We start from the raw sequence: 72,089 nt of genomic DNA on the forward strand, positions 1-72,089 counted from the left end.
TGAGGCTCGATCTGAGGACGAGCATGAAATGGAAGGGTTTGTACAGGTGAAAGAGCTGGCCAAATAAATAAGTGTGCGGCAATGCTAACGTAAACACATGCTATCATGTGGTCACCTGTGTGTGGTCAGTGGTTTATGACTTTTTAAATTGTTTTGCTTATGTTTGATTGCTTAACCTTGATTTATTACCCTGAAACATTTTATATTGTACTTGAACTTTAAATTTACTTTAATAATGACATACACAATACTTTTAGGTTAAGTATTTTATTTGGGGGACCATATTAGATTTTATAAGAGCAAACGATCTGTACATATCTTAAGTCTCTAAATAAACAGAGCTGAGAAGCCTTTAGAGAATTTCACTGTCAGTCAACATACGATTTGTTGCAAAAGCCAGCAGCAAAGATGCAAAAATAACAAGATGATATATACTATATGTAACTGACCGTGCATTACACAAGATCAATAAAAGCACATTAAGTAGAATATATTTATAAAATTTGCCTAAAAGGTGTATATACTAAAAATAATTAGTAGCAATTGCTTGTCATTTATGTTGAAAAGTGTAGAAAATAATTGAGGTTTCCAAACAAGTCTTTCCTTCTGAGTCAGGAGAGAGTAATATATATTTTATGCTACCATTTCTATCTGGTAAGAGTGTGCTAACTTCTAGACTTTTGGATGTTGGAGCAGATTCTCAGTGACAGAAACAAGTTTGTCCCCAACATGCAATCAATTTGTACTATTGTAATTCCATTCAGGTGTACTTACTGTACCATAATTTTGTCACTGATTGACTTAATTACTGGGAGCAGCCTTCAAGTTGGTATTTTCTTAGGAACTCTTTAAATTTCTTGCAGTATAACTTCATATTTGTTGCTTCACATTTCTCCTTGGAAGGCTTCTGCTCCACCCATGTATGTGAATCTAAGAGGTACAGCATTCTGAAAGAGAGAGGGTGTGTGTCAGTGGTTTATAATTTGTATTACACACTGAACAATAAAGCACTGCAAAATATATAGAACAGTTGTCATCCAGTACACATCCTTCAACTGGAGGATCACACTAAAGAGCAAGATAACACTCACTGTCCATTGAGGTCAGTAGTAGAGCCATCTTTGCCCATGATAAGGTAAGTCTCTCCTTGTTTCAGTTGACTCTTACAATGTTTCCTCTTGGCAAAAAATCGAGTCTTACCTTCATCCACACTGACATCTCCATCTATGAGTCAGAATGTCAGATTTTAGACATGCAGTGCACAGTACTGAAATCTGCAAACCTAAATCCAAGACATGTCCATACTAAGCACAGTAAAAGGGCTATAGAGACTTACTGAATTTGAGAACCGTAGTCACTTGGGTGTTGTAAAAGTCAAAGGTTTTCTTATCCTCTACAGATTTCACAGTGACAATGAAGCCTACAACACAACCCAAACACAATTACAAAAGACAACACAGGGACCATTTGGCTGGTCCGTGCAGACAACAGATATCAATTGGGTATATTTTTTCATCTTGTCAAGGCTTTGCAGACAAAAATTGTTTAAAAGCCTAGATTACAAGTTTTACCATAAATCCCTATATCATTTCATCCATTTTTTTCTACCTGCGTGCGGCATTAGAAGAACTGCTTCTCTTACTTTAAGAGCTTTGTTCACTTTTTTAAAAAAAACTACAATATATATTTTGATAATGTACAAATCTGTTACAGTTATGCCTTTACAAGAATTTGCAAGTGATTCATATCAAACTGCAGTTGTGTGTCATGGTTTGTCTTTGAGGATTCAAATTCAATTATAGTAATCAGGTGTAGAAGTTTCTAATTCAATTTTGTTGCCACAATCCATTTCAAATGCAGTTGTTCAAATCATTCAGATGAAAAACTTCAAAACATTACATCCTGGCACTTTGGAAAAGCAAAGAACTGATCCACCACCATTTCAGCCAATGAGCCAATTGAATTGCTTTGAAAATCTGAATCTGAAATGAATTGTGCCACCAAAAAAACTTTATTTTCATTTTCTCCACGTTCACAAAAGTTGCATTTCAAACCAATTTCATTGTTACGTAAATCAAATAGAAAAACTTCACTTACAATTTCAAATAAAATACATAAAATGCATTCCAGAACTAATGTGTTTAAATTGTTCAACAATTTTAGAAAACTGAATTAGTGCTCTAGTAGTTTTTCAATGAAAATACAAACCATAATCTGCTACAGGCTGGTAGCAAGCATGTCTGAAGCGGTCTTCCTCTCGGATACTTGATTGTTGTTTTTCTTTGAAACAGGCCCCTGCAAACAAATAAGTTATTAGCAACCGGTGTGCGTGTTGTACAAACAGGACCATGTGCTTGTGTAAGGCTGCCGTGAATTGAGAAGGCACAGGGGGACCCTTGCTCAAACATAGTGAGTTATGGTTTGGCACAAAGTGAAGCAACCCAACTCCTTTCCCATCATGTTTCACATTAAATAATAGTTTCGATTGTAATCAATTTGCTAAAAATATATGGCAGTTAAATAAGTAAGATACACACACACACACACATATACATACATACATATACATACATACATATATATATATATATATATATATATATACACATACATACATACACACACACGCACACACACTGTATATTGTTTTAATAAAAAGAAAAAAAAAACAAGTTTAAGGCCTACTTTCAGCACACTGACACACTTCATTAGAGCACAGTGCAGACACCCTCTTGCTCCTGCTTGGGGCTGCATAGAACACAGTGCATCTTCTTTCTGTGAAATACAGTGGGAATAACAGCTTACATACAGCATGTTATAACAGAACAACACAAAACTACAGTGTGAAAAGCTGACACATACAAAAGTTGTAAGCTATGTTCTAAGTAAGTTGTAGGTTATGACTCAAATGTCAGTGAAAATAAATCAAATCGGTTAATTGTTTATCCACTGAGATGTCGAATGAGTTCAGTGGAGATGTCTTGATTCAGTAAAATGGAATTAACTTGATTAACTTGATTCAGTAACATGGGAAAGCAGTGAAAGGGTTGTGTTCCCACCTGGTTCATAATAGTCATAGATGGTAGCAGGAGCAGGCTGCAGCAAACCTATTGGTACCTTTTGTACAGCTTCAAATGCAATACATTCATGGCCATTATATATCTGTAGACAGAGGAGGCAGGGTTACTTAGCTGCTTTTCTTTGTGTGTGTATGTGCGCGTGTGTGTGTGTGTGGGCTTATTTGTCTCACCTTATTAAAATATAACAGGACTCTTCCATTTTCAAACTCATAGTGAGATATGTACGGGGTTTCTGCGTCCTTTAACTGTTAAAAATGGTGATATAACGTTGGGTGAATATAATAATATATGTAAAAAAAATATTAATCATACTGTATCTGTAAACATGTAAACCATGGAAACCAATGCTACCACTGACCAAATCCAGATCCTCGGTTTTAGGCTCAAAGCCACTGAGTAATGTGATATCAGCAATAGCCATGCCTGTGAGCTTCTGCTTCAGGGAGTGACTGCAATTGAAGAGACAAAATGGAGCTTTTAGTCTGCAAGTCTCGATATCACACATCGTACATGCTTTAGGGCTATAAACCCACTGAGTTTCAGAAAACAGTGATGCAGTGAAATAGAGTATTGGGAGCTCCTGACCTGATGCACACTTCGTATTTGACTATGTCATCAGAGTTCTGGCTCTGCTGGGTGTCCCGTCTGCGCCTTGTGCGTGCATCGAACCACTCGATGGCTGATTGAGGGAAGTCTTCCTCCTCCCTCCTTCCCTTCGGATCATCGTAACTGTAGTCATAGTCATAGTTTTCTGTTACCTGAGCTGGATAAGAGAAAGTTGTAAAGTGCAAAGTTTTCATCATTCATTTGCAACACTGCAGGTCTATATGAGTAAAGTGACAATAATTCACGGAGGAGGAGGATGTAGTAGAAGTATAAGAATAATTAGAAGTAGAGCAAAAGAAAGAAATAGAACCAGAAGAAGAAAGAAGAAAAAAAGATCACATATCTTTTTTTTTTTAATAAACAACCTTAAATTTTCACCATAATTTTGAAATAGATTAAATAAAAACAATAGCAAAAACGAGTTCAAATTGCATTATTTCCTTACTTGTGTACTCTACTTTGCCCTTTACTGTCACATCTATTGACAGTTGACGACAGTCGCTGAAAGTGTCTGGGACGTAGTAAGCCTTCACCACCTATGAAGAGCAATAGAAAAATCAGATCTATTCAAATCTGACACTTGTCATCATTTCATAGACAGAATGTATTAGTTAATGTCTGCATTACCTTTACTTTTGCTTGTCCATTCCCTGAAAACTCTGCAATTATGTCGTTTCCCAGCAGTCTCTGAAACAAAGACGTCAAAACTGATGCAAAAGAACAAACTTGCTCTAGCACTAAATGAACACAGAGATCATGATTTCTAATGATTAATGATCACTGGTGATGTGATTAATGTGTTTAATGCCTGGATAGGTGTGCTGTTTCAGATGTGCTGTTTCGGGTGAATAAATTATTCAACAGTCCACCGAGAACAAGTCGGTATACCTTTAAATCAGTCTCCACTTTCTCGCCTTTCTTGTTCAAGACCAAACTTTCTTTTTCATTCCTGTTCCGACTGGTGAACTGCACACTGATTATATTTAAGGGCACTGGGGGTAAACGCGTTGCATACTCCGAGAGCGCTTCCAAGGCTATAATTGTATCCTAGAACAAAATAATTCAATTAGTCAGACTGTTTCAATAGTTTAAACTAAAACTGAATGCCTTCCATTCCAACAGCCAAACAATATAAAGGGTAAAAGCCTGAAATAATGACCTCCCTGAGTCTGGCTCACCTGTGTGGATTTGAACCCGCCTTCATAGTTCTCTTGGGTGGTCAGGAAGCAGGCAGCCAATTTTGCCTCTTCAAAATCTTTAAGTTCTATAGCAGTAAGAAGAGCATATGCCGTGGTCTCAACTGTAAGAGCCACCACTGAGGGAACCAGGTGTTGTTTCTTCTCATCTAGCAATCGCATGTCCTCATTATCCCTCCACACCTTACAGTCACCAGCTGAATGGTAAAAGATAGCAGAGAATGTTACACATTAGCCTTTTTCTCCAGAGCAGGTCATAGGTAATATTTTATTTATTATGATATGTGCTATTGTCCAGAAACTGGATGAAACAAATATGCTTTGGCATTATGTTATTTATTACCTTTTATTGCTAGACTTTTAAGTCTCTTCCAAGCTGACAAAGCCACTTTCTTGTCTTCCAGACAAGTTGATAAGCAGTAGGTTGTAATAGCCAGAGAAAACGGCCTCTGTAGTTCATCAACACGAGAGCTGAGATATCCGGTGGCTTGAGAGATGCTACTGTTCTAAACATTATGGACAAAAATCAATTATGTTAATCAATTAACATGCTACCTTACTATGTATTATTTTAGAAAAAAACTACAAACTGTACTGAGATTTTCTTTTTTTATTGAAAAAACTAATTTTCTATTGAAAACAAATTAAACATTTGGCTGAGTAGGAGTATTAACATTGTATTATTGCATTTAATATGTAACGCTGACAGTGCCTTCCACTAATATTGGCACCCTTGGTAAATATGAGCAAAGAAGGCTGTGGAAAATTGTCTTTGTTGTTTACGACCCTTTGATCGTTTGTTCCAAAAAATTCACAAAAATACTCTATTCTCATGGATACCAAACAACTGCAAACACAACACAGGTTTATATATATATATATATATATATATATATATATATATATATATATATATATATATATATAAATCGTTAAATATAGGTGTGCAACAATTTTTGTGAATAGTTTGTCAAAAGTTGAAACAATAAAGACAATTTTTCACAGCCTTCATTGCTCATATTTACCAAGGGTGCTAATATTAGTGGAGGGCATTGTATATGCTGTGTTACATATTAAATGCATGAATACAATGATAATTCTTTTACTTAGTCAAATGTTTAATTGTCTTGTACAATATCATCTATCTGCATACACTGATACTGCATACACAGTGCTATTTACCACAGAATCAGTTTCCTTGTCCAAGAAAGGAAGGGAGCGTTTAAGTGCAATGGCTATGAAAGCAGTGAGGGAGGCATCTTGTTCAACACCCCCAATTCCACCCTTGAAGAGAAACAGCACAAAAGCAACATAAAGTCTATATAACTCTAAAATGTTTTTTGCTATTAACAAAGAGCTTGAACTTGAAATATCTTGTGCATGTCTTTTCTCATGTAATGTAATGTGAAACTAATATAATCAAAAATAAATTTCCGGACCTGCATTTCTCTGTGAATGACTGGATTAGGATCTGCAAATGACCCATCTTCACCCTGCTTTTCAATAAGGTAATTGACTGAATGCCGAATTTCGAGTTGTGAGACGATCTGTCTGCCATCAGTTGTTGATAACTCACACTCTGACACAAGGGATAACACCTTCACTACCAGGGCAGTTAGCCTAGAAGGAAGGAGTGGCAGATGATCATATGCAAGTCCTTATGCCACACCATGACCTGTGTTCTTAAATATACTTGTGGGTCTGTATACTGCAGTGTAGTTTAACAAAATAAAATAGTGTTTTTACAAAGACTGGTAGTTCTGTAACCCGCTTAGAGAAGTTCTTACCAGTTACTGGTGGGATATGTTGTCCATGCTCCATATGAGCCATCAGGCTTTTTGAATGTCAAAATCCTGTCATAGGCTGTTAAAATGATCAGCAGTTAGGAACATACAGTGCTAATGTAGAATTGAAAACAAACAAACAAACAAACAAACAAAAAACCCATAGGGAAAGCATAAAAGCATACATATGTACATTGTTGGCCTTACAATCAAGCAAATTATACTGTAATATTCCAAATTTACTACATTTTCATAATTCCAAAGCAACACTGTTACACTATTACAATGCCAAAGGACCACTATGATCCTGTTACAATGCCAAAGTATCAAGGTGATCCTGTTACAATGCCAAAGCACCACTGTGATTCTGTTACAATGCCATAGCATCACTGTGATCCTGTTACAATACCAAAGCATCACTGTGATCCTGTTACAATGCCATAGCATCACTGTGATCCTGTTACAATGCCAAAGCATCACTGTGATCCTGTTACAATGCCATAGCATCACTGTGATCCTGTTACAATACCAAAGCATCACTGTGATCCTGTTACAATGCCATAGCATCACTGTGATCCTGTTACAATGCCAAAACATCACTGTTACACTATTACAATGCCAAAGCACCACTCTTTACAATGCCAAAGCATCACATTTACACTGTTACAATGCCAAAGCATCACTGTTACACTGTTATAATGCCAATGCACCATTGCTACACTGTTACAATGCCAAAGCAACACTGTTATCCCATTACAATGCCATAGCAACACTGTTACACTGTTACACTGTTACAATGCCAAAGCAACACTGTTACAATTCCAAAACAACACTGTTAAACTGCTACAATTTCAAAATATATCTGCTACAATGTAATAACGCTAAAACACAACTGTTACAATATCACACAACCACTGTTTCACTGTTTGAATGCCAATGCAGCATAGCATCCCTGAATGTTTGCCTGTGGTCATCACAGAGCTCACTTGAGTAATGCCGAGCTTACTTGAGTAATACTTCCCTCTTGTGGTAAATGTTCATTCAGCCCAAAAGTTTACTGAATGATTTACAGCTATGGCTGTGAGGTATTATATTATATGCTGGGAATGTATAATGGGAATGCACAGTATATCCCATTATACTGTATACTGGGTATCTCTATACAATACATACCTCCCACACTGCAGTACATTTATCACACACACTGTCTCAGTAAGGCACCTGGGCTCCTAATAGACCCCAGTCCCCCAGCACATCCACTGTTCTCTGTTCTTCCAGTCAGGAAGAATTATCAGACCTATCTGACCACAAGGTACAACACAGTTTCTACGCCTTAGCCATCAGGTGGCTCAATAACCTAATTAAGAACATTTAAAACATTTTAATACAGAAAACTTTTGTTACTTCACTGCACTATTTGGAGATTTCACCATTGCACATGGCACTTTCTACATTGCACATGGTATCCTACTTTGTCCCTTAAATTTTACAATGTATGTTTTTACACAAATGCTTTAACTGATGTTCTCGTGCGAAAAGTGACTTTTATTACTTATCAAAAACTATGCAATTTTGCCTGAAATCAATAATTCAGTCTCTGTAAGTTTGCAATATTAACCATTTGCAATATTAACCATTACAATTTGACTAGCCTGCTTATCTAGTTATGTTAGCTACTGGAATCGATGCTAGTCTAACCTAATCTGCATTAGCAAAGAAAACAAGCTAACAGTTAAATACAGCCAGTTAATTTTAGCAAATTATCTAAACTTATTTCAACATGTTTAATTAAATCAGATTTCATGAATTCAGAATTCCTGCCTTCTAGGGAGGCAAAGATTTTAAATGAGAATTTACTTACTCCAACATATTTAGGTTCTTTACTGCATAAGAAAGTCACCACAGATTCTACACTGACAAATTGATTGTATGGTAAAGTGAAATGATTGGATGCTTAACTGAACTGATTTAATAGATTTATAGCATTGGGAAGAAGAGACATTTGTGTTTTGTAAGTACTTTGAAGGTCTAAATAAAAATGTAAGTTTCTGTGCACATAATAGGAAACAAGATTGACTAAAAAAAATTGTACACATCAATCATTTTGTCATATTTTTACTTAAGTAAGATCAGTGGAAGGCAGATATTCTCTGCTCAAAAGCTTTGCATCTATCTTCCAGAAGAGTAGTAATTCTTCCTAAAACTTTCTAAATTTAGTCCACCCCCCCCCCCCCCCCCCTTTTTTTTTGTGATTAGTGCATTGATTCTGTGTTTACCCTGCTCTATGTAGCCCAAAGCGTTGTCTCTCATTTCAGCTTCCAGTTCCAGCCATCGGTTGTTTGAGTCCAAGTAACGGATGGCCAGAGCCGTGGGGGACATCCTGATCATAGTTTGTTCTGCACAACCGTGAGGGGCATTGATCAGCTTCTTCACACTGCTTGGTGTAAGTAGGGGTGTAGCTGCTGCTGTACCAAATATCTCATCTGTTCATTATTGAGACATAAGAGATAATTACTTACTGACATTTCTTACTGTTTTGACCATAGGAAAAAAAAGTATCATGTCACCATACCTTCAACTTTGACAAATACATTGCCACCTAAGTCAGGAATTGTACCATTTGGTAACCGTCCATCAATATACATGTTTTCACTTCTACCTGTGTAGAGAAGTTTTTTTATTAATCTTCTTTGCACATGTAAAATGTGCTATGTATCAAACTTGTAATTTAAGTAAGCTATCTGAATGTGAATATGAATTAACTTTAACACACTCAAAGTTCATTTTCCTGCATTTAATCATTTTCCTGCATTTGAAATAGTACATGACAATGATGAGGTTGGAATAAAACCAATAAAAGAAATCATTATGAATTACCATTCAGGTTAATTAATTTACTTTCTTCTTGTTTTACACGGACTCCCTCATTCTGCAAAGTGAAGAAAGAACATGATTTCTCTCTTATCGTTAAATCAATCTACCAAACATCCAATCCAGCTCCTCTTACCATCACCAACAATGTCTTCTGAATGGCATCGACACCCAACTCATATTTTCTGTCATAAAGTTGGATAGTGATAGGGAATTCACCCTCCTTCAGAGGAACAGCAGAAAAGGTCACTGTCTCAGAGCTACCTTTGGCCAAACTGATGTTGACATAGGAATCAGTAGATGAAGCCCCAGGTGAACACAGTCCATCTATTTGTTTCATATGAACGGCAAGCTGTACAGGGGGAAAAAAATTATTATATATATATATATATATATATATATATATATATTTATATATATATATATATATATATATATATATATATATATATATATATATATATATAGCTGAACCATCTAGTTGTGCAGAAATTGCAATATGTTAAATATCCCATTTTTTAAAACTGTTGTCTCACTGTATACTGTTTTTCTGTATAGTAAATACATAAAACACCTCAAATATTCTGTAGAAGTTCGTATTGGCCTATATTCAGAGTTCAGTTGCATAATGAGGATTTCATAGAGAAACTGCACACATCAGTATTGAGACCTCTGACAATTTGATGTAACCACAATACAATATGTTATGCTGAAATGTATGATCTTGGATGTAATTTAAAATATATTCCGAGGATGTAGGATAAGTGGCACAGAAAATGGATGGCTGGATGGAGGACATTGAAGGAGACAGCATCTTAATCTGACACACCATTTTACTCAGAGACCGAATTGTTTTATTGATAAAATCAGGGTGCGATTTGTTACAAAACCAGAGTGGGGGACATTTTAATTTTAATTTCTGCATTAGAATATTAGTGACATTTTGACAATTCATGTCAAATGCAAATCAAATGCACAGTTTACAATTCCCAAACAGGCTAAAACTACAGAACATTGGCTAATTATGGAAATATGCTAAGTAAAGTGACTGATTTATCTGTACTATAATATTGATATGATCTCATGTACTTTGAGTGTGCACATGATGTAATGTGAAGAGGAGACAGAAGTAGGTGCTGTCATGGATATGCCGGTAGGGACTCCGGACTACAGTTCCCAGCAGCCACTGCACCACACAGCAGCATCATCATCACACAACTACCTGCACCTGATTCTCATTAACTTAACAAGCACCTATGTGTATATAGCCACAGTTTGCACTGCACACCTATTCTAGCATTTGTCTTTCGTTGCTGTCGTTTCTGTCTTTGTTTTCATGGTCTTTGTTAACGTTTGATTCTTGCCTTAGTGTTTTGCTTCCTGTTCATATTTTTTGTTTTGGTTCATTAAAACTGAAAATCTGCACTTGCACCCATCTCTGCCTCCAAATCATGACAGGTGCGATGAGGATACAAATTTGTTATTCTAATCATGTAAGGCACAATCTACCATCAAACAATCCCACCATATTAATAAGGTTGACATAATGACCTTCATGACAGTTCCACTGAAAGTGATTAATATGAGAAATTACATTTTATCTACTGTTCATTTTCTCCTCCTGTAGTAAACCAGTAAACCAGTAAATTCAGAGTATTACGAGCTGGATTTCAAACAGAAATTGGAAAAATGCACTATTCTAATTGGTTAACCCTGTTTCTCTTTTTTTCAGGCTCAATGGCAAATGCTCTTGTTTAGGCAAAAGTCTAGATGCTATTGAAAAACACTGTCTCAAAACCTCTAGTACAGAAAAAACTCATTTAAACTCATTTCCCATTGTAAATATTGATATAACATTGTGTTCTAGAGTTTTTTTCACACACCTCTCTTTCGTTCTTGCCATAATTGTAGATGACCACAACAATGGCCATTTGTTCATTCTTCCTGACAGAGTAGGGAAGACGCAAAGAGATAAAGATCTCCTGAAAGGCACGTATGTCAAGAGGCTCGGCCACACAAAAACCTAAAAGTGATAAGTAAGTGTAACATTGCTAAATGTCTCTGATGACCATTTAATCATATCCAAATTTTTATATTAAATCGGTGAACCAGTTATTAGGCAGTAAAAAATTCGGGTTACCATGCGATCTAGACACACTGACAGCCTGTATCTCCCAGGTAGTGATGGAATCAGGGAGAATGATTAGTTTTCTAAAACAAACATCAGAAGACCAATTAAACCATACAACCACAGTAGAATAGTCAGGAGAACATAATGAGACAGAAGTGTGTGTGTGTGTGTGTGTGTGTGCCAGCTGTGTACTTACGTAGTTTGGCCATTCACAATGAACTCTTCAAATTGAAAGCTGGGAGGGAAACTGCGGCGGATATATTGGACCTCGTTGTCAAAAAAGTTTTCAATATCACTGGCACTAGCAGCTGGTTGGTTGAGGTTGGAGGTAGTGGGAGGAGAGCAGACCACAGTTAAATCGTCATGGGCATGTTACAGTACAACAACAACAACAACAACAACAACATTAAACAGTTCCAATGTTGAACAAACACCAAATGTCCATGCGAACACATTTTGTAGCAGATTAACAACACTTTCCCTAGTTTCATTAAAATTGCATTTAGATTCAAGTTGAGGCAGTTTATTATAATTTGTAAGTTACTGAGCTTTACAAAGCTTTAACAGGTTACAAAAAGAAACACATTATTGTTAATAGCAAAAAGAATTAATTCAAAAACCATTCAGATCTACAGGTTTGGCCTCATAACAATACAAACCTAATAATAATTATTACAGCTTTGATAGTAGTTCATAATCATACACAATCAATCAATCAATCAATCAGGGGTTCCCAAACTACAGGTTGTGTCCCCACATTGGGTCGCTTGATTGAGAGAAGCTCACAGTTTCTTTTTTAAAATTCATTACATTTTTTTTTTCAATTTTATTTAATTCATTTATTTAATTAACATTAGAAATGTTATTGTGTACTATTCTAGATCTTTACTGAGTACTAATACTAACCAGTTTTCCTATTACAATTCATGTGTGAATTTCAAAAACCTCTCATTATCACACTTTGTAGGCGGAGATGGAAGCAAGTGCACGTAAGCAGATAAATGTCAATAATCCAAAAGGGTAAGGCAAAGTCCATGGTCAATAAACAGGCAGGGGTTGGGTAATCAGGCAAACAAACAAAACTAGGCAAGGCAGAGAATCGAGGTCAAGAGCAAACACAATGGTCAGAGTCACTTTGGCAGAACACGAGAACTAAGGCTTGGATAACGGCAGAGAACAAGTCAACTGAACATTTACTTCGCAAAGTCTTAATGTTCCCAAAGTCTCTTATATGCTGTGTTGTGAGTATGTGTGAGATTGGGTGCAGGTGTGTGTAGTTAGAACTCCGGAGAAGGCGAGCGTGTGTGTGTGTGGGAAGTGTAGTCCTCAGCGGCCATGTTTGTAGTTAGCGGTGCCTCCTGGGAAACGGAGTTACTGATTGGCTGTGATATGAAACTCATGCCTATAAACCTGTCCGAATGGTCTGTTTAGTGTACCAGTTTTCTGTATTTTATAGAGTAAATACTTTTACATGTCAGGTTAGAGTTTTCAATTTAAGACCCAGCTCATGATGACCTCATGATGACTACAATCATGATCATGATGGAAAGTTTTAAGAGAGACAGAGCTCATCAATATGTTTAACATCGCTGTATATGAAACGGCTAAACATTTTACAGTTCAGTTTGAAATCTTTTTGAGCTTCATTTAGCTCATAGGATCAACTTCTCAAACTTGGGGTTGAGGAGATTTATTTATTTATTTATTTATTTATTCATTTATTTATTTATTTTTACCAACCACATATTGTAGCTCTAAATTGATTTGTTTAACATTTTAAAACAACAATTAAACAACTAAAAAAAAATCATTAGTTCCTCTTAAGCCCTGTTTATAACAGACCATAGCAGCATCACACCCAACATATTGTGATGTCAATCATTAACACTGGAGAGTAGCTATTTAAATAAAAGTAAGCATGGCACAGTTATGGTTTGTGGGGGGATGTTCATGAGAATTTTTGTGTCACTGGCCAAAAAAGGCTGGAGATGCCCTGATTTAGGTGATTAACTATGGTGTTAATCTTATCTTTCTTTATTTGTGATAGTAGTTTATGCATCATCATCATACTTTGAAATATAAGTTCCCTAAAATTGCTTTAGGCACGTGGATCCGACAACATGCATCTATATGCACTATACTGAAGACCTACAATTTAATTTATAAAGAGAAGTGTGTGTGTGTGTGTGTGTGTGTGTGTGTGTATAATAAGTAGACCACAGGCTGTTAGTAATACTTACTTCTGCCATAGCTACTCTTTAGTTCCTCCTGCTTCTTCTTTTCCCTCAGCTGCGTAGCAAAGTTGCAGCATTTTAGGAAAACCTCCTCACATTCGTCACTTGCATTTATTCTTTTCTTTCGTTCCTCACAGCTCAGCTTCATTGGAAGCCGTGTTAGGCCATGACGGCAGCACTTCTTCAATACTGCATCTGTGTACTCAGTTTCTTTTGTAGACAAAAGTAGAAAGATACGCGAGTTGATGGAGAAGCAACTTACTGACACATGCACTCTGAGCATGTGTGAGCACTCTCACACAGAGCATACTGATTCATGCAATTATCTAATCAGCCAATAGTGTGTCAGCAGTACAATGTATAAAATCAAGCACATATGGGCCAGCAGTTTCGGGTGTTGTTCACATCCACCATCTCACTGATTTTGACTGTGGCATAATTGTTGGTGCCAGCAAGTGGACATCGTAGCAAGTGAAAATATCTTGAATATAGTAAGACTTATCTATTATAAGATTGCAACAAAACAAATAAGATTATTCCTAGACATTCCTACTCATTTCAAGCTTTAAATTTTCTTATTCTATTGCTAGATCATTTTGCTTCTTTCTAGAAATAAATGCTTAAAATTAGCAAAATTATCTGCCAATAGAGCAAGATTATTTCAAGCTTAAAAGCTTAAAAATAGGTGTAATAATCTTGTAATAGGTTTACTGTAATCTTATAACAGGAAATACTAGATTGATTTTAGTATGTTCAAGATATTTTCACTTGCTTCAATGTCTTTTTTTTTTTTTTTTTGCAGTGTACTGATGTACAGTAACAAGGACTTTCAAACAATTCAGCACCTTTTTGTGCCAATTCTTTCTGGACATCTATGGAACGTCTCTGCCGCCTGAAACCTGATTCACAGCCAAATCCTACAGAGGAAATAGGACAAATTGGTAACTAACATTTCATATACTATTGGTTACTTAAATTTTGCCAAGACAATAAAATCATCAAGCTATCCGGTTTATTAACACTCTTGAGGTTTTCCCCATATTGCCCTATATACCTATCCTCATCTGTGACTTGACAGTTGAAGAGTGAGAGAGGAAAGTCAGTCCAGCATCATTAAATACTGCAGCAGTGTTCTCACCACCACCATACGAACATCCCAGATCATAAGACTGCATAGAGGAGAACACCTGCACCGAAACCAAACATTTTAGCATTGCATTAAAAAAGTGTCACTGATTAAAAGCAGAATAACTTTTCATATGGTCAGATTATATGATGTGCTATTAACCCACAAAAAACTCAAGTTAAAAATATTTTTGGCTCCTGAGTGGCGCGACAGAAATGTGTTCACTCTATTATCACGAGTTTGAATCCTGACGATGTCACAGACACCCATAGCCAGGATTCAGGGGAGCAAAGATTGCTTTCTGGGTGGGAAAGATGGCATTACTCACTCTCCCCTGTCAATCAGAGCAACACTAGCCAATTGCATATGTCTGTGAGCTCATGTTGCTTGGAGGAAGCACGTTCTTGCCCCAACCTCTCTGGTTGGTAGTTGTCGTGTGATAAGTGAGAAGCACCTTGTAAGTGGGTGGGAAATGACAATACAGTACCAAATTGGGGGAGAAAATGTGGGGTTATTTTTATTTTTATACACAGTGTGTATTGATAATGATAATGTGTATGAAATGGGGGATTTACCATTAATTTAAATTATGCATAATTTTGGAGATTTTATTTATTTATTTATTTATTTATTTATTTATTTATTACAAATAATATTATCATGTCATATTGGTGGAAAAAATTTCCACAGTTGAAAGTATATTTGCGGTATTTACAGTGTGTTTCATGTACCTTCAGGAAATTATTCTAATGTACAAAACAAATCAATGCAATTTTTTTTTTGGAAAGCTGTCTTTAAAATCTTGAATTCCACTTTAACAATTTTAAAACTGGGATTGCTCGTACTAGATATTCTTTCACTTCAAAAATAATGGCAACTTAGCAAATGAAAATTTAGTCAAAATTACAATAAACCAAATATAATATTATTTAATTATTTCTAGATGATAATGATTATCATCATTATTATTAGTGTTGTTGTTATTAATATTATTATTGTTATTATTATTATAATTTTTTTAAACAAAAGTTAAGCTTTAAATGTTCTTATTCTATTGGCAGAAAATTGTTGCTTCTTTCTAGAAATAAATGTTTAAAATGAGCAAAATTATCTGCCAACAGAACGTCTATTCAAAAAAAAAAAAAGAGTAGATATAAGATTAATAATCTTATTAATAAACCAAATTACATTTGGTTTATTGTAAGGGTATAATAGGAAATACTAGCTATATTTGACTATATTCAAGATATATGCTAAGATGCCATTTTTTTTGCAGTATTGCCGTAATAACATGATACATTTGTATATATCTTGTATGTATATATTGTATATATCCTCATATATAACAAATATGAGGATGTAGACAATTGAATGTACAAAAGTAATTGTAAATATCTTATAAGCTTCTTTAATCTGCATTTTGTACCTGTTTTGGGGTAAGTTTGTTTTGGGCGTTCAGGCTGTAGATAGCTTTGTCCACAGCCAGTAATGCCACTATTGCATCTTGTTGGTCTCCCACATCAATGTTAAGATTAATGCTTTGTGCTGGATTGTAAAAATTTTTAACATGTTGTTCCTTTTCTGTCACTACAACCTATGCAAGACACATAAAAAGAGTTGCATAAAAACTGGTAACCTGCAGTAAGATGCTACAATTTCTACATTAAGAGTTGCTTTGCTAATCCTACATTTAGCCACAGCATACTTGAAACACAGTAACTTTAAAAAAAAAACTTTGAGTAAAAACAAAACAGTAAGTAAAATATAGCTTACCTTTCCTTCACACACATCCTTGACATCTATCCAGATCGAATCTGCTATAATTTCACCATGTGTGTTATAATAATATCCAATGAGGCGGAAGGATGGAATCATGTCAGGGTTGATGTTGAGCTGGACAGTGGCTACATCTCCTATTGCAACAGAACTTGACTTTCTGAGAGTACCTTTGCTGAGGACCTGAAGAGTGCACACATCGTGTACAAAGAAAAGTCGTACTTAAATGTTGAAAAAGTAGAAAAGAGCAATGTAGGTGTAAAGTTGTAATGAAAACAATATGTTATCAAGATTTAACAAATATATTTGATTTTGTGTGAGTGTATGTTTTAAGAAAAGTTGAAGAATTTGACTGTAAAGGCTTGCAAAATATTATTAGAATATTATTCGGAGAGAAAGTTGAATGCAGAAAGGAATAACAAAATATGGAGTTATATATGTATTTTGCTTTGTAGTAAATAACCAACCACATGCTCAGCTATACAGTATATTTCCTAATGCTCTATAGAACAGAAATTGAATTTAAGTGGATGAATATTAAGTAAGTAATGTCATCCTTGTTCACAAACTTTATGGAAACAAATAGAAAAAGAGTTAATTTCTCCAATTCGTTCACAAGATTTTTTTCTTTTCTGGCCTCTCCTATAGGAAGTGCTCATTAGATTATGGGCCTATACTATCCTACACAATCCAGACATTAAAACAGATTGAAGTTTCTTTTACAATTAAATTACATGGCATACTCACACACCTATTTGGCACAATTTGAATTTACTGTCCGGTTTTTTAACCTTATGTGCAGTCGTCTTGGACAATAAAGGGTATTATGACGTTTAATTATGTAAAAGGAGAGGAATCAATCCTTGTTTTCAAAGAATTAATTAAAACATTTAATATTTACTGCAATACTTTATATCTTTATTTCAAACAACACGCAGCTTTAAAAGCCCATAAGGTACCATGGAGTACAAACCTTCAAACTCATCTGGTAGTGAACTGGATTCTTGATGTGCCAAGCAAAGGAACTGTTTCTTATCTTTACTTTTACAGACCATAACACAGATGTTTTCCCTAAGGCAAACGTATAGTTATCGGATCTGGCTCATCTTAATAGAAATATTGACTGGGAAACAGTGTGGGTCAATACATTCCATACATCAATGAATCCTAACCATCAGTTCATCCATTTTAAAATTATCCACAGAGTATATTTATCCACACTGATACAACACATCATGGGCTTATCACCCCAGCCTTACTGTAATTTTTGTGGGTTAGAGAACCTGGGCATATTTACAGTTTTGTATTGAAATGTTTGATCATGTTTGTTTATTTTAATAAGTTTAGCCATCATATGCATGTAATCGTTTAACTCGCATAGGCATATAATTTATAATAATACATATATAATTTTAAAGTCCTTTAAGTGGTTTTAAACATTTTATATTAAGTAACATACTGTATAACTTCATCAAAGATATATTAAAACACTCCATATATTTGCCATTTCCAGCTGTTAAGAATAATGCATGCAGCACAACCCTGTTCTAGCAGTGTTTCCCAGAGGCTTTTTAAAACAATATTCATTTTAAATGACTTCAATCATGTTTAATTTACATTGTACAATTTAGTTTTCTTACCAAGTAGTAAATGTATCCATCATTTGGTTGGCCATTGACAACGTCAAACTTAACACTCAGCTGATTTCCAGGTGCCAAAACATTATTGCTTGCACTGATCTGCAAGAAGTCATTGCTTGAGGACGTGGCAATGCTTATGTCTTTTGTTGACTTAAATCCATCTACGGTTGCCTGTCAGATATGGGTACATAACATAAGCACTATCACAATCATTTTATTACATTTTCAGCAGTTTCAGCTACTTTAAGCTAATCAAAACATGATGTTAATCAAAATATAAACCGTATTAATATTGCACTTGAATATAAAAAAAACACTCTATGTTTGTGACATATCAATCCTATTGGGGTGTGTGGGGGGGGGGGAATCCAAGTGTTTTAAAATGCTCACCTCAACAGAAATGGATTGCGGTGATTCGTCAAGATTGAAAACAGAAAACGCTACTCCCTCATTGTCTGTATTTGCAGTTCTGGATTTGTCTTTGGTGTGTGATACACTCATTTTCACCGGAACGTCTTTAGCTGGCAGGCCATTTGGAGTACGCACCACTACCTAATAAATGAGATACCCTTAACTTAACAACTATTACTTGACTACAGTAAATCAGGCTTACAAGGGAAAAGCTTACCTTAACTTCAAAAGGCATTTTAGGAATATAGTGTGATCTGGTTCTGTCCAGGTCCACTTTGTATTTCTGTGACACCATAGGAAGTAATATTTCTGACTCTTGTACCTCACCACCTAGCAGGGACATGAAGTCATTTTACGCTAAAACAGGATCAGTTTCAACAGCCAAAATGGTCAATCCATATTGATTTTATAATTAAGTAAAAAGTCATCCTGTTTGAATAAATGGACTGATTCATGAAGCTTTTTGCTACTTTGCTAAATTGTGTACAATTAAAAAAAAGACCATTTCATAAAACTTGTGGGGATTTGAATTAGCAACATAATGATAAAAATATTGTTAAAAAAATATGTTCACTTAAAACAAATTGTTGCAGTTGTTACACAAGGTCCACCTACATTTAGACAATTAGTCAGTACATAATCAGATTCATTCAGGGTGGTACGGGGGCGGGGGGTTGCTAATCTTACTGTAAACAACAACAACAACAACAACAACAACAAACAGCATTTTATCCTTCTTTTCACTTACTACAGCAACTTGACATATTTGTACTTCATGTACATAACATCTCGTCTCTATTCAATGGTGGCATGTCCATAGGGGCAAATGTTAATTTTCCTCTCTTCCCATTCACAACTGCTTACATTTTAAATTCTGCTGTTATAGAGTGCTGCAGGGATGACATATTTTTGTAGGCCAACCCGGAAGTTAGCATAATCCTGGTTCCCTCGACAAAAAGTCAATAGGATTTTTCCATTGGTTTTTAGATTATTGCAGAAAATAAGCTCTGTGACCAACAAAAGTTTATGATTCTTACATGTTTTTTTCATCAACATAATCTTCATAAATGAACACAACTTTTGTCGCAATTTAGCTCCATAAAGTTAATACTGCACCCAGTGGTCAAAAATAGGAACTGCAACAAGCACAAATAGAGGCTCATTGGGGCAAGAATCACACTGCCCCCTGCTCAGAGGACAAGCCACCGACAGGACAGTTAATGAGGTGGTGGCTATTGTCAACGTTTTGTTTAAAAATATTCCGCAGCTACCATGATCTTGTTTCATAGCAACTCACTGAAATTAAATCTAACATTTTTTTGCAAACAGATGAAAAGTGTAACTTCAGACAGTTTGTCTGTGATGTACAGAAACATTTCTATTGCAAACAAATCGGAGTGAATAATGTCTGTACATCAGAAATGCATGTGCACCACAGTGACCTTGTCAAGAAAAGGAAGATAAATGGGTCTTCATTTTCCAATGGCTGATTTTTTGGGATAGAATTAGGTCTTTCGTGTGGTTTTTGAGATGTAGTTGGGCTGCAAATTTAGCTTAAACCTGGCAACCCTGGTTAATGATAATAGCTCTACTGTGTGCACCTTGCAGACAATGGCAATGAAAACAGACTTGCTGTATCGAAGGCAGTTCAACACAGGTACATCTAAATGCACTCAGCTGCTAGACTGCATGCTGGATGACTATGTTTCGGCTTTCTGACAATAACGGAGTTAATCTAAAAATTCACTAGATAGAAACCTATAGCATAAGTCATGTGCGATAGCCTCTCAACATAATTTTGTTTGATGTTTGGCTATTTCATTAATAATGTCATCATGCCCCAACAAAATCTATAATCACGAGCCACTTCTGTCTTCTATTGACACTTACTAATAATAACAACGCCATATAATTATAATTAATAGAATTACAGCTCTATAAATGAAACAAAACTCAATATATTGTATAAATAATTCATTTTCGTATAACAGCTTGCATCAAATGATCTTTCCAATGTGTTTACTTATGGTATCTGTGACAGTAACAGCAATGTAGAACCTCATTCCATTCTGGGCTTCCGGCTTTAGTTTTGCAAGTTTCTCCAGGATGTCTGAGATTTTAAGAGTGATTTCAGCTTCACCATTTCTTACCTAAAAGGGAGAAACACAGGCCAATGAGAAATGATTTCTGTGTATATTCCTCTTTCTTTTATTTTACTTAATATTGTACAAATGCTGTGACTTACTGGTCCAGTTTTTTCTAGCCCCTTGATGAACGTGATTTCATCTGGCCCATCTGTATTCTCCGCTCTCACCCCAAAGCGACAGTGAAATCCACCACTGATTTTCTTTCCATATGAATATCTATTGAGTTAATGTATTGCATTAGCTACCAACACATTATTTTATCATAAAGCGGACAAGTTTACTTAGTCATTGCAGAATTTCCATTAAAAAGACTTCAGTATGCTTTTACACTAGGCATTTTCCCTCAACTGGTAAAGACCGTTTTACATTTAATCCTATGGAAAGTGGGAGAAAGGCAGCCAGAAAGCAGGTGAGTACAAAGTGATGTCAAGAGATTTTTTCCCCCTGACTAATTAGGACACAAGTTGTGGACCAAGTGAGAAAAAACAAAAACAAAATGGAAGACAGAACTAACTAGCCAATATTCCAACATATAAGTAAAAATAACTTGGTTCTTTCTGGGATATTCAGCGACATGTGATCTGACTGTCCCATAAATCACAGATTTATATTAATGTACTCGTTCTAATACGTTTATGTTCTAAAGAAGCAGCTTATCCACAGGGCCTTGTATGGCGAATGCTCCACGTACGGTGCATCTGGAAAGTATTCACAGCGCTTCACTTTTTCCACATTTTGTTATGTTACAGCCTTATTCCAAAATGGATTAAACTAATTATTTTCCTCAAAATTCTACAAACAATACCCCATAATGACAACGTGAAAGAAGTTTGTTTGAAATCTTTGTATATTTATTAAAAATAAAAAACAAAAAAAGCACATGTACATAAGTATTCACAGCCTTTGCCATGACACTCAAAATTGAGCTCAGGTGCATCCTGTTTTCACTGATCATCCTTGAGATGTTTCTACAACTTGATTGGAGTCCACCTGTGGTAAATTCAGTTGATTGGACATGATTTGGAAAGGCACACACCTGTCTATATAAGGTCCTACAGTTAACAATGCATGTCAGAGCACAAACCAAGCCATGAAGTCCAAGGAATTGTCTGTAGACCTCAGAGACAGGATTGTGTCGAGGCACAGATCTGGGGAAGGGTACAGAAACATTTCTGCAGCATTGAAGGTCCCAATGAGCACAGTGGCCTCCATCAGCCGTAAATGGAAGAAGTTTGGAACCACCAGGACTCTTCCTAGAGCTGGCCGCCTGGCCAAACTGAGCGATCGGGGGTGAAGGGCCTTAGTCAGGGAGGTGACCAAAAACCAGATGGTCACGCTGACAGAGCTCCAGGGTGTCTCTGTGGAGAGAGGAGAACATTCCAGAAGAACATCCATCTCTGCAGCACTATACCAATCAGGCCTGTATGGTAAAGTGGCCAGATGGAAGCCACTCCTCAGTAAAAGGCACATGACAGCCCGCCTGGAGTTTGCCAAAAGGCACCTGAAGGACTCTCAGACCAAAGATTGAACAAAGATTGAACTCTTTGGCCTGAATGGCAAGCGTCATGTCTGGAAGAAACCAGGCACCACTCATCACCTGGCCAATACCATCCCTACAGTGAAGCATGGTGGTGGCAGCATCATGCTGTGGGGATGTTTTCAACGACAGGAACTGGGAGACTAGTCAGGATCGAGGGAAAGATGAATGCAGCAATGTACAGAGACATCCTTGATGAAAACCTGCTCCAGAGCACTCTTGATCTCAGACTGGGGTGAGGTTTATCTTCCCACAGGACAACTACCCTAAGCACACAGCCAAGATAACGAAGGAGTGGCTACAGGACAACTCTGTGAATGTCCTTGAGTGGCCCAGCCAGAGCCCAGACTTGAACCCGATTGAACATCTCTGGAGAGATCTGAAAATGGCTGTGCACTGACGCTCCCCATCCAACCTGATGGAGCTTGAGAGGTCCTGCAAAGAAGAATGGGAGAAACACCCCAAAAATAGGTGTGCCAAGCTTGTAGCATCATACTCAAAAAGACTTGAGGCTGTAATTGGTGCCAAAGGTGCTTCAACAAAGTATTGAGCAAAGGCTGTGAATACTTATGTACATGTGCTTTTTTTTGTTTTTTATTTTTAATAAATTTGCAAAGATTTCAAACAAACTTCTTTCACGTTGTCATTATGGGGTATTGTTTGTAGAATTTTGAGGAAAATAATGAATTTTCTTGCATGTACTGACCGTTTAAAATCCCACCATAATATTTCAATGAGATTCAAATCCAGGCTTTGACTAAGCCCTTCAATAGCCCTCCATGCCTTCTTTTTGAGTCATTCCTTGATGGATTTGCTAGTGTGCTTAGGATCATTATCCTATTGAAAGGTCCACTTTCAGTTCAACTTCAACTTTTGGACAGATGACCTCACATTATTTTCAAGCACTCTTTGATATGATGCAGAATTCATAGTTGAATAAATGAATGCAAGCTGTCCAGACCCTGAGGCAGTGAAGCAACCCCAAACCATAACATTTCCACAACCATGCTTCACAGTTGGTATGAGGTGTTTCTTCTGAAAATCTGTCTTTGGTCTGCACCAAACATGTCTGCTGCTACTGTGGCCAAACAACTCTATCTTTGATTCGTCGGTCCAGAGCACATTATTCCCAAAGGCACGGTCTTTGTCTAAATGCTCTTTGGCAAATACTAGGCTTTTAAAGTCTTTAAAGTCTGTAGTCTGTAGAGTTTTTCCTGGCACGCTTCCCATGCAAGTCAAATTTGTGTGATCTCTTTCTGATTGTAGAAGCATGCAATTTGACACTAACAGTTGCAAGACTTTCTAGCAGATCCTGTGATTAAATTTTGGGGTTCTTGGAGAATTCCTTTTAAATCAGATGGTCTGCTCTTGGGTCTGAATTTACTGGGACCTCTAGTACTGGACAAATTGGCAGTCATTTGAAATCTGCACCATTTGTAGATTATGTATTTCAATGTATTTCAGATGTATTTCAAATAATTTGGAGATCTTTTTAAATCCCTTGCCAGACTCATAGGCATCCACAACCTTTTTTTGAAGGCCTTATAGAATTCTTTAGATATTGGCATGATGACACCACGCACCTCAATAGCAAAGGGAACACTAGATACTAGATATGAGAGGGGTATAAATAAGACCGGTTCCACCTGCACTCCTTAAGCAGGTTCTAATCACTGGCACACAATCTTCAACAGCTGATTCTAATTTTATGGATTTGAAGGGTGATAAATGTAGGGGTGTACTTACTTTTTCCATGCGACTGATATGTTTTTTGTTACTTTAAATTGGGAAAATTACTTCAAAATGTTAATTTTATGTGTCATTTTATAGTATATCACTTTATTAATAGGCACTGTTCCAAAAATGATCAAATGTTTGCTTGTCCAAATGTCAAAAAACCAACAATTTCCATGGGGTGTACTGCATATGTCAGTGAAGATGTATTCATCAAATAGCAACTTAAAACATATCAGGTTATTTCTTGGATGCTTTTTTTATTGTTGGTTGTTGGTTGTTTAAAATATAAAAATGATGACATGTTTAGCTATGCCATTTGATGTGCACTGCTGCATTATGGATTATTTGCATGTCATCAATAATAATAATAATAATAATAATCATAATAATAATAATAATAATAATAATAATAATAATAATAATAATAATAAAAAGCAACTGAAAGCAAACATGAAAAGATTAGTAATACCAGTCAGTATGAGTCATTGAAATATCCATTAAAGCTTTTACAAGTTAATAAGAAAGTGAAATAGTTTCTAAAACTTACGAAACATCAATGGAGAATTTAAAGTTTTCAGCGCTCCTGAGTAGATGGTCAGTTTCAGGCTTGATGGTTACACCAAAACTAGGAAGGACTGAACAGAAGGTTGTGGATTAATTGAACATCTTGAATTTAATTTGTGAAAATGTTGAGCAATTTTACATTTGGGGAAATATCTGAAATATCTTAAGAGATTTCTAGAAAAAAATACCAATGACTCATGTATATGAGCTTGCACAAATCATTATTCAACCAAAAATAAATGAAAAAAAAAAATTTAAAAATAAAATGGTTCAATAGAACTTAACTATAGATACAGTATATACTGTATATATTCCTACAGCTTGAGTATATTTGAATGACTCTTATAAATGAATGATTTTCATGTAACTTGAATGCATAATTTTCATGTAACGTAATTTCTTTCAATAATAATAATATTAATAATAATAATAAGAAGAAGAAGAAGATGAAGAAGATACTATATCATCTAATTATGCATTTTCAATAATCTGAAGCTAAACGCAGATCTGTTTTAGACCCAGATCCCACCTGAACCTCCTCTGTATCTGTTGCTTATTTTGACGATTGTTGTTATAAAGTTACGTTAACATGTTCTTCTTTCTCCCTTTAATCAGTTTGATAAAGTAGCTTCAGTATGGCTTGTTACTTTTTTCTCAGTGGCTTGAACTGTAGCTAGCTCCATTATGAAAGTGTAGTTCAGTGGTAGCTTAGCTATTTTAAGTCATGAGTACATTGTAGCTTGACAACTGCAAAGTAGCTTCACCAGCAGCTTAGCTGGTGTTCATGGTTTGTTAATGCTTTTACAGTAATTTGCACACATACACCATGTATGAGTGATTAAGAATAAGGCCTGAGGGAGGATTAGAGCTTTTTATGACCACCTTCATAGTATTTTTGTACACTGAAATTGCTTCAAATTTAACTGTATAGATAGACATATCAAATGTAAATGTCTAGCATTTGCATTCTAATAAACATAGCTATAAAACTATTTTCTTAAGAACAGTGTTGCTCTTATAATTACTAATAACAATATTAAAATAAAAAATAAAGCAACAAAGAAAAATTTTGAACATTTCTTTTTGCGTACCAAACTTTTGAACCTTGAATTCCTGAATAGTAGCACTCTTCTCATCACCTCTGTAGTAAGCTTTGATCTTCCACACACCTGGTCTGAAGAAAGTGTGATGATGAAGAACCTTAAAGGCTTTTCACGTGCTCAATAAAATGCCAATTGATTCAGTTTAGGTCTACAAGCAAAAATATTTGGGAGAAATCACGAGCAGTAGTGAGTAATAGAATGGATAATATATACATACTGTGAAACATCAGGAATATAGAAATCCTTGCTGTAAATGCCTAATTTGGACCTGATACGCATTTTCTTGATCGTGTTCCCTTCTGCATTCTGCAATGGATATCAAAGTCAAATGGTGATGGGCATTGATAGGTGTACAACTGTTTACATTTTATTTATTTATTCATTTAATTTCTGTTAGGTATTGTATCTATCGCAGTTTGAAGCACTTACAATTAAGTTAATATCTATCATCTCGGATATCGGCCGCATGGCATGATCCAGAGTAAAAATCCTGTACCGAACTGAAATTTAAATTGACACATGATTAACATTTCATTAAGCTTACATGTATTTACATGGAATTATGATTTACAGTTATGTAACAACATCAACATTGTTTTAATACATTGTTATTACATTCAGTGTACTTGGTATAGCTAGTTCATTGGCATTTACAGTATATCAGGTACACATACTGAATATCTTAATATCATCCAGCCCTTCCCAATGGAAGGTTTATCTGATACTATGGCTGATAGCTGGAGGTATCTATTAAACAGACAGCAGAGTGTATAGTTCTAGTTTGAGTAATTTCTGTTGTACCTTTCTGTGTGGGGTTGTACATGGGCTGGTCTGTCTGAATGAAGATGTAGCCTCTGTGCTGGGACACCAACACCCGAGTCTTTCTCTTAATTTCACCAACATCACACACCAGATTGAGATATGGTGGCTCTCCATTGGCCGATATTAAGCCTGCAATTTTGTCTGTTGAGATCTTTAATAAGAGTATAATTAAAATATGTGTAAAGAATATAGGCCAAGTCATAAGTTTTATTATATTTACACATGGTATTGAATGAGTTTTTATGAGATGCTTAAAAACCCTTCAGAAACAACAGAAATTGTGTTAGTGCATTTAAACAGAAAGGATAGCAAACTCCATTTTAAGGTGTATAATTTATTTTGTGGTTTTCTTTATTTACTTGTTGATCTGGTATTAGCAAACAAAACATATATTCTTGGTTTATATTCATTCTGTGGCTATAAGTATACAAGAGCATGATTGGGTAACTGATATGAAATAATCATCATATGCATAATGATTTGTAAACACTTTAGGGTATTAATGTAAATGAAGCTTGAAGAAAATGTGAAGAAATGAGAAGAAATAAAATACATGCGATGAATTCACAAAATGAAATATTCAAAGCAACAAAATCATGAAACTATAGGATTGTCATGGATCCAGAGCCTATTCGAGGAACATTGGGCATGAGGTGGAAACACACAATGGATGCCCCATTGTTCCTGGTATAGACTCCAGATCCACCTTGACCCTGACTAGGATAAAATGGTTAGTGAAGATGAATGAATGAATGAATGAATGTGTTATGGTCATGGGAAAAAGAAAGAACACCCTGCCTCAATTCTGTTTTTATTTATCAAGGCCTAAATAACAATTGGGTGGCTATCACCAACTTCTATAAACAAACAAATAATTAAATAGGTTAACCCTAGGTCACAACCAAAAGCACAACAGATTTCAATATCTATGCAGGAGTGGGCATCTAAGCAAATTCAGTCCTAGCTCAGTCCGTTTAATGCTCAGAGATATAAAGAATACCCCAAAAGCTACATCATGTGAACCACAAGACTCTGTAAGCACACTACATTTTTTGCTCAGCATAAAAATCTGAAAAATACTGAACAAGTATGGTTGTCATGGAAGGGTTACTAGGAAACAACTCCATTTCTCCAAAACGAATATGGCATAGGAACAAACCACAAAAGTTCTGGAACAGTATCCTTTGGACTGATGAGACCAAATTGGAGATGTGGGTTATCATCCTCAGCACCATGTTTGGCAAAAAACAAACACAGCATATCACCACAAACACCTCATACCAACTGTCAAGCTTAGTGAAGGTGCTTAGCAGCGCCTTTTTAGTGGTTCAACAAAATGCTTTACGCTGTTTCTCATTCACCCATTCTCACACACACACACACACACCAATGACAGCAGAGCTACCATGCAAGGTGCTTGCTTGCTATTGGGAGTAACTTGGGATTCAATGTCTTGCTGGGGACCAGTGGACAACCCGCTCTACTACCTGAGCCACAGCCACCACTTGTGTAAAGAAGGGTATACTTTCTTTTCCCCATGACCATATATGTTTCCATGTCTGACTTATTGAATTCAAGCACATTTTATTTACCTCAAGCTCTAGTGTTTCAATTTTTCCTTTCTCAGTGATCCGTACGGTCTCGTGCTTTGACACAACAACACGTCCCACCTCCTGCTCTAAGTAACAGGTCACAGGTTTGTTCAGCAGTCCCTCCCCAACCTGGACTGACACCTTTTCCTTCACACCAACATGAATAATGCTGGGAGCCGTCACCAGGAATCTAACATATTCAAAAGGAATTTCAGTCATGCAAAAACATGTGTTTTCAACTCCAGGCTTTTGAGGAGTTGTTCTCCTCAATAGACTCCACAGTTTCTCTGTTATTTTCATATGATTGCTTAATCATTCTTCTAAATTATTTCCAAATACCAGAAGCGTAAAATTTTATTCTATTTAATATGCAGCAATATGACACTCCCAGGACTAGTGGGATAGGGGTTAAATTTGTTTCAGTGGTATAGGTACTTTCAGATTGTAGCAAATTCATCTATATTAGTTAAAATAACTGTCTGGATTAGTGGATCACTTTTCACTCTTACGAGCACTGTGTACTTTATTTCAAGGGCCTCGTACTAGCTATTAAAAGATTTTGTGAATTGTAAACACTTTGAAAAGTGTTTACAAAACAATAAAACAAAACTCAAATATTTTTCATACCAAACTTGATGGTCATTTGGTAGTAAAATACAGTTGCCTACACAAATGAAACATAAAAAATGTCTGTAAAATTTTGACAATTCCCTAGACCTGCATGGACACATCCAATCTAAATCCTAACCCATTCATCTATATTTATGTCATTTGGCAGATGTCTTTATCCAAAGCAACTATTAATTAAGCTATGCAGATGAAAGTTAAGGATCTTGCTCAAGAACCCAGCAGTGGAAGCTTGGCAGTACCAGGATTCAAACTTACAAGCTCCCAGTCAGAATCCCAGAGCCCTAACCGCTGAGTCACCACTGCCCTGAGCACTGAGTGGTTTCACTCTCACTGCAATAAGTACTTGGTAACTGAGTTTAAACAGAAAATTGCACAGTAGTTCAAATGACCAGCACAGAACTCAAGCTGTGATAAGGCACCAAAGTAACAAAACCACAAATCACACACTGTATACTTACTCTGCAGAGACAAACTGTGCAATATAACCTGAGCAGAGCAGCAGATACAGAAGAGAACCCATGTTCACACTTTCTCTGTAGTTTCAGAGATGGTGTCTGTGCTCCAAGTGAGCTCCAGTGATTGTTGTGCTGCTTTTTCCATATCACCAGTTTTTATCTGGTAAAAGGAGGATCCAAAATAGTTTCACTGGGAAATTATGTTGCACAACCTGTACTCCTATTTGGATAAGATAACTGGTGCAATTTCTCTAAAGTCATGTGATTTCACAGAAAACAATGCATATAGTGCCAATAAAAAAACAACCCTGAAATTGTTTATTTTGTCAAGTAAAGTATAATAATAATAATAATAATAATAATAATAATAATAATAATAAGGCTATTTCTAAACATTTTAATATTGGAATTGCAGTGCATTATCCCATGACCCAGAAAATCAGACATTTCAGAAATCAGAAAACAAACACGTCCCATAAACTTTTGTTGACACTTTATTTACAAGGATATCATTATAGCTATCAAACGAAACTATATGTGAAATAAAACACACTGAGATTTCCCTTCTTATAAAGACAGACACACACATAAAGTCCTGACAGGGGCAAAATGCCTCTAATCCATAAAACATGGGAATGTACAAGATTTGGTGTAATATTGAGTTTTATTGATGAATGAACATCTAAATAGTATACAGGGGGGAAATAAAGTAGTAAAGGGACAGGCAATAGCTGGATATGCCAAATAAAGTGAGATATAAACATTTGAGAATCATCTTAAATCATCTTTTATACTGTATTGATATATGTGCAGATTTCACATGTGTTAGGTAAACTATTGATTTTGTTTATTTTCTTTTGCATACGTGTGTGTGTGTGTGTGTCCTTGAACCTGGTCAGTGGGTCTGTTGTACTTGCCAGGAACATGGCAAGTTTCATTTAACCTTCCTCTAAAGTAGCTCTTCTGTGCCTCTCATATCACTTGCTGAAGGTAGCAGCAAGCCAGAGGTATGATGTCCATCCACAACTCCTGCTCAGTGTTCAGACAGATGCAAGAATTGCGTTTGGACAATCAACCTCTGACAGCCAAACAGGAAAATGAAGCTCCAGAGAATGTCCAGGCGCTAAAGATCCATTCTTTTCTGCTATATTGAGAAATATTATACACATGATACATGGAAATTCCATAGTATGAGAAAAAATACATATAAAAGCTTAGAATAATTGTGTTATGAGACTTCACTGCATTGTAAAACTTTCACATTCTGGAATCATACTTCTGTACCGCCCAATATATGTCCGTAATATCAAATTCCTAATAAGTCCTACCCAATTACAATTTTTTGTAAACTTTCTAGAACGTAAACATGACAATTCCAAAAACAGTCCTTTCAAATTACTTTAGGAAATTAGTTTTTAATGTGTCTTATCCAACACACAGCCAAGTCTCTACATTTTCATCTGGCTGTGTGAGAAACTGGACATTATCTAGGTTTTTTCCCCCTTGTTCAATCTAGATTGATTATTCAAAAGCTATAATCATCTCTTAATCTGCTTAAGTTGTTACCTTTGGTTCTGCTGCTGAGATGGATCACTTGTAAACCAGCAAAGCTCCAAAATTCCATATCAGAGTGTTCTGGTTTATGTCTGACGACGTCTTGCTCCGTCTCTCTCTGTCGGTATCTTTGTGTGTCTCTACATCTCTCTCTCCCTCTCATTCTATCCATCTCATTACATGCAGCACTGGGGTTACCTAAGAGACTGGGCCTCAAAAGAGAAAATCTCTCCAGTCACAATAAACGGTGAAAGTGACAGAGGGCAAGGAGGGAGGGGACCAAGGGGGCAGAGCAAGAGGGAGAGAGGGAGAGATGCCAGATGACAGGTGGATAGAGAAGAAATTAATAAGGGCCTTGGTTTGTGTGACAGTGCTTCAGATGGTCAAAATTGTGTCTCAGACACTTGAACCTGGCTGATAAAGTGTTGTTTGAGGGTGTGCAAAGCAAACATGATTCTCTCAAGTATGTTACTTTAAGGGTGTAATATAAACTTATGTTTACTGTTAGCCAAGGGTATCTCCTAAACTACTGAACAGTAAGAAATATTTAAACATTAAATAAAAAGCAATTGAGTCGAAATAAAAAAAACCAAACAAACAGAACTTTAAAAAAGAAAGCACTGTTAAACCCCACCCCCCGAAAGAATCAGTACACATGTATAGGTTTGTCAAATTAATCTTTTTATTTTTTTCACCATCAGCCTAAATGTTCTCTAACATTTTTTCTTGATTTTTGCTTGTGCATATGTGGGGGCCACGGCAGCTTAGTAGCAGAATAAATCAGATGACTTCCTTTATGCCTTTTGCTTAGAGAGCATACATTACCACTGACCATCGTGTTGCCATGGCAGGCTCTGCACAAAAGGGCGTGGCGTGGGAACTGCTCACTGGGGTCAGGAGTGAGGGTCAGAAGGGTAAAGGTCACCAGCAGTTGGACAGTGCACAAGAGGAGCAGAGGCTGAGAAAGGAGCATGGGGGAGGACACCACCAGTGAGTTAGTGGCCTCAACAGGGCATTAACATTGAACTGTGTTGTGACAAAGGAGTGTTGACGAGGTTCATCTAAAATCTCGGTGTCCAGGGTGTTTCGATGACAAACACTACATCATTGAGGACCTGCTAATGTCTAATGGTCCAAGCAGAAGGACATGGCTATTCTTACTGCCTGCACAAAGGCTCCAATGGCATATCAAACACCAGAGTTAACACTATATATTCACTGTTAGAAGTCTGTTTTATTTAAAAATGACCAAAAACTATAGCATTAAGCAAGAACTTTCAACATTTTTAGCATAAAAGTATTTTTCGACTAGAAAAACTCCAACATGTAGTAACCAGGGAGGTCCAACAAAAGACACACTGATCTTTCATTGTGAAAGAAGAATGTGCAGGACATAATCTCTATAATCCACATATAAAATGGTAGGGTGTCTCAGTTGGAAGTCTCATACATCATTGGTTGGTAAAATACTATAATCTCATTGTTGGGATAAAAATGGATGCATTCACACACACACACACACACACACACACACACACACACACACACACACAAATGACATTTTTTTATAAATCCTTTTTCATCACGGTTGATAAAATAATTTTTTACAAAACTCCTAATGCAGCCTTAAAAATGTTCACCTTTTCCAAAGTCTCCACTGCGTTACATTTTTCCTTTAGATATGTTAAAATGTGTTAAATATTACCTTTAAACACAAACAGAAAACTGCAAGCATTACCAAAAACTCATTACAATTGATTTGATTCTTTACAATAGTCAATCATTAACATTTATCACTGTAGCTTATTTTAAAAACCGGTACCAAATCTATTGAATCTATTACATGATAAACTGTCAGCTGATTTGCAATAATAATTAGATTTACATATTGTACCAAATATGTGGAAGTTATCATTTATACGACCCCTTCCTAAAAAAGTGAGAGCTAAAAATCTAGAGGACTTCCGTCCTGTGGCCTTGACATCAATACTCGCTAAATGTATGGAAAGGGCCATTGGTTATCATCTTAAACCATAGATATCAGAACAACTAAATGTACTGCATTTAGGTACATAATTCAGAGGATGCCATGCTCACTATGCTTGATACATTTACAACAAGCAAAGGCTTATGTGCGTGTTCTTTTTATTGATTATACCTCTGCGTTTAATACTATACAGATACATTTACTCTTAGAACGTCTTTGGCTCTAGGAGTAAACGGAGTAATAGTTCATTGGATCAAATTTTTTTTAAGAAATAGACTACAATGGGTTTGTTCTCAGGGGGTTAAATCAAATATTATGTTCTTAAACATGGGGACACCTCAAGGATGTGTTCTGTCACCTCTATTGATACAAATGAAGTAAGAATGCAGGGTGAGAATTATAAATTATACAAATATGCAGATGACATGGCACTTGTTGCAGACTGTATAAATTCTGAGTATGAGGAGCAGGTGTTAAAACTAGAAAAATGGTGTGAAGCAAGTTCCGTATTGACAAATGTCAGTAAGACAGAAGAATTGGTTTTAAATCATTCAAAGTCCCTAACAGAAATAGCGCTATGTGATCAACTTGTTGGAATTGTGAAGATCTTCAAATATTTGGGAACAATGATTGACTGTAAATTGAATGTGCATCTTATTTGTAAGAAAGTAAATCAGAGGTCATTCCTGCTGAGTAAACTGAGGGAATTTTCTGTAAGTCAGGTTGCTTCGCAAAGAGTCTATACTAGTTTCATTGAGAGTGTTTTAGGGTATAACATAACTGTGTGGTTCGGAAGAATTACATTTGTGACTGAAGTAAAATTAAACAGAATGACAAGAGTGGCAGGTAAAAACATAGGATCCAAGCAAAAGTCAGTCGATCAATTATGTGAAATTGCTGTTCAGAGGAAAGCTTTAGCTATAACGAGAGATAAAACACACCCTTTGAATCATGTTTTTGAATTATTACCATTTTGTCGTCGTTATAGAACACCAAAAGCAACTAAAGCAATATATAAGCAAACTTTTGAACCAAATGCAATAGGTCTTCTGAATAAGGGGTAGGAAATGTGAATATTTTTAGCTTTTGATGTTAAAGTGGACGTTGTGTATTGTTATATGTATTCTGGATGTTGTGTATTGTTAATTGTATTGTGATTGTATGGCGAGGCCAAAGACCAATTTTCAGCCAAGGCTGAACAATAAAGTACAACTAACTAACTAACAACTAACTTTAATAATAGTGCACATGCATTGTTTGGGGAAGCTGTCCTACGTCAAAAATTTTAAACAAATTCATAAATTTATGCAACTCTTATTGAAACTTAATAATTGATTAAAAATAGCTGATTTTTCACTGTTACATGTTTTATTGATAAAGTATAATTCTAGCATTAGTGCTGTTCTAATAAGTGCCAAAACGAAAACTGGAAACACTTCCATGTTTCACTTAGCATGTTCCATTCTGGAATGATATTATACTGTAGTTTCAAGTTTACATTATTATATCTGTTACACTCTTATAATGTGGTTATGTTTATGTGGTTCCATTCTGAGCATGGGAGCTTTGGCCAGGCCATGCTCACAGGCAGTGGAGTGAAGGTGAGGTTAGGCAGGGTGAGCCTGGGTTGTAGTTTTGGGGGTTACTCCCTGGAGGTCAAGGGGAGACAGCCAAAAGAGCAAATGGGGGACAATGTCAATATGCAAATTGTGTCAGTTAGAGCCACGGCCCATTTGGCTGCAAATTTACATTCCCATATGTTCCTCAGGAGCTTCTGCATTGTTTAACAGCAAGAGAATTTCTATGAGAATGTCCATATGCACTCTCACACATAAGCATCAGCATTAAGGACATTTATATGGTTGAAAAAAAAAAAAAAACCCAGTAGGTGTAAAACTGATAGCCGTGAATGCTCCAGCAGCCTTTGCTTAGGCATGGTTTTAATAAATTGTTATTAATCAAGTACATTTAAACAACAAGCAACAGGCAACAATACACACTATCACAACTTATTAGTATATGAACATGATATAATATACATTCAAGGGCTGTCCATGTAAACAAAAATGAAGCTATTATCATAGATTGAATTTGTGGTACAATTCCTAGGGATGTAACAATCATATAATTTGGATTGATGCATCAATTTAAATGGAAATGAACTGAAGCAACAACTGATTGAAATGAATAGAAGCAACAATCATACATTGATTGTTATTGATCATAATTGATTATAAATCAACTGTTATTCAAAAAGACCGATAACTGGTGGGTAAAAAATATGATTTTTTAAAAAACAGATGTGTAAACAGTTACTTAAAATAGTCCTTCTCTACATTGCCTTCATCATTCATGAATTACGTGTAAGTCTAGTCCAGATTATGAACAAAGTTGATCGTAGACAACTAAATTAAACCGTATTGTGTAATATTAAAGCAAATTCAGTGGTATTATCAAATATGTAATTGTTTCCTTAAAAATCGAAATTGTATCACATTTTGTGGAATCTGAGGTTTACACTCCTAAAAATACTTTCATCGGGATCTTTACAACAAACTGTGTTAAAATCGATGCTACTGACTAGTTATGTGAAGTGCAATTTAAACCTGATATTTCATTTATTAGATATCAGGCTAGAAGGATTAACACACTATCCTTAACTATCCAAACTACATGGGTATGCTTTAATGTGTTTTAAAAAATAAATAAATAAAAAAACCCCTTGAGGTTATTCTCTAATGTTCTTATTTTGATGTTGCATTGTATTGCATTTCACTTTTTAACCACAACCACCATGAACTCTGGGTCTAGGTCTTCTTTATCAACACATTTGCTTGAGACAAACGTCTGTTTTTAACCAACATATTCAAACAGGTCTCTACCCAATTTTAGTTACCTTTTCTAATATTCTGTAGCCAATGATACCTGATTTTCCACATCTCAAACCCACTATGCTAGCTATGTAACACCAAGGGTGGTGAGAATCCCCTGGTTACCCAATTTTATGAATCTTGCATAACCACCAGAATTCCTTGTCATTCTGATTCAGCACCAACCCAATGAGAACTCAGTGAGAATGTTCCAGGGAAAGACCACTGGTATGAAAGCAGTATTTAGTACAAATTGTTGTAAGGTTTCCAATAGGTAATCAAGGTACACGGTAAAAAAAAAAAAAAAACTGTGAAATTTACAGTAAAAAACCGGCAGCTGTGGTTGCCAGAACTTTACTGTAAAAAAATACGGTATTGGTGTTTTAAGTTGTACGGGATTGCACTTTGTCTACTGTATATTTTACAGCTCATAACTGTCTAATTTAAAGGTTAATCTTGTAAAATAGACAGCTATGAACCGTCCTTATTACAGGTCATAAGTGTCAAATTCAAAGGTTTATGTTGTAATAATTACAGCTCATAAGTGTCTAATTTAAAGGTTTTATTATTAATTTATAAGAGGCATAAAAGGCAGAACTATCGGTATCGGCCGATATCGCTCTGAATAAATGGGTTATCAGTATCGGCTGAGAAATTTAGTATCGGTGCATCTCTAGGCACAATACATTGTGGGGGAGTGATAGAACTGACAACAACGGTCAAATAATAGAAGAGAAGTTAGATTAAAAGAATTTAGTGTATCTAAATAATGGTGAAAGTACAATAATAGATGTAAACACAGGGAAAGAGTCAGTACTGGACCTTACACTAGTATCAAACAGCGTAACAGCAATATGTGATTGGTCAGTGTATCGAGTAGGAACAATGATCGATCATTACCCAGTGTGATGCAGAATAAATATAGAGGTAACAGTAAGTATAGAGAGTACAAGTGACAAGTAGAATCTTGAAAAAGTGGACTGGGGAATATTTCACGAGTAAAGTAATATATATCTAAGTCAAATTAATTTTGAAATTGATGTTGAAACATTAGAGTACAAAATAAAGCAAGGTATAATATTGGCAACAACAGAGACCATTCCAAAGAGTAAGGGGAAATATAAAAGGAAATTAAGGTCATGGTGGGATGATAAATGCAAGGTAGTAATTAAAGATAGGAATAAAGCATTCAAGTTAGTCAAAAGGACACATAATTTTCAACACATGGTTCAGTATAAACAAGCTCAGGCAGAAGTAAGGAGGACAGTAAGTCAGGCAAAAAGGAAATTTTGGAGAACATATTGCGATTCAATTGGAAACACAACTCGGATAGGAGAAATATGGGTTATGATTAAAAAGATGGGTGTGTGGGGGGGGGGATGCCAACTGGATGGGATGCCATATGGATGCCAACTGCTGTAAAACACAAAAGAGGAAGGAGAAGAAGGAGAAGAAGAAGAAAAAGAAATGACCAAAGCTGATGGCTTGGTTCATGTAGGTTCTGCTACTAGAATAAACAGTAATTGCTCAATTCTTATCAAGTCAAATACAAAACAACATCACCCTCGTTTATTTTGTTATTATTTACCATAGGTGAAATAAATCTGGCTGGTCACTTAAAGCATATTTAACCAGATATAACCTGCAAACAAACAGGTATTAATTAGTGTTGGGCAGAGCGAGGCTAAGTGGAGCACTGAAACAGTTGAAGTAAATGTGTCGTACTGGGTTCAGGCTTCGAACCAATCCGACACCCGTCTCCACGGTGACACCTAGTGGTCACTTGCAGGTGTTGCTCTTAAACAACCTTGACAACGAGTCAGACAAGCGGTGACGAATTACATGTTTGGGGGGGTTATGTGTTATTTTTTTGTTATTTTTAACACCTGTCTGACAACTACACGAGCTTGGTTTTGTAACCTGTAGGCTCCCCACTGTAAATAACTATAGGTTATTTTGGTCATGAAAAATGAAGATTAATAAATGCAAAGCTGTCCAAATTCTCTCTTGTACGGTGGCCCAGAAGTGCAAAACAAAGCACAAATATTAAAACAAAACAACAAATTATAAACACATTAACAAATCAGAGAACATATGAACAAATCAGAAAACACATGAACTGACACTGACACTGGAAAGTCAGTTCGTTTGTGCATGTGTTAATATGTTTTGTCCTTACTGCGGTTAAAATAAAAATGTAACAAATCTACGGTGTGTCCTCTGATCTGTCCGCTGTGGGTTAAGTTCTTGCAGCAGCCGCATAACATCATCACGTTTTACACACAACTTGTGTTTCTGCTGAAGCGCTAACCGCATTAACCAGACGAACAACTGTCCTGGTTCATGCAGCTCTGATCTTATAGCATTCCTTACTTCATTTAATGGAAAATAATTTTTTTCCGATAAACAGACCTGCATCCTTTAGGTGTAATCTTTATGTCATGGTATATTAACAGCATATCCAAAATCACGGCGTATGAGTGTCCTTCCTCAAAGTAGCGCTTAATAAATTCAATTTTCTCATTTCTTGCCAGTATAAACTTTTATTTTCTAACATTTAAAGTTTCGCTATGGGCAAAAAATGGTTTAAAGTAAATACAGAAGTCCACTAATGTACAAGAAACAAAGTTGTTTACAATTTCTTACTTCCTGTATATTTTGATTGACAGATGTGTCAATCAAACACATTTGTTAATGTGTTTTCTGATTTGTTGATGTGTTTCTGATTTGTTAATGTGTTTTCTGATTTGTTAATTTGTTTCTGATTTGTTAATGTGTTTCTGATTTGTTAATGTGTTTCTGATTTGTTAATGTGTTTTCTGATTTGTTAATTTGTTTCTGATTTGTTAGTGTTTCTGATTTGTTAATGTGTTTTCTGATTTGTTAATGTGTTTTCTGATTTGTTGATGTGTTTTCTGATTTGTTAATGTGTTTTCTGATTTGTTAATTTGTTTCTGATTTGTTAATGTGTTTCTGATTTGTTAATGTGTTTTCTGATTTGTTAATTTGTTTCTGATTTGTTAGTGTTTCTGATTTGTTAATGTGTTTTCTGATTTGTTAATGTGTTTTCTGATTTGTTGATGTGTTTCTGATTTGTTAATGTGTTTTCTGATTTGTTAATGTGTTTTCTGATTTGTTGATGTGTTTTCTGATTTGTTAATGTGTTTTCTGATTTGTTAATTTGTTTCTGATTTGTTAATGTGTTTCTGATTTGTTAATGTTTTCTGATTTGTTAATTTGTTTCTGATTTGTTAGTGTTTCTGATTTGTTAATGTGTTTTCTGATTTGTTAATGTGTTTTCTGATTTGTTAGTGTTTCTGATTTGTTAATGTGTTTTCTGATTTGTTAATGTGTTTTCTGATTTGTTAATGTGTTTCTGATTTGTTAATGTGTTTTCTGATTTGTTAATTTGTTTCTGATTTGTTAGTGTTTCTGATTTGTTAATGTGTTTTCTGATTTGTTAATGTGTTTTCTGATTTGTTGATGTGTTTTCTGATTTGTTAATGTGTTTTCTGATTTGTTAATTTGTTTCTGATTTGTTAATGTGTTTCTGATTTGTTAATGTGTTTCTGATTTGTTAATGTGTTTTCTGATTTGTTAATTTGTTTCTGATTTGTTAGTGTTTCTGATTTGTTAATGTGTTTTCTGATTTGTTAATGTGTTTCTGATTTGTTAATGTGTTTTCTGATTTGTTAATTTGTTTCTGATTTGTTAGTGTTTCTGGTTTGTTAATGTGTTTCTGATTTGTTAATGTGTTTTCTGATTTGTTAATGTGTTTCTGATTTGTTAATGTTTCTGACATGTTAATGTGTTTCTGATTTCTGACACATCGATGTGACGTCCAATCAACAGTAAGTAATTCATTCGCAAAATATACCTACTTTTTCCATTTTGTCTGACTTGTTAATGTGTTTTCGGATTTGTCATTTTGTTTATAATTTGTTGTTTTGTCTTTGGATTTGTTATTTTATTTCCGGAGTTGTTATTTTGTTTTCATATTTGTGTTTTGTTTTGCACTTCTCGGCCACAGTACTCTCGCCTACGTAAAAACCCACATCTGGTCATGTCGACTTTAATTTTGATCAGGAAATTTGGTGGGATTTCACGTCAGATGATTAACAAGGCATCCCTAAGGCGAGCACTGACCATGAATCAGTCCAAACACTATTGAATCATTTCATTTTTAGAAACCTACATAATAAAACTGACCGGAGAACACCTCGAAGTTTATATTAAAACCCTGGTTCATTGGTTCACCTGGAGATCAACACCTCCTAGCGGCGAACCATGGCACTTTCGAACCATTTCGAAACAGTGATGACGTAACGAAGCCGCGTTTGCTGAGATCACGTGACTTGGCCAGTTTGATTCGCGCTCCGAGCCACTGACTCGAAACAAAAGATTTATAAAGGTTTCGAAGCTTCATGAAGCAGTGTTTTGAAAGCGCCCATCACTACTATTAAATGCTTTCCCTCCTAATTTCCCTTGTTGCAATACACGTGTGGAGAGAATGGTTTTATTGTTTGTGGCTTTTTATCAGGGGAAATGCGCTCTGTGTCCACTAGGAGGCTGACTAATGAGGCACTTACCCGGATACAAAACATTCGCTTCATATTGCGTGTTTGGTAAAATAAATATTTTATCTGTAAGGTATTTATAGATCACCTCAATTCTGTAGCGGATCACGTTGCGCCCCGTGTGTGGGTTTTAGCCACAAGGCAAAAGCAAATGTTTGCATGACATAACTGGTAAGTAAATGGTTTGTGCTAAGCTTGTTTGGTAGGCTCGCTAGCTAGCTAGCATACGCGCAGAGCTTGGTTGCTAGGGAGTTGGAGGCTGTTGGCGTTTGCATTTGATAGCTATTCAGTGTCAGTTCGTTTATTATTATCATTATAATTTTCCTCCGTATTTTCGCTTGGACTTTAAAATAGCTGTCGGAGCAGGACAGCATTCACATAAGTGAAGTGTATTTTGCGTCACAGCGTCTTTTTGTAATCGGGTGAATTTCCGATAGCGTTAGCTGTGTTAGCTGGTTAGCTTTCTGTTCTCTGTGGCTAGCCTGACTAGCTAGCTGTCTGCGCAGAAAGGTAACGTGCCACTTATGTTAGTTACACTTAAACCGATGTGCAAAAGCTACGCTTAATTTATTATTTTTTATCTTAAATTGGTGTATCTTATTTTATTTGGGTTGTAATAAGGCCTAACCAAACGGACTGCTGGTGATACAGTACCACACTTAAGAAGACCATAACTAGTGGCGCTGTTTGGACGCGCAGGCCTTTTCGGCCATTTTTGTTGACATTCCTACTCTCCCTTCATCTCGCATGTAGTGATATAGCTGGAAAAGTTTTATATACTGAACTCGAAGGAAGGCTGACACATGTTAACGTTTGCAAAGATTTTAGATTTAGTATGATTATATATTTAAAAATAATTGAGTTGGTAAACAAACAATTAATTACTGGAGGGTTTTCTAACCGCAGTACTTAGCTAACGCTGCCTGTGAAGTCAGTCGTGTAGTCCAGTGCAGAGGTAGCTGTAGTTCAGTAGCTAGCTATCATTGTGGCACCTTTACTGAGTTGTAAACACTACAGCCAGTCAAAAGTGAAAGCCAGCTGTTCAATTTAAATAATCAAACAGCAAAGTCTTTATTATAACCCAGTCTTGAATCAAAAATATGCTGTGTTTGTCAGTTGCACTTATTCTTATTCTCTGCCTCTATAGTAGTGAAGACCAGTAGTCTCCTCTGGATTGGCCAGTTTGGCTTGCATCTATGAACTCGTTGGTGCCTACCACCTCGGCCGTCAGTAGCCCTGTTAGTTCCCTGGACTCCCCCCTCTCTGTCATCAGTTCATCCACTGGCTCTCCGGGTGTGCCAGTGACCCCTGCGGTGGGTTACGGACCCATCAGCAACCAACAGGTGGGCCACAGGCAATTGCATGCACAAATAAAAGCCATGTGACGAAAACTGAAATGATTTCCTTCGCTGCACTACTTTTCACACTTGAAATAGTTTTACTCTGGCTCATTCAAAACCCCGGGTATAAACAGGATCCTGGGTTATCTTTTTCGCACTGCTCAAAAATCCTGGGTATTCATAATCTTGTGTTTCACACTATACGTTCCTAAACCCTGTCTTAACGTTCTTATTTGCAGTGTCAGCAACCGTGTTCGGTTTAAAAACAGCGCGTGACTGGTTTAAATACCAGCTTGTCTCGTGTTTTCGCATCTGTGAGAAAAAATATCGCCACGTAAATCGTCCTTGGGTTTTCAAGACTTCTGAGACACACTAAGGCAAGATTACAGAAATTTATTTAAAAAAAAATTCCTTCAAACGATGTGTAAGAATTCCCTTTCAGTTCAGATGGAAATGAGGAAAGCGGAGGCAGGCCTGTGACTATTCAAAGGGGGCTCTTTATTTTATATTTCTTAAATTATTTATTTGAGCTTTTCAACCGTTTTATTTTACTGCACACACACAAGCCAGAGGGGATATATATATATAATATAATATAATATAATATAATATAATATAATATACACTCATGTATTTTCTCATCTGTAAGTTGCTTTGGTTAAAAGCGTCTACTAAATGAATAAATGTAAATATACACACACACACACTACCTGCCAAAAGTTGACACACTCATTTTTCATTTATTATTATTTTTTCACATTTTAGAATAATAGTCATCAAAACTCTGGAGTAACTCTGTGATTTCAAAAAAAAAAAATCAAAAATAAATCAAAATAATTTAGTATTTTAGCATCTTCAAAGTAGACCCCCTTTTTTGCCTACAATTTCCAGAAATGTATTCTTGGCATTTTCTCAACCGATTTCTTGAGGAATCGCCCTGAGATGCTTTTTAAACAGTATTAAAGGAGTTCCCACCGATACTGGACTCTTATTGGCTGATTTTTGGACTATTTCGCTCCGAGTCATCCCTTTTAAAAAATAATAATTTGTTTTTGTAAATAAAATGTTATTCATTTCTTTCAATAGAAAACTATGTTGGCACAATTATATTATTGTCTATAACACCGACTTCAAACTTTTAATCATACACCTTCACAATAAAAGGTTTTTAAGATCATGAGAAACATTTCAGTCAAGTGTCCCCAAACTTTTGACCAGTAGTGTACATGTTTTTCTCTGGCTTGTTGCGGGAGGCCTTAAAAACACAGACGCACGTGAGTAACCTCGGATTAATGAGACACAGATGAGAATTGTCACGCGTTACCTGCTGGTTCGACCTGCCTTCTCTCTGTCCACAGCTGACACTCGACCAAACCCCCGCTGCCACACGCTGCAACTACTGTTTACACAACACACAGGGTTTCTGTGACTGTACAAAGCATGTGATAGGAGGCACACGCTGTTCAATTTCTGATTGGGTCTGTTGCTAAGCATCTAGTCGTAACATTTTAACACTGTACACCTCAATGCGAACACTATCAAAAGTGGGTTTCATAACCCCTGGTAAATAGCTGCGCTAACCCTGCTTCTAAATTACAATTGTGAAACGTTCCTCTACCTGGGGTTAAAAGCGGGGTTTAGAACGACAATAACCTGAGGTTAAGTACAGCGCTATAGTGTCATTAATCCACACTTGGGGCATAGACGACAATGAGTTGACAATTCTTTAAATATTCTACTTATTGTGGAATATAATTTACCCCCTTCCCCATGTCTTCATGCTTCTCTTAGATTAATTCCTCGATGTCTGAGCTGCACACGGTTAGCAGCTCTGACGATGTGAAGCCATCTTTTGTTCTGAAGTCTCCAGGAGGCACTGGGCCAATGCTGTCCCAAAAAAGACTCTGTGCCATCTGTGGGGATCGCTCCTCCGGTGAGTACTTAGGAAGGTCATACCAGGTTTACAGAGGCTTTAAGATTTAATTTCCTATAATCAAGTAGATAATTTTAGCGCTGACGTATTCACTGCTGTGTCATTTGTTTTGGTTTATGAATTAGTACCTCGGCTGTACATTTCTTATAAACGACTTGGGTTTCCAGCTAATCTTTAATGTATACCAAAATCATAATATTGATCCCGGATCAGTGCTGATCCAAGATGCTTAGTAAAAGTAATCCTGCCTCACAAATTCTTTACTCTCTAATTTCTGGTTCCTTGTTCAGGGAAGCACTATGGGGTGTATAGCTGCGAGGGCTGTAAAGGCTTCTTTAAGCGCACAGTGAGGAAGGACCTGAGCTACATCTGCAGAGACAGCAAAGAGTGTCTTGTGGACAAACGCCAGCGCAATCGTTGCCAGTACTGCCGTTACCAGAAGTGCCTAGCCATGGGCATGAAGAGAGAGGGTGTGTATTTTGAGTTGTGCTTTCATCGTTATGTCACGGGGATACCATTGCCATTGCTTGGTCTTATCTTGTTTTGGTCTTTTTGGCCCTATTCAGGCTTGTCCTTAAGATTTGGATAATACTGCATGGCGCTAAGTTCATGCGAACAGAGTCCTGATGTGTTTTATGATCCTACCACTTGGAATAAATTCAGCACGTGGCCACATTATGTTTATAGTATGAACACTGTGTTCCTGACAACATAAATAAATTGCAATTGGCCAGTGTTGCTAGGTTCACATTTTTACCATGGAGTTAAGCTATTTCTGAACTGCCCATGCTATTGATGCATGTAATAGGCTTTTTTTTTTTGTTTAAAAAAAGAAAAAATTCTGTATTACGGGGTTAATTTTGCCTAGAACAAGCAGCACTAAAGAGTTTTGTGACTAACTTTTTTTTTTCAATGATAAATGATACCTGAATAACAATTCATCCTCCTGCACAAAATATACAACAAACTGTAATCACATTTTCATCAGCAAATAAAAACAAAACAAAAATGTCAGAGTATTTGTAGGGTGAAAACAGCAAGGGGAGCTTTTTATTTTTTATTTTTCTCTACGGTGAATACAGTTCACACTTGGGGTATGAAAATCCTTATTCCGTGCACTCCACAGCTGTTCAAGAGGAGCGGCAGAGGAATAAGGACCGTGATGGAGATTACGACTGTAATACTGCAGCCAATGAGGAGATGCCTGTGGAGAAGATCCTGGAAGCTGAGGCAGCTGTGGATCATAAGACAGAATTGCACTCTGCAAGCAGCTCTACTGGTGCCGTGAGTGTTTATCTCACTGTTCTTGATAGTGAGCTCTAGAGGACTTGACTGTTTTGGTGGGCTCGATATCTCGCACACTCGAAAGGTCCTACAACTTGTAGTGGACCATTATAAAATTAGGGCCACTAATTTTATAACATGTTAAAATAAAAAAATACTCACACTCTAATGTGATGTCTGCTCAGGTTTACAAGGGCCATTATTAACAGATAGTTTTGGTATTCATTGGTTCCCTTTAACAAATAACAAAAATCTATAGCACTTCAGTTCTTTTGTCCTTTAATAAATATTATGCAAGACAAACTAAACGAATAGTAAACATATCCAGCGTGGACTGAACACTTCTTAATCAAGAGATTTAAAAAAATTGTGTTTTATATTTCTATGGTAATAGTGTGTTGCATTGTGATAGACAAACAAAAGTAGTCATTACGGCAAGAAAATACCAGAATATGGTTACATTAGCTCTAGCTGCTGGTTGTTAGCAGTATTTGTTGTTATGTATTTGTAGTAGTATTAGTTATGTGTTTGTTTACTTAGAATAATTGCCTGTACACTGAAGATGGGACTCTACAGTAACCAAGCAAGTTATTAGCTATAACTCAGCTCATTTATAAAACTGAATTAATACGATCTAAACTATGCATGTACGTGCCATGTTGAACAGCAGCAGAGATACTTTTTGAATTCTTGTATAGCGAATAGCACTGATAAACTGCACATTTCATTTTAATAATTTAAGCCCCCATGTGAGCACATTCTATGTGTCAAAGGCCAGCACGGCTTTATCTGTTTGGCAAGCATGGACAGGGGAAGCTAAGATGCATTCGAAAAAGATGTTTTGTTGCCCTTCTTTGAAGTAAGACAACGTTATTAAGGCTATTAAGGGTCATATAGGATGCTAAAAGGAAATGCACATGACCATATATAACACAGTTTGTTTTTGTTGATCTTAAAAGTTGCAGACATTATGACTTTATAACAGTCACAAAAGTTCTCAGTATCATCAGTCTTCTCAAGCCTAGTGTCTACAAACGAACTGAAACTGACAAGCAGCAAGAAAATGCACAACTAGCAAGCCGGATCAGCCATCACACCTGTTTTGCAGTGCTATACAGGCCGCCTGTCTCATTTAAGATTGATTTTAATAAAAATTCTCCAATCGTCCTCACTGTTTATTGTGAATCCGGAGTGATAAAAAAAACAAAAATCAAGTCCTTCATTTTCTAACACTCGGGCCATTTTTAGCTAGTAAGCACTTAGGGCCCTGAGCTCAATAAGAATAGTGTAATGCATTCAATTTTGACCATATTTGGAGCATTTACAGTGCCCTCCACTAATATTGGCACCCTTGGTGAATATGAGCAAAGAAAAATTGTCTTTATTGTTTAACCTTTTGATCTTTAAGAAAAAAAAATACTTGTTAAATATGTGTGTGCAACAATTATTGGAACCCCTATGAATTCATATGAGAAAAATATATTTGAAGTATGTTCCCATTGATTTTTAAAAATACAAATAATTGTACACCTTGGTGACTAGGAACAGGAAATTGTTCAACCATGACTTCCTACTTCCTATTTCACAGGGGTATAAATATGAGGTAACGCATAGGCCAAATTCCCTTATTCATTCATAACAATGGGTAAGACCAAGGAATATAGCTGTGATGTGCAGCAAAAGGTTGTTGAGCTTCACAAAATGGGAAGTGGCTTTAAGAATATAGCACAAGCATTGAAAATGCCCATTTCCACCATCAGGGCAATAATTAAGAAGTTCCAGTCAACTGGAAATGTTATGAATCAACCTGGAATTGGACGTGTGTCTATATTGTCTCAATGCACTGTGAAGAAGATGGTTTGAGTGGCCAAAAAATCTCCAAGGATCACGGCTAGAGAATTGCAGACATTAGTTGTGTCTTGGGATCAGAAAGTCTCCACAACTACAATCCGAAGTCACCTACATCACTACAAGCTGTTTAGAAGGGTTTCAAGAAAAAAGCCTCTACTCTCATCCAAAAACAAACTCAAGCGTCTTCAGTTTGCCAGACACTACTGGAACTTCAAACAGGATCGGGTTCTATGGTCAGATGAAACCAAAATAGAGCTTTTTGTCAATAAACACCAGAGGTGATTTTGGTGCGCACAGAGAGGTAGCCATATGGAAAAGTCCCTCATGCCCATGGTTAAATAGGATTAATGTTTTGTGGCTGTTTTTCTGCCAGAGGACCTGGACAATTCGTAAGTCCATGAAGCCATGTATCCTATCAAATATCAACAGATATTAAATGAAAACCTGACTGCCTCTGCCAGAAAGCTTAAAATGGGCCATGGTTGGATCTTCCAGCAGGGCAGTGATCCAAAACATACATCAAAATCAACACAAAATGGTTTACTGACCACAAAATCAAGGTCCTGCCATGGCCATCCCAGTCCCGTGAATCGAAACCCATAGAAAACCTGTGGGGTGAACTGAAGAGGAGAGTCCACCAGTGTGGACCTTGAAATTTGAAGGATCTGGAGAGATTCTGTATGGAGGAATGGTCCATACTCCATTGTCCAACTTCATCAGGCATTATAGGAGAAGACTCGGAGCTGTTATCTTGGTAAAGGGAGGTAGCACAAAGTATTGACTAAAATGGTGCCAATAATTGTTGCACACCTATATTTTAGAGAGTGTTGGGTTTTTTTTTTTGTTAGCTTGTTTTGGATAAACCTGTGTTGTGTTTGCAGTTGTTTGATATCCAAGAGAGCAGAATATTTGTGGGAATATATTTTTTTCACAGCCTTCTTTGCTCATATTTACCAAGGGTGCCAATATTAGTGGAGGGCACTGTATGCTTCAAATATCTGAAATTCACCACAGTTTTACATACATGTTCAAACAACTTTTAATCATATCTATTCTAGTTCTTTTTTTGTCTCTTCCATTCATGATATACCAAATTCTTATACTTTTTATGCACGTAAAGTAGCTAAAGCACTTTGACCTGAATTTTCAAGACCTCTTCATATGATGATTATCCCTTTCACTATCATCACAGTAAGGTTCTGAGAAAAACTCTCCCTTAACTCTCCCTCTCCTTTAGGCCATCGACCCAGTGACAAACATCTGCCAGGCAGCAGATAAGCAGCTGTTTGGCCTGGTGGAGTGGGCCAAGCGCATCCCACATTTCTCAGAGCTGCCTCTGGATGACCAGGTCATTCTGCTACGTGCAGGTAGAAGCGTTCACTCTCTACATTTACAGACTACTCTCCTGTACACACAGTACATATTTTCACACTATAACTTGTAAGCCAGGCCTCTTACTCGAAGAGGCAGGATATGCTTGTCTGTAAATGATCATGCCACCAATGACTATCCTTTTTAATTTTTGAAATAAAGTTGATTCTGGTGAGTAAAGTACAATATTTTTTTTTTTTTTTTTTTTTTTTTTTTTTTTTTTAAGAATATCAACTCCACAATTGATTATATGCACATACAGTGCCCTCCACTAATATTGGCGCCCTTGGTAAATCTGAGCAAAGGCTGTGAAAAATTGTCTTTATTGTTTAACCTTTTGATCTTTGATTAAAATAAATCACAAATATACTCTGCTCTGATGGATATCAAACAATTGAAAACAAAACAAAATATATGTGTAAAATCTTTGTTAAATATGTTGAGCAACAATTATTGGCACCACTATGAATTCATATGTGGAAAAATATATTTGAAGTATATTCCCATTTATATTTTACTTTTTATTTTATATATATATATATATATATATATATATATATATATATATATATATATATATATATATATATATATATGTGTATGTATGTATGTATGTATATGTGTGTGTGTTTGTGTGTGTGTGTGTGTGTGTATGTAAGTACACCTGGGTGACTAGGAACTAGTTTTTCAACTATGACTTCCTGTTTCCTGGGATAGAAATATGAGGTAACGCATAGGCCAAATTCCCTTAGTCATTCATAACATTGGGTAAGACCGAGGAATATAGCTGTGATGTGCGGCAAAAGATTGTTCCATGAAAGATCCTGCCGTGGCCATCCCAATCCCCTGACTTGAAGGGGACAAGGATGGTAATATTAGTGGAGGACACTGTAGTTATGTTACCTGGTTAGGCTTTTAAAACTAGGATAAAACCTTTTCTAGAAGTAAATGGACTTCACATCTGTGTTTCAGGGTGGAATGAGCTGCTTATTGCCTCGCTTTCTCACCGCTCCATCGGGGTGGAGGATGGACTTCTGCTGACTACAGGCTTGCACGTGCTCAGAGACAGGTGACCCATCACTTCAGCTATGTATTGTTTATGATTAACAATAATCATTTTTAATGAATTAATCTCGAGGCATTAGTACTAATACTTCAGGTGCTATTCATCTACATAAAAAACGACTTTTTCTAATGGAAACGAATCAGATGAAGTTATGCATGTTCATTTGAACAGAGATATAATGTTGAACATTAAATTTACATGTTTAATAATTGACAACAATACAATTATTTTAACATAAGAATTAATTATTAATAGAGAAACATTTTGCTGTTGATGCTAGGACTGGGTATTGCGACCAATTTGCTGAATCGATTCTTATTTACAGTGGCAAGAAAAAGTATGTGAACCTTTTGGAATTTCATGGTTTTCTGCATAAATTTGTCATAAAATGTGATCTGATCTTCAGCTAAGTCAAGGCTATTGATAAATATAATGTATCTAAAATAATAACACAAAAAAAATTCTGATCTTTCATGTCTTTATTGAGAAAAACAAAAAAAAAACCTCATAGTGCTTGTGGAAAAAGTATGTGAACCCTTGAGTTAATGACCTCAAAAAAGCTTCTTTTTTTTTGCACACCTGGAGTCTTGTTAAGGAAATGAGCTTGGAGGTGTGGACTACAGCTACTTTGACTGATAAAAACCCCTCAAACTTTTGAAGTTTTCTCTGCACAAGAAGCACATGCTTATGTAAGCCATGCCTCGCCAAAAAGAGCTTTCAGAGGATCTACGATCAAGAATTGTTGATTTACATAAAGCTAGCAAGGGTCACAAAGTGATTTCAAAGACTTTAGAAATTCACCAGTCTACAGTTAGGCAAACATTCTATAAATGGAGACACTTTGGGACTGTTGCTACTCTACCAAGTATTGGGCGCCTAGTCAAAATGACGACAAGAGCACATCGAAGACCCTTTCTGAGGTAAAGAAACAACCCCGAATGACAACCAAAGATTTGAAGGCATCATTGGAACTGGCTAACATCTCTGTTCATGAGTCTACAATACGTAAAACACTGAACAAGCAAGGTATCTATGGCAGGACACCACGAAGGAACCCACTGCTTACTAAAAAGCACATTGCTGCATGCCTGAAGTTTGCAAAAGAGCACATTGACACTCCACAGCAGTATTGATAAAATGTTTTGTGGACTGATGAAACTAAGATTGAACTATTTGGAAAAACCACACAGCACTACAACTGGCATAGAAAGGGCACGGCATATCATCATGAAAATATCATCCCAACCGTAAAGTATCGTGGAGGAAACGTCATGATTTGGGCCTGCTCTGCTGCATCAGGGCCTGGCCAGCTTGCAATCATTGAGGGGAAGATGAATTCCCAAGTATATCAGACAATTCTTCAGGATAATGTGAGAATGTCTGTATGTCAGCTGAAACTGTGTAGAAGTTGGGTGATGCAACAGGACAACGACCCAAAACACCGGAGCAAGTTCACAACAGAATGGCTTCAGAAAAACAAAATCCGCCTGTTTGGAGTGTCCAAGTCAGAGCCCGGACCTCAACCCAATAGAGATGCTATGGAATGACTTGAAGCAAGCCATACACATGAGACGTCCAAAGAATATGACAGAGCTAAAGCAGTTCTGCCAGGAAGAATGGGCTAAAATTCCTCCTGAATGATGTGCAGGTCTGATCCACAGCTACAGGAAGTGCCTGGTTGAGGTTATTGCTTTCGGGGGTGTCAACCAGTTATTAATTCTAAGGGTTCACTTACTTTTTCCACTGCCATTTTGAATGTTGAATGAGTGTGTTCAATAAAGACATGAGGGATCAGAATTTATTTTGTGTTATTATTTTAGGCACATTATATTTGTCAATACCCTTGACTTAGATGAAGATCAGATCACATTTTATGACATATTTATGCAGAAAACCATGAAATTCCAAAAGGTTCACATACTTTTTCTTGCCATTGTATATGGTTTTGATTCGATTCAATATTGATTAGTTATCAATGTTTCATTTAAAATGTTAGTTTTGCAGACATGGAATCCATGTTTTAATATAAATGCTGGTAAGTGAAACCCTCTTAGCTATATTACTGAAATACACATTTACATTAACAATAGGGCACACACAATTATGTTTAATTCCTTTTTATTTTGAGTAACAAACATTGTAACAAGAAATCATAAATATGTGCATACAGTGCACACAAGGTAGGTACAAACAGCACACTGCACATTACTGTGAAGTAAAAAAAATACATTGTAAATGTGCAACAGTGAAATTCATGAACATCTTGAAACATGTTTAAGAAATAAAACCGTTTTCAAAATGAAACCATGAAAGACGATGACATGTTCAGGACGAGAGGCGAACTACAGATAATATTCGAGGATTTCCCAAATTCATATAGTTTCATTAAATTGAAGATTGATTAAATTTGGAGAATCGATATTTTTTTTTACTCAGCCCTAGTTGATGCAAACACGTCTTTTGATCTACACAAGCGTTTGCTTGTGCACCTCCTTCTCTGTCCCTTTTGTTTCAAAATGAGTTAAAACCCTAGTCATCTTCCATTTGCTCCTTTTTTTTATTTTATTTATTTATTTATTTTTTATTTTGCCACTTTCTCAGCCGTCATTGTTCTTTTCTGTTTTCTATTTGGGTCACGATGTCAGCTCTGTGCACAAACGTTCTGCACCCAGCTGTGTGAAGTTTCCTCAAAAGACATACGAGTTACTTTCGAGGATACTTAAAACTGCGTTTCAGCAGGTTTTTTAAATCTATTTTTTTCCACATTTAGTTCTTTTCGATGTTTGTAGTATATAGCCAGCATATAGATTAAATTCACAGTAGCATCCAATTAAAATATTCCCAGCCTTCGATTTACTACAGCTGTTGATCTTGTGTGATTAGATTGAGTCTCGCATGGCCAAGAGTCCTGCCAGTCAGCAGACCTCAAGCCAGATGTGGATAGCACTTAGGCTTCCTTTGCAAGCTGGCTAGTGTTTGCGGTTGTGTTGTTACATACACAGCACACATCACAATGTTGTCCGCTTCTGACTAGTAAGACTCCTCTACAGGCAGTTTACACACTTGTCGTTTATTAGGTTTGTTACTCCTCTTAAAACTTTAAGACAGCATTGTTTAAAAATATGTGTTCTTTTTAAAATTGCAGGTAGTGCGATTTGAAAATCAGGCTGGTTCAAAAACTGTGGAATGGGAACGTTTCGGAGGTGTTTACCATGTACTAATGAAGTCTGATGCGACATGCACAGCTTTTATAACATGCTCTATGTATTTCTTGCTCCCTCTCTCTCTCTCTCACCCTTCACATTTCTCTGTGCCGTTTTTGCACTATTCAAATGAATTTTGTTTCCCCATTGTGATCTTTTGTTGTGCAAGCTAGCAAATGTGTATTATAACAAATTTGATTAGCCCAGTTTGTATAGTGTACATGTAACGCAGCCTTCATAATGTATTTTTAAGCCCTCTATTGACTGCTTTAAACATGAGCTTTCATGTATTGAAGCATTTTATTGAGACGTGCTGTATTGTCTCACAAGGAGAGATATTCACTACTACTAATAATAATTCCTGTGTACACTTATTTATATCTCTACAGGGAAAGTGCACGCAGCCCTGAGGTGGGGGCCATATTTGACAGGTATTTGACAGGAGAATCAGACTCCTCACTTTTTACTGCTGACTTCTGCTCATTAAATAATGCTAATGATTTGTAAGCTGTAATCAATCCTTCACCAATGTGATGTTAATTAGCAATCATTTGAAAAATGTTCATAAGCTCAGCATCTCTTTATTAAGCTGAGGATGGTGGTTTAAAGCAGGGAAATCTAAAAAATACAGGATCTGCTGTACTGGGAATTGGGATTTGCGGTTCTAAGTTGTTTTTATTATTGTTTAATCATTCTCTCTCTCTCTCTCTCCTCTTCCCCACTGTAGAGTGCTCACTGAGTTGGTAAACAAAATGCGAGATATGCAGATGGACAAGACTGAGCTTGGATGTCTGCGAGCCATCATCCTCTTTAACCCAGGTGCAGTTATCAGATCTTTGTGGTTACAGGGTTTTGGAAGAAATATCTGATGTGCAAAAATCCATTCAGCATTCACTTTTAACGTTTTTAAATTTTATTTTCATTTCTGCTCTCTCTAGTAGAAAAAATGCTATGATATGATAGAAAAAAACAACAACAACATTTTGTAATCTGGATTGTGAAGAACCACAGATTAATCTCATGGCTACGTGTAGCAAATCAGCACACATTCAGAAAGAATTCAGGGCTGTTAGGGACTGATCTGATAGTGTCAGCATGCCTCAATGAAAAATGCACTCGCTGAGGGCAAGCATTCAGAAACTCGCACTTGCCTGCCAAGTGTGTAAAGAGGTGTATAGTACAAAAAAAAAAAAATTCAGAGTAAGATTCAAACACCTTCTGTTAGTCACTGGCAGGTTATGAGTTCTCTAGCTGGGTAATGATACAAATTCCACAACTAGGATAAATGAGCTGACTTCCCACCAAATTGGAGAACAAACAAATTGTTCACCAAGAAAAGGCTAAATCGTTATTGCTTGTGAATCATTTTTCCCCCCTCAATTACAATATTATATTGGACTCTCTCCTGTTTATTTTGTTTGCTTGCTCACTCTCTCCCTGCTCTCTGATTGGCTGATTCACCTGTCAACGTGTAGTGAGAAGTTGGAGTGGGACAGATGTGTCAATGTTTGACGTATGTGAGCCGCCATATGAAGTGTATACATACATAAATTTCCTGCTAATTTTAAACCCTGTCAATTGGAAATAATTCCATTCAGACAATTCTGGATTTATTATACCTGTTCTTTGTCTAATTTGTAATACACATGTACAATTTTACCATACTATACACACACTACATTTTTCAAAGACTATACATACTATTCTGCACAAGAACTACTTGAACTATTTTGCACGAAGACTATTTGCACAAGGATAATTTATTACTAATGCACTTTCTTCATGACTGTTACAGTTTACAACTGCCAATGCAGTCCATAATCTTGCACCTTACTTCTACTGTAAATACCTTGTTTAAATTGTCAGGCTACCTGCGTTTAATTGTCTTTGTACATGTACACTGCGCAGTGACCGTTGAATCTCCTCTCATCTCATTTTCACACATGCATATACAAAATATCACATTGATTGGCTGATGACAAAACTGTCATTGTGATAACCTTGGAATTTTAAACCCAAGTTTTGTTCAAAGCATAAATCAAAAGTAAAGAAAAGAAATGTTTTCTATGTAGTGATGCATTAATGGCATTTGTTTTTCAGCAGAAAGTGTTCATTTTAGTTAAAATAACAGTCATTTTAAGGCCTGTGCAGTAACCTGTGTCAGTCTGCTCTGAAGCTTGAATCTTTTTTTCCTCTATGTTTTTGTTTAGATGCCAAAGGTCTGAGCAACACGAGTGAGGTGGAACTCCTGCGAGAGAGAGTGTATGCATCCTTAGAGTCCTACTGCAGGCAGAAATACCCTGAGCAGCAGGGGAGGTATGCTAATTCTTTCCCAATAACTCTGAGATTTTTGCATTGTAACCTACTGTTACTCCATGCTAAGCCTCAAGCTGACTTTACAAAAACCTGCTGGTACATGCAGAAGCAGGTTTTTAAAAAATTCTTTGGAGAACAACCATACACTATCAGCCAATGTAGAAAGCCCATTGGCGATATCATTAATGTATTATTGAATTTGAATCTGTCAGTTACCATATTTAAATGCAGATTGTCGCTACTAGGGTTGATTCAAAAATGCTTTTAAATGTTGGAGGGTGATTATGTTGGTTCTTTTCCCCCTCGCTTTTAAATAGCTTATGAATGCCTGTGCGGCCGTGCGCATTTCACTTTCGCCCTTTCGATTTAATGCCAATTCGGGGGCGGAAATTGCTTGAATGGTGGGTTCATTATTATTAATGCGATAACTGAAATCTGACTCCTGTTGATCTGTGCTGCGAGTGTGACTCATTCGGCTCATGCTGAATTGAGCAGACCTGTTCAGTTTTTAACTGTAGCATCCGTTCTCTAACCGGACTAATTAATTTTTATTACTATAAAAAAGCAAAAATGACCGTGGGGGCAGTGCCGCAATGGGTAAGTGACATAATCGGTGTGCGGCTGAACACCTGTAACACTGACTGTAGCTGTAACCTAGGATGCAGTATTTTCCACCACACAGATTTCTCATGGCTGCAAGTTTCACGCCCACGTTCAGAAAGAATTCAGGGCTGTTGGAGACTAGCCTGATAGTTTTAGCAAGACAAAAGGACACGCCTAATAAAAAAAAATACAGTGATGATGAAACATCAAAACACTTTACACAATACAAATTGTGACATAAGGTGCCCTCCACTAATATTGGCATCCTTGGTATATATGAGCAAAGAAGACTGTGAATAACTAACTTTATTGTTTAACCTTTCTATCTTTTGTTAAATAAATTCACAAAAATATTTGTTACAGTGATCCAAAACATGCATGAAAATCAACACCAAAACAGTTTACTGACCACAAAATCAAGGTCCTGCCATTGTGATCCCAGTCCCCTGACTTGAAAACCTGTGGGGTGAACTGAAGAGGAGAGTCCACCAGTGTGGACCTCGAAATGTGAAGGATCTGGAGAGATTTTGTATGGAGGAATGGTCTCAGATCCCTTGCCATGTATTCTCCAACCTCATCAGGCATTATAGGAGAAGACTCAGAGCTGTTATCTTGGCAAACGGAGGTAGCATAAAGTATTGACTAAAACGGTGCCAATAATTGTTGCACACCTACATTTAAAAGTTTATTTATATATATATATATATATATATATATATATATATATATATATATATAAAAACCTGTTTTGTTTGCAATTGTATGTTATCCATGTGAGCAGAGAATTTTTATGAATGTTTGGGACAAAAGATTTCTTGGCTCATATTTACCAAGGGTGCCAATATTAGTGGAGGGCACTGTTCCTAAAGTTTCTATGGTGCAACTGACATTTTACACCAGGCTAGTTTGAAACTAATGTGGTTTAATACCGAGTTTACACCATAACTTGTGGTCAACTGGTACAAACGACTGCAGTATGTTGATATGAAAACTGAGCACTAAATAAGCCCTCAGTAATTTGATGTCTTGTGTATTTGGTTGTATGACAAACAGTTAGTCAACGTGCACAATCATGTGTTAAACATAACATTGAAATTTTACAAGGAACATAAGATTTATTTACATAAATCTACATATAATTTATGTCCATATCAAGAGAGGAAATCCCTGAGATTTTGCAGGTGAACAGAATTCATTGATCTTTTATTTAAAAATAAATAAATTCTACTTATCCCGTTCTCTCTTTCATCACCTAGATTTGCTAAGCTCCTCCTCAGGCTGCCTGCGTTGCGCTCCATCGGACTCAAGTGCCTGGAGCACCTTTTTTTCTTCAAGCTGATCGGAGACACGCCCATTGAGACGTTCCTGATGGAGATGCTGGAGGCTCCCCACTAGCTTTGCCCTGAGAGAGGCTGGGAGATGACATCACTGTGACTGCACTTTTCAAACTCAGGGGAACTTGAGCAATTGGCCAGCCTCCAGTCCGTGATACACTTGTTGCTAGGTTTGTCTTTTTGTAAGTGCAAAACAGAGTCTGAAAAAAAAACAACCCAAGACTTGCCATGAACTTAGAGGATGTTGGTGCTATATTTCAGTCATAAGTCTTGAATTCAGTTTCCTTCCTAGCTTACACGGGATTTACATTTTGATAGAACCATTTAAGGCTTTTAAAATTGTGGATGTTGAGCTTTATTTGTCTGTAAGTGTGCTCCTCCATCATCTCGTCAGTGTGGTTTCTTTTAATCCTTAAGGGACTAATTTATTCAGCTCAGACCTTAAAGGACTGACGATACGAACAACTGAAAGAACAGTTAGAAAGAAAGAGAAAAAAAAAAACTGTTTTAAAATCTATAAGCTGACATTGCTCTCCCAGTTAAGCTAGCCTGGCCAAACATGTATGCAATGAAACTTAATGCACAAACGTCTGGAGAAAAGCTCATTATGATGTGCAATTTGCAAAATAATGTTAGTCAAATATTTTGGAGTTGATTCCAGGGAAGCTAGGTCTTACCATGTGCTCATAGATATAGATCATGGGTGCTTGACTGATCTTTTACATGCTTGATACTTCGTACTGTGTTTTTTTTTCTCTTCCTCTTTCTTTTTTTTTCTCTCTTCTTTTCAGTTTGCAGTTTTGGTGAAAACTGAAAAAATAACTAGGATACTTGGTTCACTAAATTAGCCATGCATTGCTTTATGACTGCAGTGTTCCAGCCTGAAGTCTGTAAACTGCTTATGACTTTGCTTTTTCTCTCAGTTATTCGTTTTCATAGTACATGCTTGTTTTATCACATATCGCATAACCTTGTAACTTGAGTTATGATTCCTTATGTAAACTGCACTATACCAGTTCAAATATCAAATATTTGACCAAAAAGGGGTCATATTTGTGTATCCTTTGGTGCTTTTAAAAGATATGTTTTAATGTTACATCCCTGAAAAAAATGCACATGGAGATTTGTAAGCAAGAAACGGATATATTTTAGCAAAGTTGAACATGAGCAATACTAAATTTATAATGCAAACGTGTATTCCCTTCTCATTTCTGAATGAAAATTTGTCAAAATTGTTCTAGTACTGTGCAAACATTTGTTCAGGGACAGTGAAACATGATTGCTACAAAAAAGCAGAAAAATTCATATACATTTATGGTGCCCTTCACTAATATTGGCGCCCTTGGAAATATGAGCAAAGAAGTCTGTGAAAAATTGTACATTATTTAAACTTTTGATTTTTTGTTAAAAAAAATTTCACAAAAATACTCTGCTTTCATGGATATCAAACAGTTGCAAACACAAAACAGGTTTTTATTTATATATATATATATAATATATATATGTGTGTGTATGTCCAACAATTATTGGCACCTTTTTAATCAATACTTTGTGCTACCTCCCTTTGCCAAGATAACAGCTCTGAGTCTTCTCCTATAATGCCTGATGAGGTTGGAGAATACATGGCAAGGGATCTGAGACCATTCCTCCATACAGAATATCTCCAGATCCTTCAAATTTCGAGGTTCATGCTGGTGGACTCTCCTCTTCAGTTCACCCCACAGGTTTTCTATGGGTTTCAAGTCAGGGGACTGGGATGGCCATGGCAGGACCTTGATTTTGTGGTCAGTAAAGCATTTTTGTGTTGATTTTGATGTATGTTTTGGATCACTGTCTTTTTGGAAGATCCAAGCATGGCCCATTTGAAACTTTCCGGCAGAGGCAGTCAGGCTTTCATTTAATATCTGATGATATTTGATAGTCCATGATGCCATGTATCCTAACAAAATGTCCAGGTCCTCTGGCAGAAAAACAGCCCCCAAACATTAAAAAAAAGCCACCACCAATATTTTGAGATACTAGTTTTTTGATTTCCGTAAGCTGTAATCATCAAGATTAAAACAAAAAAAGGCTTTAAATATTTCATTTTCTGTGTAATGATTCTAGAATATATGTGAAAGTTCCGCTTTTTAAATTTAATTATGGAAAAAAATGAACTTTTCCATGATATTAAATTTTTAAAACCTGTACTTCAAATGTATTTTTCTAATGAATTCACAGGGGTGCCAATAATTGTTGCACACCTATAATTAACAGTTTTATTTTGTATGAACCAATGTTGTGTTTGCAATTGTTTGATTTCCATGAGAGCAGAGTATTTTTGTGATTTTTTTTTTTTAAACAAAAGATCAAAAGGTTAAACAATACAATTTTTCACAGCCTTCTTTGCTCATATTTACCAAGGGTGCCAATATTAGTGGAGGGCACTGTATATTCCAATCATTGCTTTTAGTTGATTTGTACATCTAAAATACAAAAAAGACCTTAGTTTGCACTGTATTTCCTGTGAATCCCAGTTTTCTGACTCTTTGCTCTTTTTTTTCGTAGTGATGTTTTTTTTTTTGTTGTTTTTTTTTTTTTTTAAGATTTCAATTAGATTTGTAATCTTGCTGGTTTTTGTAAGATCTTTGCTTTGCTGTTGTATTTTTGTGTCCATGCCAACAGCTTCGGGGACGAAGACCACAAAGACTTTGAAATGCAAGTTCCCTATTGGCAGAAATGTTTACTACACCTTCGGGTTGTTTTGTATGGTCCTGTACAACCACCATCTTTACTGCATTAGACATGTTTGTGTCTGTCATTGCACTAAATTTGTCATACAATGATGATTGTAATGATCCTCCATCAGGTTCTCCATCATTAGAGCTCAATTTAGAGGAGCTTGATGGCACTGCAAGTGAACCATATGGACACGACCCTAAATAAAAGCTGGTGGCATCAGGACTTGTGTTCAGTCCGTCATTGACTGGATGAGAATAATGATGTCGTTTGGCTCTAGTAGAGCCTGAGCACTAAACAGATTGCACTTGAATCAACAAAAGACCTAATTAGCTAATGATCAAGCTGTGTTTAACCTTAATCATGCACTTGGAGAAATACAAAACGCTGCCGTGCTCTGGTCTTCCAAAACCTCATCATTCGCAGACTTGCATTACAGCAGGAAATAGGTTCAATATATGGAACCTGTCATAGGTGGATGAATAATAAATTCATTAGCGGTGCTTACCTAGTTTCATGTTCTGTTTACCCAGAAATCTAAATGCCTAGGTTAAAAGGAATACTAACATGCGACAGTGTTGGGTGAGGTAGTAGTTAATGCAGACTGTCGGAAACAAATGGGTATATGAATTCCTAGTGAGGGCATGACAGTGCAGCCATAGCTCATATCCTTTCCTGATAAGTTTTGTATGTAGCACATCGTTTCGGCGGCCTTGACATTATGACTACGTTTACATGCACATCAGAATTTATCAGTGTTCTAATTAGTACCGAGCCACGTAAACACCGTAATCCGATTAAGACGGTATTCTGATTCCCACCAATGGAATGTACCTGTTTTACCTGTTGCATGTAAACACCTTATTCAGAAAATCCTGTGAACTTAGATATATGTGCATGCTCAGTCCTCGAGAAATTGTGGGTGCTAACGGATACTACTGAAAGTGAACGAAAGGTCAGTTTACAATACTATTTTTCAAGTTGTTTCGGTATGCAATGCTGTGCGCACATGTCACGACACCGGTCAATGGCAACCCGCTTACGTTTCTATCATAACCTCTCGCGCTCAGATTCAAGCAGCTACCTCGCTAGTGTGTGGAGATGGCGAAAGGAAAGTATTCAGAGGCGCATCGAAAATTTCAAAGTGACTGTACTGAAACTGAAAATATGCTTTTATTTCCAGCTCATGTGCTCTGCTATGCCTGATTTGCACAGAACATATTCCCTCGTTTAAAAAAAATCAACTGTTAATAGCATTTCGAAACCCACCGTGCAGCTTTTGCAGCAAAGTACCCAGGGCGGATAGGTAGGCGTGCATAGCGCTCCAATGTAATCCGCAAGCCGGACGGCAGCAGCTGCAAGCTTTGCTGGCTCGTTGTAGATTTGTAAAGACAAACTATTCAAACCTTTTACTGATTGAGGATATGTAGTCATGCATGTTGAGTATGGCAACTGAATTGTACTTACAAAGTGACCTAATCAGGCAATATAATTTAAAATAAAGAAAAATGATTGAGAGAACCCCAGAATGTGGGTGACGCCACTCCCTTTTGAATGTTCCAAACATTTTATAGGGGGAAAATGTGTTCTGATAACAGGGCTGAGTGAATGTTAATAAAATGCACATTTTGTCCCAACCTATAATCGATAACTCAAGGAAAAGTATGTTTTCCACGAGTTTTCTACCATAGGTTGCGAAAGTGATTGCAGTGAAATTGACAGGTCTCCATTCCTTCGTTGCATTGTCGGCGTGAAAGCACTCGACATGACCAGCATTTCTCAGGATGCTTCATAAAAGCTTTTTTTATTGCAAGATTTGTATACAGTATATACTTTTTTCGCTGTGAGTATTAACAAGGTAAATTCACATTCTTGGTACTCTTATTCAATACCCACTATTTATGGCACTTGCAGCAAAATGTTGGACATGACTCAATTCTATATACTTAAGTGCAATGATCTCGAAAGGCTTTTGAGCAGGAGTGGAAGGTGGGTGGGTTACAAGGACCAAACATGTTTCAAGTTTGTGCAAAAAAAGGAAAAAAAAAACATTTTTTTTTTTTTTTACACATGACAAAAGCAAACATCGCTGAGCATCAAACTGACATGACAGAAACTCCCTTTGACTCAACTCGCCCGCTTTCTTAGTTTTAAACAATGCATGGCTTGCTTATTTTTCTTAAATTATAATCATCACAGAATAACACTGCTTCTGACCTATAATACACTATTCTATACAAATGCAACAGATGCAAAAATAAAAACAAGAGATTTACACAATTGTACAGCATTTGTCTTCTTAGGGAACATTTAGTTTCTACATTAGATTTCTAGTTCATTTTCCTTTTTTTTTATTTTTTTTATTTTTTTACAGTACTCTATTATCTGAAGAAGACATCAGACAAAAACAAATACTTCTTGTTAATACTTGACATTGCTTTAAAATGACATGATACACGTAGTAAGGTGCTGGGAGGTACTACTGGGTCGTGTAGTACAGCTGTGTGGATTGTCAGAATGATGTTTTGGGTTTCACACTAGAGAATTGACATTTCGTGATTATTATTATTATTATTATTTGTGTAACCGAATCACACTGAAGTGTTCCTCCTAAAAACCTCTAAAACCAGAGTGCTGCTGTGCTGAAAAGACCACGTCCTTCTGTCTGTTTCCAAAAACACTACGTCATGACTGAATGCCACAAGTATAATTGTCATGTATCGCACGATACCAAATTAAAATAGAGTTTATAACAGTTAACATCAAGGCAGCATTGAAGTTCTTCTTGGGCTAAGACTAGTGTTGATTTGTGTCTGGAAACAGATATATGCCTATTCTTGTTGAACGCTTTTAGCAGATGGATTACAGTACAAATGGCAGAAGGTGCTGCAGGTCAGCATTGTGTATCAGAAAAGTTGTTGCATATTACTGATCATGTTTTAATCTCAGGCTCAATTTAAAATCTGTATCAAATGAAAAAGGAAAAAAAAACGTGCACAAAAAACAACCTCACTAATACCACAGCAGTGCAGAGAGAATCACGCCTTGATATCTACGTCAGTGATTTCTATAAATCTGTGCTCTGCAGTTTCCATTGGACACGAATGCTGAATGTGCTACTAACCAAAGCAGGCAAGATTTCACTAAACGGCTTATATTTGATAACCAGGGTGCAAGAGATCGGCCTTGTTGACAGCACTGATCTTTGGGTTCACTCTCAAGGCCACAGTGGTAAGAAAGACTAGTACGCGTGTCTCTATAGAGAGCTCATTCTTCACTAACAGGGCTACGAGTGTGTGTGTGTGTATTAGAGGTTTAGGTACTAGAAGGTTCAACGGCAGCTGATACTGTGCTTGTCTTTTAAAAAAATGCAGTAAAAGTGGTAGCTGTTAAGAAATATCAGTCTTTCAATCAGCATGCTTAGGTTGCAGTGTCCAGGATCAGGTTTTTCCAGATTTGGTGTGTGTTGAGTGTTGAGACCCTGAGCTGCTAGAATCTATTCTAGTCACACTTGCATCTCAGAGCCACTGGCCAATCCCAGGGCCTGTGCCTCCTCTGGGGTGAGCCCATTCTTCAGTGTTCTTCTTACTGCAGAAGGAAATAAACAGACATTTGTTATTCATGAACACAGTTTTAATTTTCTTAGCCAATTATCCCTAATAAACCATAACTGTTAGAATAGTTTTGAGAAATGTTAAATCTAGCCATATAGTTCTCGAAGTACTAAGCTGATACTTGGTGCTAAAGTACAAGCACTGACAAAAGTAAAGAATGTACTGTTAGAGGTATGAGCTAGAGTGTTTTTATTTTTAAATCGCATCCTACACTCTCCTGTAAACATGCGACCAATCCCGTCCACTCCGGCAGAAGGTTTGGCCAACCCTGTTCACATCTACAGAAAATGTGACCAATCCTACCTGCTTCTGCAGAACCTTTGACCCATCCTACCTGCTTCTGCAGAACGTTTGACCAATCCTACCTGCTTCTGCAGAACCTTTGACCCATCCCATCTCCTTCTGCAGAACCTTTGACCCATGCTACCTGCTTCTGCAGAACCTTTGACCAATCCTACCTGTGTCTGTAGAAAATGTGACCCAATCCTTCCTTCTCCCACAGAACCTTTGACCCATGCTACCTGCTTCTGCAGAACCTTTGACCAATCCTACCTGTGTCTGTAGAAAATGTGACCCAATCCTTCCTTCTCCCACAGAAAGTTTGACTAATCCTTCCCATTCCTGCAAAAAAGTTTACCTAATTCCACCCATTCCAGCCAAAATGGTGACCAATACTTCCCACTCTTCACGAATAGTTTAACCAATCCCACCTGCTTCTGCAGAACGTTTGACCAATCCTCCCCATTCTTGCAGAACATTTGACCAATGCTGCTGTCTTCTTCAGTAAACTTGACCATTCCTGCTCACTCTTGCAGAAGTTTTGACTAATCCTACTTGCTCCCCCAATACATTTGACATCTCCCATCCACTCTGCATAAACTGTGACCAATCCTGCCTTCTTTCCCATAGACAGTTAGGGAATGTGGCCTTTATTTGTCCTGTGAGCTTCAAATCATATCGCCTGCTCCCCTTGCAAGAAAGTATAAAACACCTGACCTATTTGTCTGGCTCACAGGATCCCAGTCCCAATGCACAAAGCAAAATGCCAGTACACAGTGGAAACAAATTACAAGCAAAGGCTTAAACATATCCTCTTAGGATTGAACGTTTATAACTTTTCTGTGGAAGCTGTTCTGGTGCAGGTCAGAGACTGAGATACCATGCAGTGATCCATTGTTTCTGTTTAGTGTAAAATAAGACAGTACTATCCTACAAAATTAGGTTCTACATACACAGGTACACAGTGTATAGCGCATATAGTGTACTGGCTATTGTAACTGTTTGTCCTGTCACGTATTGTGTCATGTAGTGACTTACATGACTTGCGGTTAGCTCTTGAGCGTCTCCGCTCGCGAGGCTGACTGCGCTGGCTGGGGCCCTGAGTTGCCGACTTTACTATGCGCTCCATGATCTCATCTGCTGTGTCTTCCATGCAATTAGACGTGTCTTCACTAGCAGAAGACCACAGTCCCATGCGGCCTATATCAACACAAAAAACACTGTTAGTTTTTTGCTAACTTGATAATTGTTCCATAGCTCGAGAGTGCATTTGAGATCGATCGAAAGTTACAGGACTGTAGGTTTGTAAGCACCTCGGCTGGCTCTGGTGCGGGTGCGCAGGCCGGGCAGGACTGAAGGGGTGGTGTCTCCGAGCTGCATACTGTTTCGCAGCACTGCGGTCATCTGCTCGTGTTCTGCTACGTCCTCAGCGCAGTCAAGTCCCTGCAATGGCGCGTCCTGACCATCTGCTGAAGCGCCTGCAAACTTACCGCTCTGTGGAGGAAAGAACAGACAAACGGCAGATAAACCCAACTGTCCGGCGTCTGTGCCACACCTCTTTCCTTTGGCCTCTGGTAGTCCAGTCTCTTGGCTTGCAGGTTTTTTTGTGGATAATTTGAAATTTTCCATGCAGGCATTTGTCAAAAACAATCGGAACAACTATTTCTAGCATGCACTGTAGATCAGCAAAGTGCACACTGAGCTTCGTTAGTATCGTTAGTCTGTTGTATTTTCATTAGTGGGTTGACAGTCAACAGGACACGGCTGCTCAAGAATAATCAGTGGAAAGCAACATGATACTAATGTTAATCTACTGTCCATTGTGTGTTTATTTTAATGATCTCATCGACATTATCATGAAATATCTGTATTTAACAAACCGCTTATAGCTTCCACATGGTGACCCTGCTCCCTTCCTTCACTTCCTATTCTCACAGCTTGTGTAATGGGATCATAAACACATTGCCTCTCTGCAGGCCCTTTCAACACCAGCTCCTCTGCTGATGGTCACTGTGTGTGTGTGTGTGTGTGTGTGTGTGTGTGTGTGTGTGTGTCTGAAGGCGTTATTAGTGAAAGTGACTCTCTTAGGGCTGGTGTACATTTTCCACAATTCCATCATGATCAGTATGATGTAATCTCTGATGGGACTTTTCTTTTCTCTGGCCACTGACTGCAAACCGTCATTTCATGAGAAAATAAATATTTAAAGTTAATGAGTGCACATGAAAGTGCACATGGGGATAAATGGGACTTCACGTGCACACACACAAGCTACAACTGCACACAGCCACGCATACCTCACTATCTTCTTCATCCTCACTCTAGAAATGAGAAATGGAGACATGATGGAAGAAAGAAAGAACAAAACGACAAATGATAGGTGTTGACAGAGAAGAGAACAAAAATCTATACAGGATGTATAAACAGTTTATATATATGAAAAAAAAAAAAAAAACGTTTTTAAACTCGGGTACTTTTCTCGCTTGGTAAATGAGCGCTGTTCCATTTCATGCTCTTCCAGACTTTGTGACCTGCATAAGGTCCTGATGGAGACTTTCTATATTCTATATTAAGATCTTGGAATAGTTGCAAATGGTGATCTAGTGGAGTTCACAATATAGCAAGACAACCTGTACACCCAGAGCAACTGTTAACTGGCCACACCAGTCACTGCATACATGCCGCTTCACTGCTGTTCTTTAGGTGAATGAAAAGAGTTGGATTTTCACACTGAGATTAGACGACGAACTGCTTTTAAATCAAAGTGTCCCTCGCCAAACTAAACAAACCGTGTAAGGCCTCCCCTAACCGGGTTTCCCCCACAGAGACAGGCTTTAGCAGGTCATGTTTGAGGAATCAGGGGTAGCCTCAGGCACAGCTACAGTACCACTGATATTAATTACACAGGTCTGCAAGCACTCTTCTGGTGTTCGGCAACGGGAATGGATCAGGTTTATTACATTTGCTGGGTATTAAACTATTAATGACTCCCCACAGACTCACTGCACTGTAAATAGCAACCTTTTAGCTATTGGAATTTACTAATATAGCATATATAGAACACTTGAACTAGTTAGACTAAAGTTTTTGTTTGTTATATAACTTAGATGCTGCAGTCACAAAAATAATAATACAAATCCTGGGATCCTGACCCCTTCTGCTTCCTAGACCTGCCTATTCCATCCTCATGCCCTACTTCTGGTTGGAGTTCTCATCAATTGAAAATCACTCCGTGCTGTTAAGGTTAGCCCCACATGGACAGCCTATAGATCACTGAGATTACTGAAGATGGTACCACTTAAAAACCATGAAGATGGCTTAGGACTACACTTGCCACAAACAGTTTTGCACTCAAATCTCCATCAGTGAACATTGGATAAGTTCAACATAACAGAGTTCATGTATAAACTAATGGATTTTCCTGGTTGCACAATTGCACGTGTTGACCATGTAGTGTTAGCACATTTATTTTATTTATTTATTTATTTATTTGTTTGTTTGTTTATTTAGAATCGCACTATCCGGTGTCACTTGGTTGACATCCCTCTTGAGTCTGGTTCCTCTCAAGGTTTCTTCCTCATATTTTCTCAGGGAGTTCTTCCTTACCAGCGTCGCATCTGGCTTGCTCATTAGGGATAAATTCATACATTTAAAATGTATATCCTGAATGTATTTATTTCTGTAAAGCTGCTTTGGGACAATGTCCATTGTTAAAAAGCGCTACACAAATAAAATTGAATAGAATTTAGAATCCAGTTTGATCAGTGTTGAACTGCTCCATCTGGTGGAGGAAGTGTAGAACTGAACAATGTACTATAATAACAGCCATTAGAGGGCGCACTCACGTCAGTGATCATTTTGCCCCGGGTCTTGTTCCTTTCCCTGTGGTTAGCTCTCTTCTGTTTCTGCTGCAGCACTCTCTCCCTGGTGGTGCGATACTCCAGCGCAAACTCACTAAGGATCTTACAGAAGCGGTGAATGCTGACCTCCTTCACTGCGTATGCTGGGTGGCCCAGGAACAGCAGAAAGGCATGGAACCTGCAGATCCCACACAGAGAAGTTTACACCTCCTGCAGCCTACACTTGAACTGCCATGCTTTATTCACTAGCCCTCATTATCTCTTGGAGGAATCCCTGCTCTAATATGTTCATGCTAGACATCAGAGACCTAGAGGATTGAATCAGCATCTCTTTAAGATTTCAACTTTCCCCAAAGCCTTTACAATCTGATGCGATAACTGAAAATCAGTACAATGTGTTTGATGCAGCTGTTTATGTATATAAGTATTTTAATATTAAAAAACAACCTTTTGATATTCTTGGTTCAAACTGGTTTTTGTTTATATTGAACAGCTGACTTAACTAATTCAGGGTTCTTGCCTTTTCCAGACCTTTAAAAGACACTTTTTTTTTCCTAGAATAATCTTTTAAAAAATCTTCCCAGATTTTCAATGTTCTGTGTTCTAACAAATATTTTAAAGATTGTTAGCTGCATTACAGCAGGGCAAAGCTTGAAATGTGTTTATGCATTAGGGAACGTGCAGTAGTGCAGAAAGGAAATTTCTGAAGACAACAGATTTAGATCCGTAGTATTTCTGGTCTTACTTTAACACCAGAACATTTTTACTTCTTCCTAAATGATTTCTGACCTTCCTGGTTAGAGAGCGAGTTCCCATGAAGCTTGAATTTGTCAAGGAGATTGCTTCAACTACAAGGGCACATGCATTCTGTCCTCTATAGACTGTCCTCTCCTTTGTGCTGCAAGTGGCCACTTGACAAGAGTTTAAAAAACTCAAACTTGAGTCGTTTACCTGTTGATGATGCGCCTGTGGACGATAGTGAGGATGATGATCCTCTCAGCGCAGTCCTTCAGGAAGTCAGACATGCGCTGCTTTAGTGCCGGCTTCATCTCATGCTTGGCGATGACCTTCAGGTGGTCCCAGGAAGCTTTGCAGCGCCGCTCCATCTGGGCCAGATTGTCCTGCAGCTGGTCAAAGTCCACCTAAGGAAAGCAAGGCAGATGTACTCTTATAAATTCAGTTGCAACTCAGTGTCTTAACATTTAAAAAAACCCCAAATGAGATGCTTTCCTACATGCCATAGCCACCTCTCTGCTGTACACTAATACACATGTACAGGCGTGACTAGCTGTGTTAACTTGTATGCTACCGCGGAGTCTGTTTGAGGTTGTGTTGTATTGTGAATAACATCATAGTCATTATGATAAAGTAAATTTGGGTAATGAGGGACACTTCCACAACTTAACACAAATGCTAATCCAGGGGTGTAAAGCTCCATTCCACAAAGGCCAGAGCACTACAGAGTTTAGACCTCACTGACAATGAATTCAGTTCATCAGCTAATTACTAAATCCTTCAAGTGTTGAAATTGTTGTGTTAGAAGAAGAACACAAATCTGTGTACAGCTGTGCCACACTCCTTCTCTAACAAGAGCAAGTCAACACTGCTGTTAATAATCCTGAGTAGTAACAGCACCATCGATTTCAAGTTGCAGATGGGTATGGAAAGATGCAAACAGGAAGTTCATCAGACCAAAGAAGAAACACCAAGGTGTTGATAACTTTACAAATGGCTATAGATGTGTTAGAAATAAGAGTGTTTCTAATTGTTATATATATATATATATATATATATATATATATATATATATATATATATATATATATATATATATATACTTGAAAGTTTGTGAACCCTTTAGAATTTTTTTTTCTATTTCTGCATAAATATGACCTGCAACATCATAAAATTTTCACACAAGTCCTAAAAATAGATGAAGAGAACCCAGTTAAACAAATGAGACAAAAATATTGTACTTCGTCATTTATTTATTGAGGAAAATTATTCAATATTACATATTTGTGAGTGGCAACAGTATGTCAGTATCTGGTGTGACCACCTTGTGCAGCAATAACTGCAACTAAACATTTCTGGTAACTGTTGATCGGTCGTACACATCGGCTTGGAGGAATTTTAGCCCGTTCCTCAGTACAGAACAGCTTCAAGTCTGTAAAGCTGCTTTGAGACAATGTCCATTGTTAAAAGCGCTATACAAATAAAATGGAATTTAATTGATCTCTGGGATGTTGGTGGGTTACTCACATGAACTGCTTGCTTCAGGTCTTTCCACAACATTTTTATTGGATTAAGTTCAGGACTTATGAATGAATGAATGGCCCATTCCAAAACATTAACTTTATTCTTCTTTAACCATTCTTTGGTAGAAAAATTTCTGTGCTTAGGGTCGTTTTCTTTCTGCATGACCCACTTTCTTGAGATTCAGTTCATGAACAGATGCCATGATATTTTCCTTTAGACTTCGCTGCTATAATTCAGAATTCATTGTTCAGCAAAACAGGCCAAAACCATGATACTACCACCACCATGTTTCACAGAAAGGATAAGGTTCTTATGCTGGAACGGAGTGTTTTCCTTTTTCCAAACATAACTCTTCTCACTTAAACCAAACAGTTCTATTTTGGTCTCATCCATCCACAAAACAATAGCCTTCTGGCTTGTCCACATGATATTTAACAAACTGATGGGCAGTAATGTTCTTTTTGGAGAGCAGTGGTTTTCTCCTTGCAACCCTGTGATGCACACCATTGATGTTCATTGTTCTCCTCATGGTGGACATTAGCCAATGTGTGAGAGAGGCCTTCAGTTGCTAAGGAGTTACCCTGGGTTCCTTTGTGACCTCGTAGACTATTACACGTCTTGCTTTTGGAGTGATCTTTGTTGGTCGACCGCTCCTGGTGAGGATAACAATGGTCTTGAATTTCTTCCATTTGTACACAATCTATCTGACTGTGGATTGGTGGAGTCCAAACTCTTTAGAGATGATTTTGTAACTTTTTCCAGTCTGATAAGCATCAACAACACTTTTTCTGAAATCGCCTTTGTTCATGCTATGATACACTTCCAATAACAAGCGTTGTGTCTTTAAATAAAACAGGGCGCTCGCTCACACCTGATAATCATCCTTTTGAATGAAAACACTTGACTCTAATTTCACCTTCAAATTAACTGTTAATCCTAGAGGTTCACATACTTTTGCCACTCACAGATATGTAATAATGGATCATTTTCCTCAATAAATAAACAACCAAGTATAATATTTTTGTCTCATTTGTTTCAATGGGTTCTCTTCATCGACTTTTAGGACTTGTGAGAAAATCTGATGATGTTTTAGGTCATATTTATGCAGATATATAGAAAATTCTAACAAACAAACAAACTTTCAAGCACCAATGTAACATACCTATGGAAGAAAAAGTACATTTTAACTTGCAGAAATTTCGCTTTTTATGTTCTCATTTTTAAAAAACAGCTAAATTCATAATCACTATGGTGCTTTATAATTACACAGAAAATGTCGAAAAATATCAGTATCCAGATGTGCAAAGCTGATGGAGAAAGCTGTAATTGCAATTAAACATTTGTTTTGATCCAGGGGGTGAATACTTATGCCACCATCAGATACCTGCTTTTTTGTTTTATTAACTTTTGTGCCACAATAAGAAGGTACTTTGGACCTCCAAATGTAAGACATATTATGTAAATGAAATGGTAACGATCCCAATTAAGAGCATTTTCAGTCCCAGGTTGTATCGCTAGAAAGCATGAGAAAGTTCAAGGGGCCTGAATACTTACGCAAGACACTGTATCTCCTTCTAAATATCCTCAACATGTCACGTCTGAACTGCTCTATAAGCATAACAATTCTGATTTGGTGCAGTACCTTAGCAGAGCGTGTAATTGCACCGATCTCTGAGTACAGGTCGGAACTTTCTGGAAACTTGTCCACTACGATGGAGCAGACGTGGTGAAGCAGAGACTGCTTATGCACAGTGTCTTTCACTTCTGGAACCTTCTCCAGGTAACTCAGCTCAAAGCCCTTCGCCTTGAACACACAAGCACAAGATATTAAAATGGACCATGTCAGTGGCACTTTCCTGTAACAAACTAAATTGACGCTATAAATACATCCACCTTGAACAAACGGGTCACTCTGGATCTCATCCAGTAAATGATTTCTATGAAAGGGTTTCTAATCATAGGCCATTTCCACTATTTACAGACATTATTTTGCTACAGCTGAGTAGATTACCATCAGTTCCATTAAGCAATAATACAGAATGCTTTGAAAAGCAAGGCGGGTCAGTAGTTTGCTCGTATGCATGTTCACATGAGTGCTTCATTGGCATGGAAATAGCTGAACCTCAATCAAATGTGGTAAAGTACAGGAAGTGACTGGCCTGCACCTGGGTCAGCCTTTTAGTGCTGAAGACCCAGCCGAAATAAAAACGGGAAATATCCCAAATGATATGACACGAATATGACTTGCTTTGTTCTCTTGCCCACGCAAAATGGTTTACTGTAAATGTGCTTTCAATCCTTTATTACCTCTTTAGTTTTTTTCCCCAGTCCTCAAAGAGAAAAGAGAAGAGAGGGGGGGAAAAGGCCGTGAGCACAGCCATAACTCACATTTGTTCCATTAAGGAAATTGCCGATAGCGAGTAGTGTGGACAGAATAAAGCACAGTGTCTTGTTCTTCTCCAGCTGACTCATGCCCTCCTTCAGGTCCTGTAAGGGCTCTGCTACTTCCTGAATTCGAGACAGACGGAGACTAATTTACACATGATCTAAACATGACTACTGTTTAAACAAATGCAGTTTATGTGTGCTGTGTGCTCTAACAGCTGTGGATAGAGAGTAAAGCCTGTG

At 37.0% G+C, this 72,089-nt stretch overlaps 3 protein-coding genes across 6 annotated transcripts in view; 1 reads left to right on the top strand and 2 right to left on the bottom strand.

Moving 5' to 3' along the window:
* Positions 1–251: 251 nt before the first annotated feature.
* Positions 252–28,591, bottom strand: c4b (complement 4B (Chido blood group)). Its single transcript, XM_053627410.1, has 40 exons — positions 28,358–28,591; positions 26,745–26,916; positions 26,373–26,443; positions 26,161–26,249; positions 25,932–26,014; positions 24,824–24,911; positions 21,101–21,218; positions 20,879–21,005; positions 19,073–19,185; positions 18,835–18,996; positions 18,445–18,615; positions 16,802–16,987; positions 16,455–16,622; positions 14,957–15,089; positions 14,748–14,819; positions 13,909–14,112; positions 11,865–11,976; positions 11,678–11,748; positions 11,421–11,560; positions 9,674–9,889; positions 9,544–9,595; positions 9,239–9,325; positions 8,943–9,149; positions 6,670–6,745; positions 6,322–6,502; positions 6,065–6,166; positions 5,226–5,388; positions 4,865–5,079; positions 4,575–4,733; positions 4,314–4,373; positions 4,132–4,222; positions 3,666–3,843; positions 3,439–3,529; positions 3,251–3,325; positions 3,060–3,162; positions 2,686–2,775; positions 2,209–2,295; positions 1,337–1,420; positions 1,092–1,224; positions 252–947 (listed from the first exon to the last, which is right to left on the bottom strand). Exons 1-40 carry the CDS (start codon positions 28,574–28,576, stop codon positions 806–808), a joined length of 5,091 nt encoding a protein of 1,696 aa, XP_053483385.1. The 5' UTR covers positions 28,577–28,591; the 3' UTR covers positions 252–805.
* An 11,650-nt stretch (positions 28,592–40,241) lies between these two features.
* rxrbb (retinoid x receptor, beta b) lies at positions 40,242–67,394 on the top strand. Of its 3 annotated transcripts, XR_008386185.1 has the most exons (12): positions 40,242–40,601; positions 41,578–41,773; positions 43,562–43,703; positions 43,994–44,173; positions 44,830–44,987; positions 48,076–48,205; positions 49,182–49,278; positions 52,868–52,909; positions 53,206–53,297; positions 54,689–54,794; positions 56,654–56,901; positions 67,257–67,394. XR_008386185.1 is itself a non-coding variant. In XM_053627442.1 (11 exons), the coding sequence occupies exons 2-11, from the start codon at positions 41,627–41,629 to the stop codon at positions 56,790–56,792; spliced, it is 1,233 nt and encodes a 410-aa protein (XP_053483417.1). In that variant the 5' UTR covers positions 40,242–40,601; positions 41,578–41,626; the 3' UTR covers positions 56,793–59,672. The 3 variants fall into 3 exon arrangements, 2 of the variants coding, with proteins under 2 accessions (XP_053483417.1, XP_053483426.1); XM_053627442.1 differs by lacking the exon at positions 67,257–67,394 and having other exon boundaries at positions 56,654–59,672; XM_053627451.1 differs by lacking the exons at positions 40,242–40,601; positions 67,257–67,394 and adding an exon at positions 40,637–40,940 and having other exon boundaries at positions 56,654–59,672.
* Positions 61,060–72,089, bottom strand: part of fhod3b (formin homology 2 domain containing 3b) — a 126,401-nt gene continuing 115,371 nt past the window's right edge. Inside the window, exons 21-27 of one of the 2 annotated variants that reach the window (XM_053627418.1) lie at positions 71,850–71,969; positions 71,104–71,265; positions 68,154–68,344; positions 67,188–67,380; positions 64,656–64,836; positions 64,381–64,542; positions 61,060–63,037 (exon numbers count right to left, since the gene is read on the bottom strand). In XM_053627418.1, the coding sequence (XP_053483393.1) occupies positions 62,955–63,037; positions 64,381–64,542; positions 64,656–64,836; positions 67,188–67,380; positions 68,154–68,344; positions 71,104–71,265; positions 71,850–71,969 (1,092 nt within the window). In that variant the 3' untranslated portion in view covers positions 61,060–62,954. The remainder of the gene's footprint in view (positions 63,038–64,380; positions 64,543–64,655; positions 64,837–67,187; positions 67,381–68,153; positions 68,345–71,103; positions 71,266–71,849; positions 71,970–72,089) is intronic. The other variant, XM_053627427.1, reaches the window with a different exon arrangement.

The sequence above is a fragment of the Ictalurus furcatus genome, chromosome 1, assembly GCF_023375685.1.
Source record: "Ictalurus furcatus strain D&B chromosome 1, Billie_1.0, whole genome shotgun sequence".
Classification (NCBI taxonomy): Eukaryota; Metazoa; Chordata; class Actinopteri; order Siluriformes; family Ictaluridae; genus Ictalurus; species Ictalurus furcatus.

What these genes read in the sequence shown, in the direction of transcription:
- c4b (XM_053627410.1), bottom strand. Translation starts at nt 28,576, where the DNA reads ATGACTGAAATTCCTTTTGAATATGTTAGATTCCTGGTGACGGCTCCC. An exon ending in TGTATTTGTCAAAGTTGAAG is followed by an intron (nt 9,150 to 9,238) that starts GTATGGTGACAT and finishes AATAATGAACAG; the next exon opens with ATGAGATATTTGGTACAGCA. An exon ending in TAAAAGTCTAGCAATAAAAG is followed by an intron (nt 5,080 to 5,225) that starts GTAATAAATAAC and finishes TTTACCATTCAG; the next exon opens with CTGGTGACTGTAAGGTGTGG.
- rxrbb (XM_053627442.1), top strand. Translation starts at nt 41,627, where the DNA reads ATGAACTCGTTGGTGCCTACCACCTCGGCCGTCAGTAGCCCTGTTAGT. An exon ending in CAAGCAGCTCTACTGGTGCC is followed by an intron (nt 44,988 to 48,075) that starts GTGAGTGTTTAT and finishes CCTCTCCTTTAG; the next exon opens with GCCATCGACCCAGTGACAAA. An exon ending in GGTCATTCTGCTACGTGCAG is followed by an intron (nt 48,206 to 49,181) that starts GTAGAAGCGTTC and finishes TCTGTGTTTCAG; the next exon opens with GGTGGAATGAGCTGCTTATT.